Source organism: Gossypium hirsutum, chromosome D04 (assembly GCF_007990345.1).
Source record: "Gossypium hirsutum isolate 1008001.06 chromosome D04, Gossypium_hirsutum_v2.1, whole genome shotgun sequence".
Taxonomy (NCBI): domain Eukaryota; kingdom Viridiplantae; phylum Streptophyta; class Magnoliopsida; order Malvales; family Malvaceae; genus Gossypium; species Gossypium hirsutum.
The window spans coordinates 46304928-46377016 of record NC_053440.1 but is presented as its reverse complement, the minus strand read 5'-3'; the positions used below and the strand labels follow the sequence as shown (position 1 = coordinate 46377016).

The 72089-nt window shown below is 33.6% G+C and overlaps 4 protein-coding genes and 1 pseudogene across 4 annotated transcripts; 3 read left to right on the top strand and 2 right to left on the bottom strand.

Moving 5' to 3' along the window:
* Positions 1-144: 144 nt before the first annotated feature.
* On the top strand, positions 145-1685 carry LOC121216121 (uncharacterized). The gene is made up of 4 exons (XM_041091427.1): positions 145-942; positions 1024-1280; positions 1337-1460; positions 1560-1685. Exons 1-4 carry the CDS (start codon positions 145-147, stop codon positions 1683-1685), a joined length of 1305 nt encoding a protein of 434 aa, XP_040947361.1.
* A 30114-nt stretch (positions 1686-31799) lies between these two features.
* On the top strand, positions 31800-33102 carry LOC107899349 (universal stress protein PHOS32). The gene is made up of 4 exons (XM_016825036.2): positions 31800-32301; positions 32401-32510; positions 32587-32708; positions 32807-33102. The coding sequence occupies exons 1-4, from the start codon at positions 32127-32129 to the stop codon at positions 32898-32900; spliced, it is 501 nt and encodes a 166-aa protein (XP_016680525.1). The 5' UTR covers positions 31800-32126; the 3' UTR covers positions 32901-33102.
* Positions 33103-33279: 177 nt separating this feature from the next.
* LOC107898190 (glutathione S-transferase U8-like) lies at positions 33280-35344 on the bottom strand (annotated as a pseudogene).
* Positions 35345-36936: 1592 nt separating this feature from the next.
* LOC107899348 (rop guanine nucleotide exchange factor 7) lies at positions 36937-40087 on the top strand. Its single transcript, XM_016825035.2, has 7 exons — positions 36937-37846; positions 37929-38045; positions 38142-38296; positions 38410-38484; positions 38567-38857; positions 38932-39288; positions 39379-40087. The coding sequence occupies exons 1-7, from the start codon at positions 37255-37257 to the stop codon at positions 39880-39882; spliced, it is 2091 nt and encodes a 696-aa protein (XP_016680524.1). The 5' UTR covers positions 36937-37254; the 3' UTR covers positions 39883-40087.
* Positions 40088-40711: 624 nt separating this feature from the next.
* On the bottom strand, positions 40712-42958 carry LOC107899350 (uncharacterized). The gene is made up of 6 exons (XM_016825037.2): positions 42602-42958; positions 42065-42155; positions 41626-41792; positions 41479-41536; positions 41344-41392; positions 40712-40985 (listed from the first exon to the last, which is right to left on the bottom strand). The coding sequence occupies exons 1-5, from the start codon at positions 42722-42724 to the stop codon at positions 41376-41378; spliced, it is 456 nt and encodes a 151-aa protein (XP_016680526.1). The 5' UTR covers positions 42725-42958; the 3' UTR covers positions 40712-40985; positions 41344-41375.
* Between the last annotated feature and the right edge of the window lie 29131 nt (positions 42959-72089).

The following is a 72089-nucleotide window of genomic DNA, read 5'->3' as shown; positions in this document are numbered from 1 at the left end:
AAGAAGAAAGAGAACGAGGTTAACAGCACGAGTTCATATTCGAAGACAGTTATAGTGAACCAGCCGGGAAATCAACAAGGATCATCGAAGTAGATATCTGATACAAGACAAAATACAGAGAAAATTCAATTTACGCCAATTCCAATGACGTATAGGGAGCTATATCAGAATCTATTCAATGCACACGTGGTTGCCCCTTTCCACTTGAAACCACTGCAGCCTCCATACCCCAAGTGGTATGATGCAAATGCACGGTGCGACTATCACGCGGGAATTGAGGGGCATTCTATAGAACATTGTACGACGTTCAAAAATGTGGTGGAAAGACTGATAAGCTTGGGCGTGGTAAAATTAGATGATTCACCCAATACAGAAAATCCGTTACCTGATCATAACGGAGTAAACATAATAGGTGGGAGCATAGGTAGAAAGATCAAGAAAGACATATCAGAGGTGAAAATTCCTTTGAGGTGGGTTTGGAAAAATATGGTGAAAAGGGGATTGATCATCCCGAGTTTAGAGAAACGCTTCGAAAGGGTGGAAAATTACTGTGAGTTCCATCACGATGAGGGACATGAAATCCAGGAATGCACAGAATTCAGAGCCTTGGTTCAAGACCTGATGGATAACAAGGAGATGAAATTTTATGAAGAAGTTAAGGAGGAAGTGAGCATTTGCACATCAGAGGCTTCGAAGGTTCCAAGAATAGTACAGCCTGTGGTCATTATCTCGCGACCCAAGAAGGATGATGTGAGAGAACCAGCAATGCCAAGGATTATAATAAAGAAACCTACAACCTTTCCTTACCAAGACAGTAAGAAGGTCCCATGGAACTACGAGTGCAATACGACTGTCCCAGAAAAAGAGACTGCAAAGAGCCAGTGTGCGAGTGCCAATCTAGAATCTATGAAAGAGGCTACACTAGAGGAGCAAAAAGGGAAGGTAGTTGAGCCAGTGAAGGAGGAAGAAGCTGTGGAATTTCTCAAATTTTTAAAGCATAGTGAGTATAATGTCGTTGAGCAGTTGCATAAACAACCAGCCCGCATATCTGTACTGTCCTTACTCTTGAATTCAGAAGTGCATCGAAATACGTTGATGAAGATGCTAAATGAGACCTATGTGTCCAAGGATATTTCTGTCTGTAAGCTAGATCGGTTGGTCAATAATATCAGTGCTGATAATTTCATATTTTTCAATGATGATGAAATACCTTCTGGGGCATGGGATCTACTAAAGCTTTGCATATCACTGCATGATGCAAAGGGCGTATTTTGCCAGAAGTACTAATTGATATTGGATCAGCTTTGAACGTATTACCGTTATTCACACTTAACAGGCTACCCGTAGACAGTTCGCACATGAAAATTTGTCAAAATGTAGTGAGGGCATTTAACGGTACAGAAAGGAAGGTCATGGGAAGAATTGAGGTACCCTTACGGATCGGTCCAACAGTTTATGAGGTAGATTTTATTGTGATGGACATTAAACCTTCCTATAATTGCTTATTAGGAAGACCATGGATACATTCGGCAGGGGCAGTACCGTCATCATTACATCAGATGTTGAAGTTAGTGTCAGATGGTCGGTTAGTGACAATAAAAGCCGAAGAGGATATAATAGCAGCTGTATCCAATGAGACGCCGTACGTGGAGACCAATGACGAGTCAGTTGAATGCTCATTTTGATATATGGAGTTTGTAAATGCGGCATTTATTCCTGAAGGGAGCAAAATTTTGGCTCCAAAATTATCCAAAACCACAGAGATGGGTTTACAATTGTTGGTAGGAAAAGGAGCTTTACCTAGAAGAGGGCTGGGGAGATATCTTCAAGGGAGGACTGAGATTTCAGTACTCAAAGAAAAGCAGGATCACTTTGGCTTAGGATATAAGCCAGATAGAGGACAGGGAAAGAAAGAAATAGAAAAAAGGTAGGAAAAGAGAAGAGCGCGGTTGAATGGGGAAAAAGCTAAGTGAGAGCCAATGATAATTCCCCGCATATCCAAAACTTTAGTATCTGGAGGAGTTATTTACCAGAAGAGAAGGAAATCAGTTGAGAAAAGTATTGAGGAAACGTTAGGAAATATGCACATCAATGCCATTCATGAGCATAAAGATGAGGGAAGAAGTTGACTGGACATTCGCCCTTATGAACCCGGAAGTGTTCTAGACAATTGGACTGCGGAAGAAATACCTAAAGTCTTTAGAAATGTCTCAGAGTAATGTTCAGAACAAACTTGTTGTTTTAGCCTAGAAATAACAAGAATTCTTTTGTGAAATAGGCCTATGTTTGAATATCATTATTGTAATAACACATCTTTGCAATCTTTTTTGAACAAATATTCTTTCATTCTTTCCATATATTCTTTCATCATTGCACAAATATTGTACATAAATTCATACATTCTTTTGTAACCCTATTAGGTCCCTGTGTATCAATGATGTGAATGACACTGTTACGAGCTCAGAGTGCCCTTTTGAACGAAACGTGTGTTTAGAGGGATCGCATGACTTTGAAGGTGACGAAGATAATGGTTTATCTTTGGACTTGTTGAGGAAGGTAAAACAAGAGGAAAAGAAAATCCTACCCCACAAAGAATCAGTAGAAATTGTGAGCTTGAAGGAAGAAAAAGAGGTGAAAATTAGAACTGAGATCTCTGCAAAGACAAGACGAGACCTCATTGAGTTACTTCAAGAATTTAAAGATGTCTTCGCATGGTTCTACCAAGATATGCTCGGATTGAGTGCTGATATTGTAGTGCATCGCCTACCTATAAACGAGGGTTGCAAACCCATTCAACAGAGGCTCAGAAGGATGAGGCCTGATATTGTGCTCAAAATAAAAGAGGAGGTTAAGAAACAGTTTGATGCTGGGTTTTTGCAGGAGATCAAATACTCTGAATGGGTAGCCAACATCGTTCCAGTCCCTAAAAAAGATGAAAAAGTACGAATGTGCGTAGATTACAGGGATTTGAACAAAGCAAGCCCAAAGGACAACTTCCCATTGCCACATATTGATACTCTGGTGGATAATACAACGGGATTTTCGTTGTTTTCTTTTATGGATGGGTTCTCAGGGTATAATCAGATAAAGATGCACCCAGAAAATATGAGGAAGACTACGTTCATTACTTTATGGGGAACATTTTGCTATAAGGTGATGCCATTCGGATTAAAGAATGCGGAAGCAACATATCATAGAGCCATGGTAGCCTTGTTTCATGATATGATGCACAAAGAAATTGAATTATATGTTGATGATATGATTGCCAAATCCAGAACAGAGGAGGAACATGTGTAGGTCTTGAGAAGATTGTTCTTAAGATTAAGGAAATTTCAGCTCAAGCTTAATCCGACAAAATGCACTTTTGGAGCCAGGTCAGGAAAGCTGTTAGGCTTCGTAGTCAGCGAAAAGGGAATTGAAATTGATCCAGACAAAGTCAAGATAATACGAGATTTATCGCCACCACGTACCCAGAAAGAAGTTCGAGGTTTCTTGGGAAGACTGAATTACATTGCTCGGTTCATTTCACAGTTGACCGAGAAATGTGATCCCATATTTCGCCTTTTGAAGAAACATAATCTTGATGTCTGAAATGAAGAATGTCAGAAAGCCTTTGAGAAGATAAAGCAATACTTATCTAACACTCCAGTGCTGTCACCACCTAGCCCAAACAGACCCTTGATTTTGTATTTATCGGTGTTCGAAAATTCTATGGGATGCGTACTGGGTCAACATGATGCGACTGGAAAGAAAGAAAAGGCGATTTACTATCTCAGCAAGAAATTCACCGATTGTGAAATGAGATATTCGCTTATCGAAAAATTGTGTTGCGCCCTGATTTGGACGACCAAGAGGTTGAGGCAATACTTACTCTATCATACGACTTGGCTAATCTCAAAATTAGACCCTTTGAAGTATATGATGGAGTCGACAGCATTGAATGGAAGAATGGTTAGATGGCAAATCTTGCTCTTGGAGTTTGATATCATATATGTAAGTCAGAAGGCCATCAAGGGAAGTGCGATAGCAGATATCTTGGCTAGTAGGGCTTTGGAAGATTATGAGCCTCTAGACTTTGATTTCCCGAATGAAGATTTGATGTATGTGGTAAATTCTGAGGAGGATCCCCAAGAGAATCATTATTGGAGATTAAGCTTTGACGGAGCATCGAATGCATTAGGTAATGGGATTGGGGCAGTCTTGGTGTCTCCGGATGGAGATTATCATCCTTTCACCAGTAAATTAGACTTTGATTGCACCAATAACATGGCTGAGTATGAAGCTTGCATCATAGGTATACGGGCAGCCATAGAATGGAAAATCAAGACATTAGAGGTGTACGGAGACTCAGCATTGGTAATATACCAGCTAAAAGGGGAATGGGAGACAATGGATCCAAAATTGATCCGTTACCAAAGATTGGTTTTAGGGTTGATCGAAGAGTTTGACAACATTACCTTCTGTTATCTCCCACGAGAAGAAAATCAGATGGCTGATGCTCTTGCTACTTTAGCTTCCATGATTAAAGTGAATCAGTTAGAGGACATGAAGCCTATTCAAATTAGTATTTACGAGATCCCAGCCCACTGTTACAGCATTGAGGAGACGGAGAATAATAATCCTCCCTGGTACCAGGATATATTGCAATATGTGAAGAATTGTGAATACCTTAATCAGGCAACGGAGAATGATAAGAGGGCATTGAGGAGGCTAACTATTGACTATGTCTTAGATGGGGAGATCCTATACAAAAAGGGAAAGGATCGAGTACTATTGAGATGCGTGAACGCTGTAGAGGCTAGGGAAATTTTAGAAGAAGTCCATGAGGGTGTTTGTGGAACACACGCTAATGGATTCACCATGGCTAGACAGATTATGAGATTCGGATATTACTGGTCCACCATGGAAGGAGATTGCATCAATCATGCCAAGAAATGCCATAAATACCAAATTTATGGGGATAAAATGCATGCACCTCCTTCTCCTCTTCACGTTATGACTTCTCCATGGCCTTTCTCCATGTGGGGTATGGACGTCATTAGACCAATATCACCGAAGGCTTCTAATGGACATCGTTTCATTTTTGTGGTTATTGACTACTTCACTAAGTGGGTAGAGGCGGCCTCATATGCTAATGTCACGAAGTCAGCAGTCAGCAAGTTTTTGAAGAAGGAGATCATATGTCGATATAGAATGCCTGAAAGAATCATATCTGACAATGCGCTGAATCTGAATAATAGTACAATAGCAGAAGTCTGCGATCAGTTCAACATTAGACACCATAATTCATCACAGTATCGCCTAAAGATGAATGGTGCAGTGGAAGCGGCAAACAAAAATATCAAGAAAATTGTGGCAAAAATGGCTGAAACTTACAAAGATTGGCATGAGAAGTTACCCTTCACTCTTCTTGCTTACCGAACATCTATCAGGACTTCTACTGGGGCAACACATTTTTCGTTGGTTTATGGAATGGAGGCAGTGTTACTCATTGAGGTCGAAATTCCTTCTCTCCGGGTATTGGCTGAGTTAAAATTGGATGAGGCTGAATGGATCCAATCTCGGTATGATCAACTAAATCTAATTGAAGAGAAAAGATTAAAAGCCATTCGCCATGGCCAAATGTATCAGAAGCGGATGATGCGAGCTTATAATAAGAAGGTTCGTCCAAGAGAATTTCATGAAGGGGATTTGGGTTTGAAAAAGATCCTCCCTTTACAAAATGATTTCAGAGGGAAATGGATGCCAAACTGGAAAGGACCTTATGTCGTGAAAAAGGCTTTTTCTGGAGGCACTTTGATTTTAAGTGAAATGGATGGCAAAAATCTTCTGAATCCTGTAAATTCAGATTCGGTCAAGAAATATTTCACTTGAAAGAAGAGAGGAATCGAGGTGAAAACCCGCAAAGGGCGCTTTGATTTCCTAAAAAAAGGAGAGGCCAATGTGAAAACCCGAAAAGGGCACTTTGGGACCAAAAGGGGTTTGAGTTGAAAACCCAGAAAAGGCGGCTCAAACATTGTCAGATTGGGGCATATGGTGATTTTTCTTCACTTAAGTTAACAAGGATATACGACATCTTAAGGCATTGACAGAGTACTGTGGATCCCTTAAACACATGTTAAATTCAGAATGGTTCTCGGCTTGCACAGAGAAGTTCAAGTGGCGATATCCAAAGCGCCTAATCTTCATAATATTTTTACCAAATTTGTTGGTTCTTGTAAAAACTTCATTCTTTGCTGTTCTTGAATACTTTTTCTTTTCAAGACACTTACTATCAATAAATTCTTGAATTAATTCATCTCTTACTCAGTAATTTTGATTCTTGTACAAGCATGTCGCATTAGAATAATGATTGATGGACTAATAATCTTGCACAAAAGAAGTTTGGTATATTACTCTAGGAATTTCTAAATAATTTAGTAACCTGAAACAGGACTATTGTTTAAAACACCCTGAGTTCAAAAGATAAAAAGCCTAAGAAGGAAAAAGTCCAAATTAAAACTGCTTTTTTCGGATTTGGTTGTCTAAATAAGACAACAAAAAGTCTTAATGGGACCCCCTATAGAAAGGAAGCTCCTCATTTGGGTAAGAATATTTGGTAGGACACTCTGAGATTGGTGTGAACAAATTGCATAATTTGTATCCTTGAAATGCGATAAGAGAAGACTGAGAAGAGTCAAATTTTCCTACTTTAAGGTCACGGTGGAAGAAATATAGTACAAATTCTGTGTCCAAGAAGTTTGAGTTTTGAAGCGCACAATGGGGGGCAACTCGATTGAGTGCTTTTCAAAGAGAACAGCCAAGCAAAGGGCGTCAGCGACAAAACCTTAATAAACTTCAAAAAAGTGATAATTCTTGAAAAATGACATTCTGCATTCATTCAAATGTCATTCACACATGTCTAGTTAGGGGCGTTTGATGCATTTTTATGCCATCCTAATCATTAGGCATAATTAGGTTCACTATACAGGTCATGTTCCCCAGAGAGCAGATCAGTGAAGATAATAAATTGAGTTTTATCTCCCTAAAGTTGCAGTGGAGCAGATTAAAGCCAATAATCCTATCTTCCTGAAGTTGCAATGGAGCGGATTAAAACCTCAGATCTTATCTCTCTAAAGTTGCAGAGAGCAGATCGCATCTAGTCATGTCTCCCTGAGGTTGCAGTGGAGCAGAATATGTAAGCAAGTCTTATCCTCCTGAAGTTGTAGTGAGGCAGACTGAAGATGGCAAATCTTATCTCCCTGAAGTTGCAATGGAGCAGATTAAAGCCGACAATCTTATCTCCCTGAAGTTACAGTGGAGTGGATTAAAATCTCAGATCTTATCTCTCTGAAGATGCAGAGAGTAGATCGCATCTAGTCTTATCTCCTTGAAGTTACAGTGGAGCAGACTAAGCAAAGCAAGTCTTATCCTCCTGAAGTTGCAGTGAGGCAGACTGAAGGTGGCAAGTCTTATCTCCCTGAAGTTGTAGTAGAGCAGATTAAAGCCGACAATCCTATCTCCTTGAAGTTGCAGTGGAGCGGATTAAAACCTCAGATCTTATCTCTCTGAAGTTGCAGAGAACAGATCGCATCTAGTCATATCTCCCTAAGGTTGCAGTGGAGCCGAATATGTAAGCAAGTCTTATCCTCCTGAAGTTACAGTGAGGCAAACTGAAGATGGCAAATCTTATCTCCCTGAAGTTACAGTGGAGCAGATTAAAGCCGACAATCCTATTTCCCTGAAGTTACAGTGGAGTGGATTAAAATCTCAGATCTTATCTCTCTGAAGATGCAGAGAGTAGATCGCATCTAGTTTTATCTCCCTGAAGTTGCAGTGGAGCAGACTAAGCAAAGCAAGTCTTTTCCTCCTAAAGCTGCGGTGAGGCAGATTGAAGGTGGCAAATCTTATCTCCCTGAAGTTGTAGTGGAGCAGATTAAAGTCGACAATCCTATCTCCCTGAAGTTACAGTGAAGCGGATTAAAACCTCCGATCTTATCCCCCTGAAGTTGTAGTGGAGCAGACTGTTGGATCAAGCTGAAGCTACCAGTCTTATCTCCTTGAAGTTGCAGAGGAGTAGATTGAAGCACTAATTCCTATACCTCTGAAGATGCAATAGGAAGGAATGAGGTTATTTGAAGAAGAAGAATACCAAGATCCAGAACGACCGGGCAAAATCGGGTGTTTTAAAGTCTTTGTTCCGTTTTCGCTACACAACAACGAGCAAAGAAGGGCAGCTGTAACACCCTATTTTTGGCTCGGATCTAAAGGGCCCGATGTGGCCCAAACCCAACTGAGGCCCAAACCAAACAGAAGCCCAAAAGCAGATTTGGAAGCCCTTAGGGTTTCTAGGGCAGATCCTCGCGCCGTAACCATCAGGAAGAGCCGAATCCTACACGAAAATGGAAACAAAAAAAGTATATGGAAAATCAAATCAGAGATTTGCATATCAAATCAAAAGAAAGCAGATATTGTTTCTTCTTTTAATGGTTTTATTCGCCTATATAAAAAGCCACCAAAGTACTGTAAGGGGGAGGGGGAAATCAATAAAAAAATTACTTTCTCAGCCAAAAACAGTGAATACAATACAGAGCAAAAGATCAAAAGGTTTACATTCGTAATTTTTTATTTTATTTTATTCTAATTTACTGTTATTTTTTTATTTTAATTCGTGCGTAAATAAAACAAATAAAAATGTTTACCTTTGTTTACTTTTGAAACGCCGTTGGAAGATCGAGGGAGCCACCCCCGAGGATCGGTGGCCAGAAACCGAAGGGTTTTCGCCATTTCTTTGCGTTTTCTGCTGGATTTTGGGTATTTTGAGCCCAGATCTGGGCTTAGGAAGGTCCAGAAAGCCGAAAGGGTCATTTTTCCCTTTTCCGGCCACCGCAGACGGCGGTGCCGACGCCGATGTGGCGGCCATTCACCGGCCGATGACCGGACCAAGGCCGGAGGACTGGGGAAAGGGGAGAGCATTTTAAAAGTTTTTTTTTTGTTTTTTTTAAGAAAAGGCTTAAAATGAATATTTTTGGGAAAGTTAGTGGTTTAAATAACCCTTCAAAACGGCGTTGTTTTGGACACGGGTCGACCCGAGTCCGACCCGATTCGGCCTAGGGTCCGCGCGTTTTTGAGCAGAGGGGCAAATTACGCTTTTGGCCCCTCCACCTTTTAATATATTTTCAATTAAGTTTTCTTCATTTCTTAAATTTACCCCTTTATTTATTCTCAATTCCAATTTCGTCCTAATGGAACGACGCCGTTTTAGAGGAGAAGGGAAAATTTCCCTTTCAGCCCCTTTATGTAATTCGCGTGTTCGAATTAGTCTCTGGGGTTTCATTTATTCGTGGATTTACCCCGAAATTTTTCAATTGCCGTTCAATTTGGTTTTTCTTATTATTTTCTTAATTAATTTTAATAATGTAATTGTTTTTTATTGTAATTATTTTGAAAAAAACATATGTATATGCTTTATTTTTTTATGCGCATTTATATTTTTAAAACTAAAGTTTTATTCACATTTATATGTATACATATTTTTTCGATTTTAATAATGTTGACATCATTTAATATATTTTTTATGTTCTCATAAGTACATTATAAATTTTATAAATCAAAGTTTTACACGAAAATTTATATGTATGCCTCTAATTCTTCGTAATTTCATTTATTATATTTATATTGCTCATTTATTTGACATATTATATGTCATTCATTATTTATTTGTTCATATATTTGCATTATTTCTATGCTATCGTAGCATTTATTATTGCATTATATATTCAATGAAGCATAACATTACATTTTTTTACTCGATTTTTTTTAAATCAAATTTTTTAAAATGGATATTCTTTTAATCAAAATAAGAGTTCATTATTGGGAATTCAACACGTTGTGTCCTAACGTATTGGATGTGACGCATTGATTTCTCGAAATGAAGATTTTTTTAAAAATAATAAAGAAAATATTCTGAGTTTGGGATTTTAAAGGAATTGTGCCCTAACGTATTGGGTATGATTTCTTAAATCTTGAATAAGTGGATGTTCTTTTAAAGTAAAGGAAATATTCCAAATTTGAGATTCTAAAGGAATCGTGCCCTAACGTATTGGGTGTGATTTCTTAAATCTTGGATAAGTGGATGTTCTTTTAAAGTTTTATTGTACAAGTATTTTGGCCCAATTCATTTTGGGGAAAATTAGAATGCTGTGCCCTAAAGCATTGGGTGTGGTATCCTCTTTCTCTAAAATAATAAGGGTCTTAATACGTAACCTTTTAAGTTTAGCTAAGGATTATGTTTTTTTCAAATTCTCGACCTTAAGACATTAATTAATTAACTAGGTACCAATTTTTGGGCGTTACGAGGGTGCTAATCCTTCCTCGTACGTAACTGACTCCCGAACCTATTTTTTAAAAAACTCGTAGACCAAAGCTATTTTTTTAGGTGATCCAATCACACCCTAATAAAAGATTGGTGGCGACTCCCACATTTTATTTTTTAGTCGACAACCTAAAATTTTTGTTTTTTTCAAAAAAAATGGTTTCGACACGTTTGTTTACATGTAAAAGGTTTTACGGAAAATATTTTCTTTATTTTCTTGTGTTTGTTTCATAGAAAACAGCTTGGTCAACGGAAAAGACTTATAGGTTAACAGAAAATAAACCTTTTTCCTTGTAAAATAACTTACCTTTTGAAAAGCATAAGTAATTTTCCGGAAAAGAGTTCCTCAATAGATAATTTTACTTTTATATAAAAATTAACTTAAATAAAGTTTAATATTATTATATTGATAATAAATTTTATTTTTATTTTTAAAAATATTTCAAATATTTCAAATATTAATATAAAATATTATATTTGTTAATATTATTAAACATACGTATTTAATTATTTATATTTAGTCATATAATAAATTATTAATATAATTAATATAATTTATTATTTTTAATAAATTATTTAATATTTAAATTTTATTTTAATAATAAATTTTAAAAATAATAATTTTAAATAATATTATTCACATATTATTGAAAATATCAATATTAATATTTTAATACTAAATATTTATTACAATTATAAATAGATTAATAATAAATGTTTTGTAGTATAAATGTTAAAATATGTCATAAGTCTATATAATCTTCACAAATTTGTAATTTAGTTTCTGTATTTTTATTTTTAAGAATTTAGTCCCTCTACTTTCTAGATTTAAAAATCAAGTCCAACTGCTGACATTGTTAATTTTTTTTGTCAATTTTGTTAAAGTCACATTTTTAAATAAAAAAAATACTCAGTTAGTAGTCATGTAACTAAAAAAATCGTTGCAATGAACCTAAATTTAACAAAATATTTTTAATATATGTAAAAACAATGTAAAATATAAAATTATAAATATAAAATAAACTCAATTAAACAATGAAAAAATAAAAAAATCTCAAATGCATGTTTGTTTAATTGAAAACGACTTTTATGAAATATTTTTAAAGAACTTACCAAATAAAAGAAAATATTTTACACAGATTAATCCAAACACCAGAAAATATTAGTTTTTCCAGAAAAGTAAGTCATCTTCCAGAAATCATTTTCCGAAAGCTATTTTCAATAAAACAAACGGACATGAATGATACATTTATCCAAACAAAAAATACGCTAAATATACTGTATCGTACTGTCTATCCAAACCCAACAATCAAAAGAAAATTAAGCTTAATTTTTTTGTTAATTATAAGTCAGTGAGCTGTCGTTTGGCTAAACATTTTATCGTTAGTTTGTTTATAACGTTGGTCGTTATCAGTAAACATCATAACGGCGTGTGCTTTTCCATTTTCACTCTTCGCCGACGTTGAACGGACCTCCTCCGGTGGATGCAACACCCCTTCCCTCAACTCCATTGCATACTTATTTTCAGATCCATCACCGTTCAAAAAAAACAAAATGGCCGGCACAATTCATGTTACCACGTTCATAACACGTCCACTAAGTCCTAACTAGGGGTCAACAAATTTCTTTCTATTTCACTTGAAAATTCCAAATATAATTTAAATTTTGAATTAATCGATTTTAATAATTTCAATATTAAACTCAAATTACCTTTTATATATCCGATGATTTCAAATCTTCATTAGTATATCGGTATACAGAAATTTCAAAATAATCTTTCAAAAATATATTTTTTAAAAGGTTCAACTTTAATTTATTTTTCTCGATGCTATAAACAAATTACTTTGTCATAGTAAAATTTAGGGTTAAATATAATATTGGTATCCGAATTTGTCTACTTCTCCTAGATTGGTACCCGAATTTTTTTCCGTCCACTAGTTTCCTACCTGTGACTAACGACGTTAATTTTTTGCTAATGTGACAACGCTGACCAATTGCACGCCGCCTGTTCCACCATACTTCGACGCGGATCGAAGTCTTCTCCTATCATCTTCGGTAGGGGTGTTCAGTCGGTTAACCGACCGGTTAACCAACCCGAAATTGTTAAAACCGAATTAACCGACCTCCCAAATTTTTTAACCGTTAACCGAACCGAATTTTTTTAAAAATAATTAACCGAACCGAAATTTTTTTGGTTAACCGAATTAACCGAAAAATATGTGTTGTTCATTTTTGGTTAAAAATTACCCGAATTACCCGAATTACCCGAATTATCCGAAAATTACCCAAATTACCCGAATTACCCGAAAATTACCCAAATTACTCGAATTAAATCACTACATAATTAAAAGCATTACATAAATCTTTAAATCACTACATAATTAAAACTATTACATAAGTCTTTGAGTCACTACATAATTGAAAACATTACATAAGTCTTGAATTAACACTACATAATTAAAAAACATTACATAAGTCTTGAATTAACACATAATTGACATTTAAGTTTTTAATATTCTCCATTTATATCCATTTCATCTCTCCAAAATATCTCCATTTAATAGAAATATACGCATATAAAAAAAATCAAATAATATAAACAAACGAATAGATTATAAATTAACAAGAATAAGATAGTAGTAAGCATACCCTTCAACTAACGAAAGCTCATGAATCTAGGGTAGGCTCTAATGCATTCCAAGAAATGTCTAAACATTGAATCAATTAAATAAGTAAGAGTGATATGGTAAAAAAATTGAAACTATTAAAATAAAACAATAAACATACCATTTTCAATCTTGTCAAGCTCTTGGATTTGTTCTTCAATCTTTTTTATGTCTTCTTGTGATGATGATCTTCGAATCCAATCTTGAGTACACACAAGAGCTTGTACAATTTTAGGAGTTAAAAAACTCCTATATTGATCAAGCACACGTCCTCCGGTGCTAAATGCAGACTCTGAAGCAACCGTAGAAACCGGTATAGCTAAAACATCTCTGGCAATTTTGAAAGAGTGGGAAATCTAGGGCTGTTCATTTTCCACCACAATAAAATATCAAAATCTTCAACAAATTCTTCATTAGCCTCAGCTAGATATTTATCCAACTCAGATGTTTTATCCTCACCACAAATTTCCAACTCACGCTTTTTATACAAAGCTTGCATTCGCCTTTTCATTTTTTGTTGTGGTTCACCAATAGAAACATGTGTTGACACACTCGATTGGCTACAAGTACTATGAAGTGGAGGCTTATACTCATCACACAATTCATACAAAGATTCTTTCAACTTTTGCGTCATTTCACAAGCTTTTTCAGAGCTAGACATTTCACTAAGTGCAAATTCAAGATACTTTAGTTTTTGTCTAGGATCTAAAACACAAGCAACAAACATAAGCAAATTCATCTTATCAATATCACCCCAATACTTATCATACTTCTCTTTCATCTTGATGGCCATAACATTGAAATCAATATTACTATTTAACTGAGCATCTCGTAAAAGAATATCAATTTCGGAAAGCTCATCAAAAAAATTATTGGACGTGACATATGAAGTGCCAGATATACGCAAAGTGACTTCATAAAAGTGTTCCAAGAAATCCCTCAAGTTTCTTATATTATCCCAATCATCCACACTAGGCCAACCCTCTCCCTTTTCAAGTTCAGCCCTAAAGTTTGTATCTTGCTCCTCAAATCTCTCAAAAGCTCTCTCAAAATTCTGAGCAGTGTCTAACATTAAGTAGGTCGAGTTCCACCTAGTACAAACATCAAGACACAACATCTTCTTACACTCTATCTTTTCCACCACAACACACTCCTTAAACTTTTGTAATCTAGCTGGAGATTGTCTCACATATCTAACAGCCCCTCTAACACATTCAACAGATTTATTCATTTCCTTTAAGCGTTCAACAATAATCAAATTCACAATGTGTGCCATGCATCTCATATGAAGATATGTACCATTTTGAACTAAACCCCCTCGAAGGTTAAATTTCTTTCTCAAATAACCAATAGCAACATCATTTAAACTTGCATTATCAACAGTAACAGTAAACACTTATCAATCCCCTAATTCAACAAGCATTTCTCAATCACCATCCCAATGGACTCAACCTTATGACTAGAAATTGGATAAAAGTTTAAAATCTTTTTATTCAATTTCCAATCATTATCAATAAAGTGAGCAGTGATACACAAATAATTAACTCTTTGCAAAGATGTCCATGTGTCAGTAGTTAAGCAAACTCTAGAATAAGAACTTTTCAAAAGTTGTTTTATCTTGACCCTTTCATCTAGATACAATTGATAAACATCCCTAGTCATAGTAGTTCGTGAAGGAATATGAAATCTAAAACATGCCACAAACATAAATTTCTTAAAACCTTCACTTTCAACAAACTTGAAAGGTAATTCATCAATCAGAATCATTTGTGCTAATCCTTTCCTAGATGCTTCTTGATCAAATCTCCAAGTTGAAAGATTCCCTTCCCCCCTTCAACTCCCTTTCTAGGTAAAACTAGTTGTCCTTGACTAGTGTCAACAACATTACTAGGATTTTTCTTACATGAACCAATATGATATTTCAATGACCCCGTACCATTTTTTTTCATATCACAACAAAATTCCTTTTCACAATAATTACATTTAGCCTTACTTTCACCCTCACTATTAATAAATTTAGTGAAGTGAGACCAAACTTCTGACCTTTGAGGAGGGGCTTTTCTTTTCCCGGTAGTCCTCTTTGTTTGGATTGAAGCTCCAACTCCCGAATTTTTAGAATCTATCGAAGTAGGAGGTGTAACACTACCCTCAATAGATGTTGGTTCTGTTGACATTCTGCAAGATCAAGAACAACATATACAAGTTTAGTTTAACCCATTACAAAATTAGGGTTTGGATGAATAATCAAAGTATCAAACATATACAAGTTTAGTTAAGATATCAAGACACTAAAATTGTTAAATTTATGTTATGGTTTCTAGATATATCATATATGTTGTTCGCATGTACCAAGCTAAGATCATGGTGCTGAAATTTCCATATTTTGCTTGTTGGTGATGTTCATTGATTGTTACTACCTACTGCTACCCCCATCTAACCAAACTTTCAATGCAAGTATCAGTTGCCACACTGAAAAGAGACTTGAGGGTGAAATTCGTATTTATTATTTATTTAACAATTTTTTACTATTATAATATTAAGAAAAAAGAAATACCCACTTAAATATCAGGGCCTTGATATTATAATGATGAAAAATTATAATGATGAAAAAATTATAATGATGAAAATTATAATATTAGTAAAAAATTTCCTACGGCCCTGATATTATAATGATGAAAAATTATAATATAGCAAGAGTTTGTAAAACCTTAATTACCCACAGAGGACAGCATATATAAATACCGACGTGGACTGTGTCCGATGTCCATCTCATATTTAAATATTTAATTATCTTGTTTTCATTGTACACTGGATGTGTAAAGAAATTTGTAAGTAATAAATTTGTAAGTAATAAATTTTTACTTACACTGGATGTGTAGAGAAATTTGTAAGTAATAAATTTATATATGCTGGATGTGTAAAGAAATTTGTACACTGGATGTGTAAAGAAATTTGTAAGTAATAAATTTTTAAGGAAATAAACATGGAAAAGGCCCAAGAAGAAATGGTCTATTCATTATTCAATCCACCACAGAAAAACAACAAAACCAAGCGAAAGGTACTCATATGATCTAATATGTTTTCGCGATACATTCACAAAAATGAAAAAGCAATTCTATATTTTCATTTCATTGCTCACTGCCTCACTCCCCATGATTTCAATTTTCATGTACGTTTACCATTTTTAGTTTTTTACTGTTTAGGGTTTTTTTTTACATAGCTGCTTGTAAAACCTAATATATATATTAAAAATTCATATGTACAAAAGAAGACAGCAAGTCAGCAACCATGGATAGCATTGGTTAAGATGAAGTGAAGAGGTAAGAAGTTAGAAGAAAGCAAACCTGGCGACTCCGGCGACTCGGGCGACTCGGTGACTCAGCGACTCCCGATTCTACTGTCGAGTGTTTGTTGGGTGTTTGTTGAGTGTTGGGTGTTAAGACTGAGACTGAGATTTAGGGCTACGGGTGTTGTTGGGATTGTGTTTGTGACAATGTAAGTGTGAAAGTGAAAGTGAAATTTGTGAAATTAGGGAGGAGGGCTGGAGAGGTGTTGTGAAATGTGAATACTGAATAGGGGTGTTGTGCGTCGTTTGCTCACTCTGCTGCTAAGAAATGGACCAAACGGTAATGGTCTAATGGACAGCACACAACAGGCCAAGTTCTACCATTCTAGGGCTAGGGCCTAGGGCTGTTGAATACTTAAATTTGGGCTGTCCTATTCGGCCCAACTCCCTGATTAACTTAAACTGTAAATTCAATTTACCTGAATCTTTTTGGTTAACCGACCCGTTTCGAACTGATTTAACCGTTAACCGAACAAACCAAAAAACCTTAACCAACCCCCGACTGAATTTTTTCAGTTAACCGACCGATTAACCGAACTCGGTCGGTTAACCGTAAAAATTTGGTTTTAACCGAATAATGCACAGCCCTAATCTTCGACATTGTCGAATCGCGACCAGTTTCCCATTCGCCTTTTGTCACCGCCTGTTCCATCTCATTCGATACTAATAGAAGTTCAATGCGACTGTATTTGAAACCTCAGCATTGAAGATGAAGATGAAGCTTTCGTGGTTTTGGGTGTTTGAGATAAAGGCGAAAAAGATGGTCTCTTTCACCTTTTTTCTTCTTCTTTGCTGCTCTATTCTTTTCTTTTTTTTTAATATCGGTTGTTGTTTGATTCTTATTGGGTTTGATGGATTAGATATTTGAGTTTGATTTCTGCTAATGGGGGCATTTGAATCATTGGATTGGTGTGAATTATCGATAAAGCTGCTTTGACAAAAATTTCAACATCTTGTTTCTAGGTTTTGCTTGTTTCTCTATAAAAAAATAATACAATCACTTTTTTCTTCCAACTTTCTTTCTAATCTTTTGTTTCCTCATCCCGGTTATACGTTCATTTCCATTTTTTTCCAGGAAATGTTACTTCTCTACTTGTAATTAATGTTCCAGTAAACAAACAGAGCTAAGAAAATTGATAGATTTCTTTTCTTAGTTTTATGTATTATTTTGAGTCATCACCTTTGCAGTGTTATCTTTTATCAAATAAGCTAAGAGAATTCTTAAAGACCATGTTAATGAAAAGGATGAACAAAAGAAATAGGTAGAAAACAATGAAAATTTTAGAAATATGGTGAAAGGAAAAAATTTAAGAGAAATTTTTTTAAGGGAGTTTTAAACGAAACTTTGGTGAAAGGAAAAAATATTGTGAAACAGAAAGGAGAAGAAAGGAGAAACAGAGAAAAAAAAAGAGAGAAAGAAGGAAGAGAACAAGGGAAAGAAAAGTGAGAAAGAAATTTGAGAGTTTCAATTGCCAAATAGAATGACATGTGGTGGTGCGTGATTGGTCAGTGCTGTCACATTAGCAAAAAAGTAACGTCGTTAGTCATAGATACTAAAGTAGTGGACGGAAAAAAAGTTTGGGTACCAATTTGGGACAAAAAAATCATAGATACCAATCTGAGAAAAATGGACAAGTTTGGATACCAATCTTATATTTAACCCAAAAATTTATTGTATTTCTTTAGCTTTCCTTTAAAACAAGTTTTCAAATATGTATGGTGCTAAATTTATGCATTTTAGTCCAAAATTTAGTCATGTTGTCGTCAAGGTTTTAATTTGACATGTTAAAATTCTTTTAATTTAATTTAAATAAATTTATTTGACTCAGTTTGATTCAAATTTTATTTCACATTGACACCAATCGTTGAGTTTTCTTTACTTTTTCAACTTAATTCAATCGGATATTACCCTAATCCTAAAATGTTATTCGGGTTTTCTTTACTTTTTCAAAAAAAAAATCATTTATTAAAAGTTTAAATTTGAAATTCTTACACCTACTTTAGAATTTAAAAAATTAATCCATTCACATTAAATTGTTAAGAATTTAGTTCTTATAGAGAAAATAGTCGGAGTGAGTGGCATTATTAAACCTTTTCTATCAAAAGATTTACTTCTTATTTTCATAATTAATCTAAAAACAGTAGAATTCCTGTAATTATTTATTTATGAATTCTTAAATTTTAATTGATGTTATTTGAAATCCGAAAGAAAAAAATATCTAGAAGTGGGGCTTGCAAATTATAATTCCCAAAACAGTTCAAAAACATTTATTATGGTGTTGGAAGGACAGCAGGGAATAAATAATCTTAGGTAGTGTTGTCCAACTCCTTTTTCATGGCATCCCTCATAAATGGTGACACACTTATGGCATGTTTGTGGGGTTAATGCTACCTTAACATGGTAGACCAATACTTTCCCCTCTTCAAGTTGATATTAAAGACGTGAATGCTATACTTAGTTGTGTGCACGTAGCAGCTGTGAAATAACATTATGGGTTTAGTGAAGAAAAGCAGAATGTCAATCGTATTTGTAACATACACATTAATAATTTATGAAACATAATGTATAATTGAAGCCGTGAGTGAGTGGAGTCCAGCCAGGTTGGGAGGTGGGGGATTTGGGGACTGCCTCCATCTCCTGGCAATCAAAAGTAAGACCTGTCGTTGGATCCTATCTATATTATTTAATATTTTTTATATAGGTAGTTGCTCCATTCATCCAATTAATTTTTTAAAATTCATTAAGTAAAATTGATTTTGATTTCAAATTTTTTTTTAAAAATTGAATTTTAAGTTAGTGAAATTGAATTTTTCGAGTTATTCGAATTATTCGAGTCGAGTTAAATTTTATAATTCGAATAATATATTGGTGTAAATACTCTCTTGTTCTCTGTCAACTTTGAAAATAAATAAATTGATCTTTCTCTGAACAAAAAATACAAAAATAATTAAAATAATTTTTTAATTTCAAAAAAATTTTAAAAATTTTTAAATTTTAAAAATTTTCTAAAATAATAATTTTGTGACCTAATTAATGATTTAAATTTATCATACTCAAGTATCTTATTTTTTATTATTATTTTGCTTTGAAAAAACAATGCTATAACATGAAATTAGTTATACAGTAACACTATTTTTATTTGACATATTTAATTTTTTTTAAATTTAACTTGTACAATTTCACTCTACTCGATTTGAAAAAAAGTTTAAATTAAGTTAGGATGATAAAATTGGACTCATGGACTCGATTAACTCAAAATATTTTCGCTTGATTCGACCGAATGCTCACCCCTAGTGAATCAGTACCGGTTGAATCAATTCAATTAAAAATAATAAAATTATAAAAAAATTCAGTTCAACCGCCTATTCAATTGATTTTTAGTCAGTTTAATTAGTTTAACCGTCAGTTCAATTAATTTATTTATCGGTTCGTACCAATTTAAAATCACTTTTTGAATTAGTCGATTCTCAACCCAATCACTTGATTGACCTGTTTAATCCCATTTAAATAATAATGGGTCAAACCATTGATTTTTAATCCAACCAATTCGATAAGTCCAAATAAATTAGACCGAATAATTATTAGAATTTTTTTGAAAGGAATAATATTTTTTTTAAAAAATTATAAAAATCAATTGAATTTAACCAATTTCCAATTAGACTATTTATTTTTTGTTGAGTAATCCTGAAGCTTGCTCTCATTATTCCTTTAATCCTTGCTCTGCTTTTTGTTTTCAACGGTGGAGACGCAAGTGCTATGTTATTATTATGATCTAACAGTTAGCTAAAAATCAAGAAATTTAATCTTTTTATGGTTTGAATAATTAAGTTGTGAATAATATATTTCTATTTTAGATATATCTACAATTTTATTTTTTTAGAGTAATATTGAATAAAGATTTAATTTTAATAATTTACATTAAATAATAAAAATAATTACTCTTTAATTCGGTAAAAAAATTTCACTATGTTGCGTCTTAGATCAGAAAGAAAGAGAGAAACAGAAAATAGAGAAGAGAACGAGAGAATTAAGAGAGGAAGGATACTGAGAAAACGGTTTCCAATTTTATAACCTCTATTAGGAACGGTTACAGGTATATATTGGAAATCCCATAACAACAACCCAATTATTAATGGGTCAAAACACATCGTTTAACTAATTGAAACGCACCGTATAGTTAACTAAACAAGTGTAAAACGCAACGTTTAAAACTAAAACATTAACAGCCATAACTAAAATATAAAAGAAAAATGACCGTTAACTATGCCATAACAATTGTCCTTCCTGGAAAGGATCCTTGTCCTCAAGGATCAAATGCAGGGAAACGACATTGGAGATCATGGTTGCCCTGCTTGATTAGGTGCCTGTCCAAAACTCGAACTAGTGTCTTGAGAAGAGCTCTATCAGGACCGACTAGTGGTATTGTTGAAGCACTCACCGCCAGTCCAATATGCTTCTTCAATTGAGAGACATGAAAAGTAGGGTGGATTCGAGCTGAAGATGGTAGCGATAGTTTGTAAGCAACCTTCCTAACTCGAGCCTCCATAGAAAAAGGCCCAAAATATCGAGGTGACAGCTTCTGGTTTTTGAACTTGTGCAGAGAATGTTGTCGATATGGTTGCAGCTTCAAGTACACCAAATCACCAACCTAGAATTTCTGTTCGGACCTCCGTTTGTCAGCCATTTATTTCATCTGATCCTGGGATCAAGTGAGATGGAATTTCAAAACCTTGCGCATGGCCTCTCTATGTTGAAAGGTACGATCCACTGTAGCTACTGGAGATGCACCTGCCACATAAGGTAAGTGAATAGGTGGAGTTTGCCCATAGATGGCCTCATACGGAGTGGTTCGAAAAACTGAGTGGTAGGTGGTATTATACCACCACTCTGCTAATGGTAACCAAGACACCCACGCTAAAGGTTTTTCACCAACCATACATTGCAAATAGCCTTCTAAGCATTTATTAAGAATTTCAGTTTGGCCTTCCGTTTGGGGATAGTATGCCGTTGACTTCTTCAATTTGGCACCCATTTGCTGGAATAGTTCCTGCCAAAAATTACTTAAGAAGATTTTATCTCTATCGGACAGAATAGATTCAGGGATTCCATGCAGTTTGTATATGTGGTTGAGATATTCTTGAGATACAGTGAGAGCAGTAAAAGGGTGAGCCAACGCTAGGAAGTGACCATACTTGGTCAGGCAGTCAACCACTACAAAAATGGCGAATTTACCTTGCGGCAATGGTAGTCTTTCAATAAAATCTGTACTGATATCGGTCCAAGCACACTTTAGTATTGGTAAGGGCTGCAAGAGCCCAGGTGAAGCAAAATTGTCAGCCTTGTAATGTTGGCAGATGACACACTCGTGCACCCAACGTTTGATGCCTGTAGAAAGCCCCTTCCAATACAGCAATGCTGATATCCTATGACGAGTAGCGTGAACATCCGAATGGCCACCTAAAAGAATATCATGAAAGAGACTGAAAATATGTCTTCTAAGTTGAACATCATTGCCTACTACCATTTTGCCCAATCTGCGTAGAAATATGCCATGCCATGAATACTTTGGATGCAATTGGGGTTGAGTTTGTACCTTGTGACATAACTGAAAGAGCTTTTTGTCTGTCACATATGAGTTTATAATGCGTTTTCATACTTTAGACCAATCCGAATCCAAGCTGTCTTCACATTGAAGCAATTGATGAGTAAAGTCAGAAGGTTTCCTGGATAAGGCATCAGCCACTGCATTTTGAACCCCTTTGCGATATAAAATGAGTAGTCATATCCTAGCATCTTAGCAACCCATTTTTGCTGGTAAGGTGTGATGGCTTGCTGTTCAGAAAAGAACTTTAAGCTTTGGTGATATTTTGTAATGAAGAAATGCCTGCCAACAAGATATAATGCCACTTTTTAACTGCCAAGATTACAACAAGCATTTCCTTGTCATAAATGGACAAGGCTTGATATTTGATTCCTAACGCCTTGCTAAAGTATGTTACTGGATTCCCTTTTTGTTGTAAAACAGCTCCGACTCCTTGACCACTAGCATCTGTCTCCAAACAAAAAGGCTCTTGGAAATTTGGCAAAACTAAAACTGGATCTTGATAGACTGTAGTTTTAAGCTGATCAAAAGTAATCTGCTCTTATACTGACCAATGCCATGGGACTTTTTTCCTTAACAATGCAGTGAGGGTTTGGCTAAAATTCCATACCCTCGTATGAATCTCTTGTAATAACTAGACAAATCAAGAAACCCTCTCAACTCCTTGACTGATTTTGGAGAAGCAGTCCAAAAAACTAGCTACTTTAGCTCGATCCATACTAACAATACCTTGGGCGATCACATGTCCTAGATATTCCACTTGTGTAGCTCCAAAAATGCACTTGGATTGCTTAGCATAAAGTTGGTTTGCCCTCAATACTTAGAGGACCTCTTGCAAATGGAGCAAATAGTCAGTCCACTTCTGAGGATACACAAGTATATCATCAAAGAAAACAAGAACTGACCTCCTCAAGAAAGATCGAAAGACTGAGTTCATCAGTGACTGGAAGCTTGAAGGGGCATTGGTCAAGCCAAATAGCATTGCCAAAAATTCATAATGGGCTTCATGAGTTTTGAAGGCTATTTTGTATACATCTTACTCACACATTCGATTCTGGTGATAACTAGAACGCAAATCCAACTTAGAAAAATAATGTGTGCCCCAACTCATCCAACAATTCCTCGATTGTAACAGCCCGGTTTAGACCCTAATCAGAAAAGTGGTTTTGAGACCACAAATCTGAAACAGAATAATACTTTAATATTATTTTCTATGTTACAGCATGATATGTGATATGTGTGAAAATTTTCGTGTGAAAATTTTATCATTTATGTGCTTAATTAGATAAAAGGACTAAATAGTGTAAAGTGTAAAAGTAGCATGCTATAAGTTAAGAGTGTCTAATTGATATGGTTTATTTAATTAAAGGTCCTTATGATGATATTAGACCATAGATAGTGGGAATGGACATAAATAGGCTTATATTAAATGATTTTCATGTTAATTCATTAAGGATAAACTGGTAATTGATGTTTTAATGTTTATTAAATTAAAACAAAACATGCAATAGTGGCATTTGGTGTTCATCTTGCCGAAAATTCAAAGGAAGAAAAGAAAGAAAAAAGCTAGCTAGGTTTCGGCTAGAAATTTTCTTAATTAAGGAATGTGTTTTGATTCATTTTTGATGATTTTTATATTTTTATTATTGTTGCTCAATAATCTATCAAGCCCATGCCTCAATTTTAAAATTTGATTATGGTTTTGAAATGTGTCATTGATGATTTTGTAAGTTTTGTGATGATAGTTGATGAAATATGATGGATATGTGATAAATAAATATGTTTTTGTATTTGAATTTTAATGAATTTGAGCATTATAGGTTAAATTGTGAAAATGAGAAATTGAGGGGTTAGATGTGAAATAAATGAAGAATATGAGTTGCTAAGGACTCAATAAAAATTCGGCCAAGCATGAGTACAAAGAATTTATGTGTATTTATGAATTAGGGACTAAAATGTCCACAGGTGAAAATATGAGTACTAATTTTAAAAAAAAGTCTAACTATGTGTTTATGGATTTATGTGGATGAAATGTGAGATTGAATAAGTGAATTTAAATGTATATAGATCAAGAGAGGAGAAATTCGGATCTAGATCGAGGTAAAAACAAAGTACTCGATTGATCGACTAATCTCGTCGTTGCTACGTCCGAGGTAAGTTCGAATATAATGCACACGGTTTTAAATAATATTTGAATGAGATGAAATAAATATAAATGGGATTGATAAATTAAAAATGTGAAATGTGTATCGAATATATGCGGAACTAAGTGTGTAAATATTATATATATACGGCTACCAAAATGGCACTGAATGTGCGAGACTAAAGCCGCGTTGGCAGAATAATTGGTACTAAGTGTGCGATACTTAACCAAATTTCGATTTAACGTAAAGGCACTAAGTGTGTGATATATTATAGCTTTGGTGAATTTGTTGGCACTAAGTGTGCGATGTCACTGAACGAGGAAGTGGTAAATGTAACAGATATGTATGAGATGGTACATGTATATTCAAAACCTATGTGGTTGATGTTATTATGTATGAAATAGAAACAAGAGTATAAGAATGGATGAACATGGTTGAATAAGTTGGGAATGAGTAGAAATAAATATATTTGTATGTGATTTAAAAGAAATGGTATGGAATGAGTAATAGTTATGAATAATATTGAGTAGTAATTTGAGTTGAACTATGTGTTAGCAATTATGTCATATAGTATTTTTTTTATAATGAGTTAAATGTATTATATTATGAACTTACTAAGCTCTGAGCTTATTGTGCGAAGTTTTCTTTGTTTTATAGTGTTATAAAGCTAGCTCGGATCCGAGGATCGTGAGAGACTCAATCACACTATCAGACATCTATTTTGGTATTTTTTTGGAAATGTAAATACTAAAGTATGGCATGTATAGACTAGAGATCTTGGAATTTGTTTTGAAAGGTGAAAATCTTGTCATGTGATATGGCATGATATTAAATGTGATTATGGTTTAATTATGATATGTAATTGGTGTTGAGATTTGGTATGTTTCTATGTATATTCGGCCTAATGAGAAATGGTCATTTTGGCATGTTGATGATTATGTATTTGGCTTTATGAAATGGCTTTTTACCGTTGTGATTTAATGTTTGTATAATCATACATTACGACCCATTTTGGTACATAATTGCTTAAGTAATGCCTTGGTGTGATTGGATTTAGAATGATGAATTGGTTAATTATATGGTATAGATATATATAAAACATGGTTAATAAGGTATGTGATTTTGGTATATGTTTTGGATAGTTGAATCATGGTGATTTGAGGTGACGTTTCGAATTGACATATAAGTTATGTAATGAGCACGAATGTAACCATATATAAATGACCAATTGAATAGCTTTTGAAGTTGAAAAATGACATGTATTGACCTTGTGATGATTTGATAGGTATAAGTAATTTGGTAATTGATATCTATGCATTTGATATGTAATAAGCTTTGTGATTTGGCTTAAATTTGGTATATGTGATAGTATGAAATTATATAAGTATATGAGTTAAGGAATTTGGTCTATAATTGTTATATGATTGTATTGAAATTGAGATAATGATTATAGATGAATGAATGGTTGTGGCATGTGAATTTGGTACACTTTGGTATGGATACTAAGCATAATTTTGGTTGATGATAATAGAGATTGAATGTTTACGATGTGTTAATGATTGAATGATGTATATAGAATAACTTTATAATGATGTGTATTGATTGGTAATACCTCGTAATCCTAATCTAGCAACAGACTCGAGTTTAGAGTGTTACATTGATGATAGGATTAGGGAACCTATCATTGACATTCAATTGGTTGAGCTGTCTATAGTCTATACATAGCCTTCAACTCCCATCCTTCTTCTTGACCATCACCACCGAAGATGCAACTAGACTATCACTGTCCCTGATAAATCCAGCTTGTAACATCTCCTGTACTAACTTCTCAATTTCAGTCTTCTGAATCGCAGGGTATCTGTAAGGCCTCACATTGACAACCTTAGATTCATCTATCAGAGGAATTTTATGGTCATGTAGTCGGGGAGTAGGTAGGCTTGTATGCGTCTGAAATATGTCCTCAAATTCAGCAAGAAGACGTTGCAATTCAGGTGGTGACTGAGCTGACTGCATTGTAAGAGTGGTATGATCACAAGAAGCCAACAGCATCGGGCATGGTCCATTACCTACCAGACTCATACATTTGGAAAATTAACTACTAAGGACAATATGCATTGACCCTGGTACTGTGCCTCGCAGAATACAGTTATGTTTCCCATGAGTAAATTGCATAGTCAAATTAGAAAAATCCCACACGATCGGTCCCAAAGACAGCAACCAATGAATGCCAAGCACCAAGTCAAAGCCCTTTACTGATAAAACTAAGAAATTAGTGAAAAACTTGTATCCTTGTGCTTCCCACAACACTGCTCTGTACAATCCTTGTGTACACAATCGGACTCCATTAGATACCATTACCCTCAAATTAGGTCCTGGTTCTATTGTTAATTTCAGTCGTTTGGCCACCTTAAAATCTATGAAATTGTGCGTGCTACCAGAATCCACCAAAACCACCACTTCAATGTGATCAATAGCTGTTGGAAACCTCATAGTACTATGTCTCTACAACCCTTGTAATGCATGTAATGACAAAACAGGAGTAGGGCTCCCTAGAGCCGTTTTTGCTAAATCCAACAGCTCAGAACAATCTTGGAAGTCTTCATGAGATGGACTCATTGTCTCTGTACCATATTCCCATAATGGTTCAACAATCAGCTGATACATCTAAGACTTCGAGCACTTATAGCCTGGTGAATACTTCAACCTACACAAAAAACAAAGACCATTTTTCCTCCTATCTTCCAACTCCACTTGGGACAATGACTTAGAGGGAATTATGTGTCTTGATTTACCATTCACTGAATCTCCTGCAGAAGTCAAACTACCTCCATCCCGCTGCACTTTAGGTACAGGAAATAAAGGCCTCACCGAACTAGCTCCACTACTAGTAGGAAATTCCCTTTTCATTGGCCTAGACATAATGTTCTCAACCTGTCTCGCCAGATTGTAACCTTCTACCAATGTTTGAGGTTTAAACAGCCGGAGATCTTGACCTATTTCAGGCTTTAGATTACTAAGGAATATACTCAATGCATATGTTTCAGGTAAATTGAGCTGGTTCAACAAACTCAAAAAGCCATCATGAAACTGATCAACAGAGCCCAGTTGTTTGAGAGTTACTAACTCATCCATAGGATCAAGGAAGAAATTAGACCCGAAATGCTCCCTAAGTCCCCTCGCATACACCTCTCAAGTCAGTAGGTGCAACCCCCCATGTCTACGGACAAAGAAATGATGCCACTCAAGTGCCTTCCCTTCAAGGTGCAACATGACTTCCTTAACTTTCGCATGTTCACCAGTTCCCTCTGCTTCAAAATACTGTTCTAATTTGGACCACCACCACCTAAAATTCTCACCATCAAAGTGTGGACAGTCTACTCTAAAAGAAGAATGCTCAGCCTCCACCATAGCTCCCCGTAAGGACATACTCGAGTGACCGAGATCTGGCGTTGGGGATACCACTAAGTGTTCTTTCGCTGGGAAACCAGGTGGAGACCCCAAAACACCCTTCCCTTTACCAATCACCAAGCCCGCGACTGCAGCTAGTGGACTCTGACCAAAATACTATTCAAATAAAGAGTGGAGCTCAGAACGAAGTTTCGAACGTACCTCTGACTTGATTCCTTCTTGGAAGTCCTTCAAACACGCATCGATCCTTGCATCCAACGGAGAGAACTCCACTTGCATGTGAGAAAGCTCACCTTGTATCAAACCAAACTCCTTTTGCATTCTGGTGGTTACTACTTCGCCGATCATGAAGATCGGCAGCTCTGATACCTTGTTGTGTCTTAGATCAGAAAGAAAGAGAGAAACAAAAAATAGAGAAGAGAATGAGAGAATTGAGAGAGGAAGGATACTGAGAAAACAATTTCCAATTTCATAACCTTTATTAGGAATGGTTACAGGTATATATTGGAAATCCCATAACAGGAACCCAATAATTAATGGGTCAAAACACATCTTTTAACTAATTGAAACATACCGTATAGTTAACTAAACAAGTGTAAAACGCAACGTTTAAAACTGAAGCATTAACAACCACAACTAAAATATAAAAGAAAAATGATCGTTAACTATGCCATGACACACTGTGACCTTAAAATCGAGATATACAAATTTTTATAGTATTTCCTTTTTTTTTTTTTGGTGCTACAAGTCTACGAATAAGACTACTTCATTCTATTTTGTTTTGCTATAATGAAAATATATCTGGTGTTCCATAATTAATACAAGATTTGAAACCCAAAGTTTAATCAAAGTTGTAAATTTTAACAGCAATATATCTAGGAAGTTTATGTTTATGAATATGTTTTTTTTGTAATAATAAAAAAAGTTGATTAGTCAAAGTCATTGACATATATTGGTAGGTCCCCAAAATCCTTCACATGACATGCTTGGAGAGAATTAATGCAATTTGAGGATAGGAAGCAAAATAATGAGCCGCAGTTCATTTCAATCCTAGCATGACTATGGACCCCAAATACTGCAAGTCAAATTAGATAGAGTTCATAATTTTAACCTTAATCATGGTGTGGTCAATCTCAACAAACGCCATTAACAAAACATTGATGAGACCAAATAATAGAAAAAATAAAAGATGATGTGTTTCACTTAAAAATCGGGTCCTTTAGGTGCAGTGATTGACCTAATTGGGGTGGTCTGATTTTCACATGGGGATCTTCCATTATCAATTATATTTGGCCTTCTTTCCCTTTATATTTATGGCAACCCACTTGATCTTATCACTCATTTTCCTTTTGGTAGCTCACACATGCGCATGTGGGAAGGGGAAAAAAACAGAGAACATGGCGATCAACAATTTCACCGGCCAAAGCACCATGAATTATTGTTCTGTTTTAGTCCGATATTTTGTTCAAATTTGTATGGTAGTAATTTGATTATTTATTTCTGTCCTTAAATCGTTTACGTTATTTTTTATTTGGTGATTATTCGGATGTGTATTTACGTTGTAGTTGTAAGACTTTCAAAAGAAAAAAAATGGAAGATGGATGTATTTGTTGCATATCTTGTAGTATGAATGTGGGTGCATGTCAATTGGAGCCTTTTATTCAAGGTCTAAAGTTTGTTGAGGACACATTTGTAAAAGATTAAAGACATAGAAGAAATCCAATAGAGTAAATCCAGAAAAGAGTTGATTTTTAAAAAGAGGTATGTTGTTGAGCAGTGAGCACTTGGGATTCGGGTGGGCAGAGTTTGTGGAAAAATGTTAACCATCAAACAAAAACAAAAGGGTTGTTGAACGAAAAGGAAAAGGGGCGGTTTAAGCGCAATGACAGGCGCGTGGTGTAGGAGACCAGCTGTAAAAACTATAACCCTGGACATGTTTGGTTGTTACTGATAATCAATCATTCAACATTACAGCTAAAAAAAAGAGAGAGAATGTGGAGAGAAACATGTCACCTTGATTAGCGGGCAAGAACGGGGTTTCGTGTTTAATGCTCTCCCTTTTTTTTATGGTGGGAAGTGTGGCATTGTCCATATTCACCTCTTTGGGGGGAGGGATTGGTTTCTTAGGTCAAAACTTTGACCATTTGTCTCCCGCCATTATGCACTTTGTCTAACCCAATAAACAACACCCCAGATTTGCTTATTAAGTGGAAAACAGAAGCAGAATCCAGCTGCTTATTTGTTAATTAGAAAGCTAAGGCTTTTTAAAAATCTAATGTACATTTAAAATGTTGCAAAATTGGTTACCAAACCTTAGTACAATCATTGGAAATTAGTAGATTATGCTCTCTCTCTCTCTCTCTCTTCCACTTCTACTGCAGGTGTTGATGATGACAAATCCATTACTCTTACTTACCCACCCTTAATTACTACTTATATTGGAGGCTTTGTTGTTTTTAAATTTTACTCATTTAGATTTTTATCAACCAATTTGATATCAATAATTAGGATTTAATTTAAGGAACAACATTTTCGTTTTATAATTCATTTTCATTACATTACTATTTTAATAAAAATTACTATTTCAAACTATAATTATTTTTTGTGTCGAAACATCAAACCCTCTATTTTACTAAAATTGTGATTTAACCCTAAACAATTAACACGTTAAAAAATACTTTCTTATTTTAAAATTTTGATCCAATATCGAGGCAGCATTTTTAATTAAAATATGTCATCTTATACTAAGATAGCTTTACCGACATGTCACGTCGACCATTTTTGAAGTGAAATATTAATGATGTTAATGATTGAATTATTGTTTTTAAAATAAAATTATTACATACACAGATTTAGTTTGAAAAAGAAAAAGAGAACAACTAGATTTATAAAATGTATGTCACTTTAACCACATGAATACTGAAAAAAAAAAGAATAAAAGAAAAAAGAGAGCTTAAACCCAAAACAGCCACCTTTCTCACGTCCAATGAAGGGAGAAAATTGATAAAAATATGCAAGTCCAAGATGATCTGTTTAGACCCAAAATGGTATTTGGAAGGCCAGTTTCGGATCGTGGGCTGAACTTGCTTATCACACCAACATCTGCTTAGTAGGCCTAATATTTGGCAATATGCCTCAGTTAAGTAGGCCTCCAAAACAAATATGAGTCGGCGTTGGATGGGGTCACCGTCAGTCATATCTTCTGTGCTTGCTTGGTTTGGCGGCCCACTGTAGCTTAAAACCAACTTGCATCTCCTTATCGTACTTGCAATTTGACAATTTTCTATCCCTTTCTTTTACCTTATCGTCTTCCACGAATTCTTGATTTAAATGATCCTCATCGTTAAATATCAGTATTAAGAAAAACAGAAAAGAAAAAGATTTTGCATCATTTTCTAAGGTATGTAATACATAAGCTCACACATAGACATAGGGCATTGACAATGACAACTAGCTTTGACAAGGGAAGGTTCCAAGCAGCTTCCTACCCTTCCAAAACTTAATCTTCGAAGTTATCCAGTGCTGCTTGTTGGCAATAATGGGAAAGGGGCCAAATTTTGTACATTTGTACCACAATATTCTTTTACTTACAACAACAATTCTACCATCCCCTTTGTCGTCGGCTTGCCCTAATCCAACCAGATTACTTTGAACAAAAGGATTCCAACTGCGGCTCTTTTTCCTTCATAATCGATACCCACTTGCAATTTCTTTAACCAATGGCCTCAATTGCAGTGTTGAAACATTATTGGTATTACTCAACAAAGTTGACAATTAATACAGCTAGAGAAAAAGCCAGAGGACAGATAAAAAGAAGGGAATATTTCTATTCATTATTTTCTTAAATCACATGGAAACCTAGGGGAAAGGATGGATCATGATGTCCCACTCTCTCTCTCTCTCTCTCTTGTTAAAATATGCCATAAGTTCCTGTATTTTTTAAAATTTAACAATAGTGTCTTTATACTTTTTCAAATTTTAAAATTTAGGTCCGACTGTTAATATTGTTAAATTTATTGTTTTGACATTCTTGAAATAAAAACAGTACTCAATTACTAACCAAGTAATTGAAAAATGACTTTATAATTAGCTTGAATTACAAAAAAAATTGTAATAAAACTAACAGGACCCTGAATTTTAAAATTTAAAAAATGTAAGAACTAAATAAGTTTAATGAAATAGAAACTTAGAGACTAAATTCTCAATTTTCGAAACTTACAGGGACTTGTGATTGATTTTAATTAATTTCTTTTTTAGAATGAATGATGTCCCATCACTCATAGGGGTGGGTTGGCGTGCAAATATTCAACATTTATTATCCAAATTCCAAAGAAAGAATAAATATCAATCTTCACGCGACCATCGGATGGACGTCACTCAATCAATCACACGGCTTCTAGAACGCGTGTACGTTTCAGATTGATTGAACGGCTTTACTTATTTGTTTTTTGCTGCCACACATATATATAAACCCATGGGCCTGCCGTATGCTTACTCTTGAAACCGTCCTTCAGCTTTAGCATTAGACAAGTTGTTTTACTTTTAGCTTTTATCTTGAAGGCTGGGACACGAAACTTGTTGATTCCACTTTGCAAAGAAGCGAAAATGCCAGGAGCTAGAAGCATAGGGGTGGCTATGGATTTCTCCGCTAGCAGCAAGAACGCTCTTAAATGGGCTATAGACAACTTGGCTGACAAAGGGGATGCCCTTTACATCATCCACATCAACAACAACTCTCTTGATGAGTCTCGCAATGCTCTCTGGGCAAAATCCGGTTCTCGTAAGTTTTTCTTCACACCAAAAGCTTAAAAGATCTGATTTTTCTTCCGTTTGCTCATCGGATCTAATCTTGGGTTTGTTTCTTTCTCCATTGTCGCAGCTCTTATACCTTTGACAGAGTTTAGAGTTCCGGAGATTATGAAGAAGTATGATGTTGAAACTGATATTGAAGTTCTTGACATGCTCGACACTGCTTCTAGACAAAAAGAGGTGATCCTTTTTTTTTTGACCCTGTAAAAGGTCATCGATATAGGCTTATTTGGAACTGATATTCATCTTATTACAGATAAACGTTGTTTCAAAAATCTACTGGGGAGGAGATGCCAGAGAAAAAATTCTTGATGCCATTGAAGATCTAAAGCTTGATTCTTTGGTTATGGGAAGCCGTGGGCTTGGAACTGTTCGAAGGTACTAAAAGTACAATGTCATAGAAAAGAGAGTCAATTTCCTTTTGTTTTGATTTGGGTGGGTTTTGAATTTGGATGAAAAACTTTTTTTTTTTGCAGGATTATATTGGGGAGTGTGAGCAACTATGTTGTGACGCATGCTACTTGCCCTGTTACCATCGTCAAGGAACAATCAAGCTCCAGCAAGCACTGAGTAGTTTACATAATATTTTCTAGTTTGATTTCCCAAACAATAATTTGATGGACGAGTGTATGTTGCTTGATCATGTTTTACCAAGTAGCTTACGCAGTTTTACGTTTGTTTACTGAATCTTAAAGATATATGGTACTTTGTGAGTTAATGCACTGTTATGGGGACGATTATAATAATGATAATAATATTGCTTTGTCGAAAATCATAGCCTTTCATGATGCGCCATCACTGTTATGAACTCGTTTTCAAAAACCGTGGCACTTTGTTTATTGTTTTCCATCCATTTTCACATGGGGTTGATGATAGAAAGATCTAGATATTTATCAACTATTTTGTACGCCTGGGATAGGAGCCATTTGGTTGGTTGTTTATTGTTTATTTAGTATTGAAGGACACATGGGTTGTTTATTGAGGGTGCTGCAACACGAGCTTTGAAGATGGATAATACCTTGTCTTTGGGGGAGCAGGCATTCCTGAACGATGCCGCAATGGCTCCAATTGAACAAGAGGGGGAATTTATGAGCTGACAGCAACTCGCGCCCTGTAGCTTCTTGAACGATGCTAAGCCAGAAGCCAGTAAAGTTGGCAGCGATGTCAACGAGTCCAATTGTATGTCCCCCATATAATTTGTTTCCATTGAGCGCACTTTCAAGAGCTTTTAGGCATTCACAAGCTTCTTCCATCGCCTTTTCTCGCTCACTCTCTGGGCTCCACTCTGGTTTCCGTATAGCTGTCCAACACTACATTACACACACAAACTTAACACCGACACTACACTTTCATCAATTCGTTTTTGATTAAAAAACAGTGCTTAAATCTGAGCTGCCAAAACCCCTTTAGCTCCGATGGAGATTCGCCTCTAAACATGATTATTTCAGAAAAAAATATGATATAATTATTTTAAAAAATCCTATTTTAAATAATAATATAATTAACTTATAGTATATATTGTTTTTGAGGATTATATGATATTTCTATATTAAGTTATCTGTAAACATTGATTTTATATGACAAATTAATGTGCTAACAATATCAAATATTTATTTTATAATAAAAATATAACCAAAGTATCATATTATAACATAAGTTTACATTAAAAAAATAAAAACAATAAATTAATAAACCCAACCAAACATGTTTATTTGAATTTTTACTTGTAACAATTGCTTTTTAGGCCATATATGGACTTGAAAAAGGTGGATCGAAAAAATAAGTTTATACCTTGTCACCAATGAACTTAGCCCAGAATCGAGTCATAGCTTTCTCGTAAGAATCTTGTGGCAAAATTGGATTGTTTTTCCATGTTTCCTCTATGTATTCAAGTATAACAAGTGATTCTGCTATTGGTTTTTCATTATGGAGAAGAACAGGAACTTTCTTATGAACTGGATTGTATTTCAAAAGCAAAGGGCTCTTATTTTTATAGATATCCTCTTCTATATATTCGTATGGAACACCTTTCAATCGCAAAGCCAGCTCTACCCCCCGGCTAAAAGGGATTGCCCATGTTCCAAAAACCTTCACTTCTTCACCTTTTATTTTTTATTTTTTATTATTTTATTTCAACTCTTGTAGGGAATACTATGGTTTGAAGCTATTAGTCGAGGGAGGAGTTCATAGTTTTCTTGGGGAAGAAGAGAGGTTGGCTTTCATCATCATCTTTACTTAATCAGTGACGGTCTAAGGGAGACGGAAGTGGTTAAGATGTTTAAGTTAATTAGTGACATATATATAATGGACAGTCAGAAAGGAGACGAAGCAATGAGCATGGGAGAAAGCTCAGTTTTGTAGATTTTTAAGTTAATAATTAACATATATATAATGGACAGTCAGAAAGGAGACGAAGCAATGAGCATGGGAGAAAGCTCAGTTTTGTAATACTAAATTAACCAATTCCAGAGAGAAATCCAATAAGAAAAACACGATTCCATGAGGTAAAGATGATACATTATCCGGAAATAGCACAACATTAGATGCAAAGACACAAGTTGCCTTTGAGCTACTACGCACAAAATCACGAGGAAATAGGATTAATCGGTCCATCCATTGCCAGATAGCCAATTCTTTAGAAAGGCGATTAGTTTATGTGTAGGAGGCAGGTGTCGCTTAACAACGTTGCAGTCTACAAACTCTTCACAGCATTTGATCAACACAGGGCACTCATCTGCTGTCAAAAAATCTAGTCCTGAATCTTGTTGAATGTCAAGTAGTCCTATGGTGTCTCCCCCAAAGAATTTCTTTCCCTTGAGTACACTTTCAAGTGTTTTCAGACACATTCTTACTTCTTCCATGGCCTTGTCCCGGTGCCCAAAACAGCTTTCCACACTGGAGGCATGCACTACATTAAACACAAAGGAAACATTCAGAAACCAATACAGATGATCTCCTACGTTCAAAAACTTCATAGATAACGAGGTATAAGCTTTGCTGAAACCAGATTCCATAATCCATATCCACAACCTGGAGTTGTTTTGTAGGTTCTTTAATCATAAATGGGGCTTTTACTGAGAAAATGGGCTCATGGTTTGGACTTTTGTTAGCCTAACTATTTTTGGGTCAATCATAAACCCATCCTTCTCGTGACTAAATTTTTTATTCAATAATCAATCATCACTCAAAAAAAAAAAAAAAAAACCCCTCAAATCAACAAATCTATTTCATATTATTTTTAAGAGAAAACATAATTTTTGGGTCTTGAATTTTGTAATTATGTCTACTTATTCATTTTAGCATCTAAATTTAATAATTAGATTCGATTTGATCCTTAAGCTAAAAAAATATAAAAAAAATGATAATGTGACACTTTAAGATTGTGCCATATTATCGCTTAAAATTTTAAAAAAATTATATAAAATTTCAGGTGATGATGATGTGGTATAATTTTAGAGTGTTACATATAATGTTTAATAACCAAAATGGATCTAATTTTTTTTAAAAAAAAAGAGTACAATTATAAATACTAGAGTAGAATGTAGTTGCAAAATTTAAGGGCCAAAAAATAGAATATCCCTTGATTTTAAAAATAGTTTTAACTTGGGGCTACTTAAATACAGACATTGTTGGTTCAAACTTGAAAGCTGAAAAAGGAAAAAGAAAAGAAGGGGAGGACTTTGGATTCAAATTTCAAAACCTACCATTTCATTTAAATGTGGATGCTGCAAAAACCCAAAATAAATTTATAAAAATAAAGGGGTTTCCTCACACCCCTAACAGTTCCCTGTTTCCCCCTCTAACAAAGTTTAAATAAAATTGGAAGTGGAAATGGACCACCTCCAATTCCATTTTATATAATTATAATTATCCTCAAATATTCTTAATTAATGTTTAAAAAATAAATGAAAATGTACTATTATTGCATCACATCTTAATTACTCGTTTTCCAAATTAAAAGAAACATTGTTTTACCCTTCCCATAATTTTATTATAATCTAAACCTTCAAAAATACTAAATATTTAATATTAAAATTTTACATTATCTTTTTAAAAGTCCTAATCACTTATTTCGTCTATTCTACTTCTAAATCATTTATTCATTCTCAAAAATCATTCCGGTAAATTTTCAATCAATTACAACCAACCATAATTCAAAAGTAAGTCACGCAAAAAAAGAAGAAGAAAAGATTATGATCAAACCAATCTTAACTCCCAAAGGAAAATTAGATTTTAATGAAACTAAGCATTAAAATTTCTTTCCAATGGATTAAATGGTAAACCATTTTAAAAAATTAATAGGAATAAATTTATGAGTAAAACTGAAATGTGAATCATAAAAGCAAAATTGGCATTCAATTCGAATAAAAGTTGGTGAGGGTTGATATGTATATCATCCTGTTGAATTTCATTTACAATTCAAAGTAAGGAGGAAATGATAAAAGTTTGATTTGGGTTTGGAAAAGAAGATTAGACAATGTGGAGCGCTTAAGCAGCATAATTAAAAGTGAACAACAACTTTTCCTTTACACCGAGAACTGGTAAATTTTGAAACTAAAGGCATTGTGCATCTTATTAGGATCTTAAAAACAACATAAATTGAAAGGATAGACGTCATGGATTTGAATGGATAGATCCTCCCATCACCACCCTACTTTTAATTTTCAAACAAAGCCTAGACATTGTCAAGCCCTTTTCTTGTCTGCTTAAGAACATGACAACTTAGGAAAAATAACAAAAAGGAAAACTGGGGATTCTCTTCAAATAGTTATTACCAGCTTTACTCCATAATATAAGACCACAAAGCTTCACACTTTTTTCTTTCATACATTAAGAAAAAATTAAGGAAAAACCCATATCAAATTTCTGAGTTTTTTTTTTTTTTACTTCCATTCTGCCTCAAAGCAGGCATGGTTTTAGCCTTATGGATGGACCTTTCATCCACCGAGAGCAAATAGGCTCAACCCAACAACAAGATTACCAGTTCAAGCTTTGTTTGCCTGTACCAAAGCTAAAAGCTAGTAGCTTTTGGGTTCCAAAATCTGTTAAAAGCTTGTGCTACAGAGCTATAGAGCCAAATGTGTGTTGCTTAGAGAGATTAGATTATGGTGGTACAATAGTTAACAACTCTGCTGTTTGTGATTCACCTGGTGTTCTTGAAGAAAAGAGAGCTGACATGGAGGGTTTGGTTGAGAAGAAAGAAAGGATTGAAGAGAAGATTAAAAGCTTTGGTGAAAATGGGGTTCAAATGGGGACCTTTGCTGTGTTACTTGAAGACAAGGGTCGTGAAAGTAGCTCAAGTTCTGATCTTTTCACATCAGAAACAACAGTGCATGAGGAGGAACACAGTCACAGTAGTTCTGAGGAAGACTTATATTCACCACCTTCATTGGATTGGCATGGGCACGAAATTGCTGAAACAGAAGACAGCAGCATCTGTAGTAGTTTTAGTGAAGATAGAAAGAAACCCCCCATGGATGATAGGAAATTGGAGAAACAAGGTTCCACGGTTTCAGGTATTATGACTACTATAAGAAAATGTCTCTCATTTTCCTTGTTTGATCCATTTTATTGATGTATTTCGTAATGGGGTTGCAGAGATTGAGTTGATGAAGGAAAGATTTGCAAAATTGTTGCTTGGTGAAGATATGTCTGGGTGTGGAAATGGTGTTTGCACTGCCTTGGCTATTTCAAATGCCATCACCAATCTTTGTGGTATGTTGACTATTTTTCTTTAAACATAGTTTCTTTTATCTGTTTAATTTCTCCATGTGGCATTTGTTTCTCATTCACTTTGCCTTAACCACGCAGCCACCTTATTTGGGCAAATATGGAGGCTAGAACCAGTACCGCTTGAGAAGAAAGCAAAGTGGCGAAGAGAGATGGAATGGTTTCTTTCTGTTAGTGATCACATTGTTGAGTTGATACCGTCGTGGCAGACATTCCCAGATGGAAGCAAGCTTGAGGTGAAGCTTTGATTTAAAATGTGACATTAGGGCAGCTCTAAAATCTAGTGAACAATTTGTATCTAATGGTGGATTTGTAGTTTAAATTTCAATGGCCCTTGCTGTGATTTCAGGTCATGACGTGCAGGCCCCGGTCGGATCTTTATGTTAATCTCCCAGCTTTAAGAAAATTGGACAACATGCTTCTTGTAAGATCCACCGACTTTTATTGCAATATGGAAACATGGTTCTGTTGTAGAGTTCATTTTTAATGTAGAGTTGTTTTTGCAGGAGATATTAGATAGCTTTGTTGATACAGAGTTCTGGTATGTTGACCATGGGATTCTAGCTCAGGAGGCTGCTGGATCAACCCCATTTCGGAAAGCCCTTCAGCGTCAAGAGGAAAAATGGTGGCTTCCAGTGCCTCGAGTGCCCGCAGGAGGCCTCGATGAAAATTCAAGGAAGCAATTGCAGCATAGACGTGACTGTGCGAACCAGATCCTAAAAGCTGCCATGGCTATCAACAACATTACTCTTGCTGATATGGAAGTCCCTGAATCATATTTTGAGTCTCTTCCAAAGGTAAAAGAATTAGATGTACTGTGTACGTGTTCTAGGAAGCGCTGATTGTTAACTTCTGCTAGAATTTGTTTCAGAATGGCCGAGCAAGCTTAGGAGATCTCATTTATCGCTATGTTTCATCTGATCTGTTTACTCCTGAATGTCTTCTTGATTGCCTTGATTTGTCCTCCGAGCATCAAGCTATAGATATCGCCAACCGAGTGGAGGCCTCAATATATCTGTGGCGCAGAAAGACCAATACCAAACCTGTCAACAACACATCCCGCTCTAGTTCAAAGTCGTCATGGGACATGGTTAAGGATCTAATGGTTGATGCTGAAAAGAGAGAAATACTTGCAGATAGAGCTGAAAGCCTCCTGCTTTGCTTGAAGCAGCGGTACCCCGATCTTCCCCAGACCACTTTAGATATGAGCAAGATTCAGTACAACAAGGTTTGTGTCACAAATTCCACTTTCATATTTGTTCTTAAGAAGGCTTTCTAAATAGCCATGCTAATAATTGAGTGTTGTGGTGCTACTTAGGATATTGGGAAATCCATTTTGGAAAGCTACTCTAGAGTTTTAGAGAGCCTGGCATTTAACATTGTGGCTCGTATCGATGATCTGCTTTATGTTAATGATTTGACCAAGCATTCAGACCAATTCTCTTCGCCGACCAGAGTTGGTGTAATCAGTCGGAAGAGTCTTTCGATTCCTTACTCAGTGCCCTTCTCGAGCACCCCTTATAGAACTGCATTTACAACTCCAAACTTTTCACCAGCACATCTAGTTAGCCCCGTCAAGGGAGAAAGTTCACCATTATTCTCAAGCAACAAAATCCCACACCATGGGATGGGTGTGAAAAAGGTCTTGTTGACTGACTATCTTGGTATTGATTTAAGAGACAAGGAACACAGTAGTCCAAATGAAGGAATTGAATCAGGTTCAACTTCAAGTATAGCTAGAGAATCGAGGGTATCGTTTGAGGGTCTAAAAGAGGCTGTGAGCCTACCAAAGCCCGAGCCAGCCCCAAAGAATGAACCCTGATGTTGCACACCATGAACCATTTCCTTGAGACGACAATCTTTCACCTCTTTCTATAATTATTGTTCTTTTATAAAATTTGGTAGCAATAGGAAGATGTTTGAGAATGATGAACAGTAGTCACCCTGTTATTTGTTCTGTATCCTAAATGCAACCAACGCTGATGAATGTAATTCAACCAGTTGTCCCAATAGAAGAGTTTTTTATATATGATGTTATTACATTATTCTTTGTAGCTTTGTTGAGCAAGCCAATAGAAAATCGACAAACCTGGATTCTATAGGTATGATTCGTTTGACAATTGTTAACAAAGCTAAAACAACGTTTCAACTATCATGAAGACGACCATTGATAAATGTAACATCAAAATCCTAATCAACTTTCACACAAAAGGTTGTGTGGTTGCAGAATATTTGTCCTAACCCTTACAATCATCTATAACGACCAGTTAAAAGGCATTTGCGGTTTGCCCCCACCGACTGATAGATAGATAAAGACTGCTTTAATCTGTGGGCTGCAACGTTTGATTGGGGAACCTTAAACTGCTCAGATAAGTAAATAGGAAAGGACAGAATGAAAGATAATTGTGGGATATGATGGGCCACACACAATTGAAGGTTTGTTTAACTTTATATGCTGCGTGGCATCCTTAAGAGGCAAAATCTGAGTCATGAAGTGGGACAGTGATGCTTTCAAGTATCTCAAAAGACGAATGTAATTTTTTTGACAGTTTTAAAGGAAAAATATGTCCTGCCAGTTACTTTTTCCGTGGCTTGTTTAAGGAGAAAACTTGGGGGTTGTTCTAGGGGTGTACATATGCAAAAGAAGCTGATTAATGCAAGAACTAAAATCTTATTTGATTATGGCCGAGAAACCAGACATTCAAGCACAAGTTCTAATTCATCATAGTATATCAAGAAGTCACTTAAGTAGATATGCTTAACAGAATAAAAAGAAAGAAAAGAAAAAAAACAAGTCTCATCCTTCAAGTCGAAGAAGGGAGCCAAATAACTATAGTGCTGTCCGCAATGTCTGATTACTGTAGTCCAGTTCCATGTATATAGCTAGAAACAGATCGAACTGCTATCTGTATCTTCCTTATGTACCTGTTAAGGAAGAATATACAAGTGTATCAGAAAAACAATGAAAATACAATACAGTTACTCGCCAACCATTTGTATCTAAAGAAAAAATGAAGAGAGACATGCGCATTAAGAATTCACTTATACACCTTCAAATTACTTTACTTAAAGGTTAAACAATACAGTTAAATATCAGTTTAGTAGTAATGGTGGTTAGACCAATCAGGGTTAACACTCTTAACTACAGGTTGTTGAAGAATTGGTTCAGGTTTTAAAGGTCTTACCTATTAAGTGATGATTAATAGAGAAATGGGTTTAATGCAGTACCAACAAGAAGACCATATATAAGCATATTGATTGGCTATTCCAGAGAATATCTAACCTTGATATGCACGTAGATTGGCAAGTGAACTCTCAATAATAGACAGATCCTGCAGAAAAAGAAGGAAGAAAAACAAAAAACAAAGATATAAACCTATGCTTCTCATAATATAAAGACCCCATTAGACAACCATACCTTGCCACCAGTTTCCTCTTGATGCATACCCCGATTCATCTTCTTCACTATCATCGTTCTAGAAAGTTATGAAAAACATGTTAGTAGATTCCTAAATCAAAATTTGAATGCAGAAGGAATACTCCAGAGGTCTTTTGAGGTACTCACCAAGCCAGAGTCCTGGTCACTGTGGGATCGAATGTATATGTCTTGGCCACCATAGTAGATCGAGGAACTTAGATGACATGGTTCTACTATTTGCTCCTGATAGGTGGAACCCACTCTTCCATTTTCTGCACTTCGAACTTCACCTGCATGCCCTTTAGAATGATTACCTGACAAGTTTGGATTGATTATTTAGAGAGTTTTCAAACACAAAAAAGTGCAGTGCATCAAGTCATTGAACGACATAAAAGAAGTGTATTCAAAACACGAGCAAAGAGTATAATCTAATTTCTACCACTCTCTCTTAAGTTACCAAATAGTGTTAAATCAAATACCAGAGTTATAAAGACTCTTGCAAGACAACAACTTGAGCAAATTCTTGTCCATAAATATAAGAATGATGTTAATAAAATCTTGAAAAGGCTACAAATGATGTACAAACCGTTGGTTGTAGGCTTTGCATTCTGGGGCACATTCAGGGAATCCTGTGGTAAAGCCACCGTACCAGGACGAAAATACCTTCCTCCTGACACCTAAACCATCACCAACATGGTGTAATTAACAAAAACTAAAACTTCAACGATCGAAACAAAAAGTAAAAGCAGAAACAGAAAATTGGGCTGAAAAGTGATCTTGCATATGAGATAACACTGGCAAAGAACTATACAAAATACGTTAAAAACAACAAAACAAGACCAATACTAAGAAACAATGTCAAGTCTTTGTTTCCTTGAGCATCAATAACGTTTAGAGAAGATTAAAAAAATTTTCCACTCGTTAAAAAAAAAAAGAACAAAAATCTTTAAAACAAAAATATTTTATTCAGCATCAAATAACCCAATTGAAAGAAGAAAGGATTCAACCTTTGAAGCTTTATATGACCAGAAACTCCATTAACAAAAGAATTGAAGTCCAAAGAAATGAAAGAGAATTCAAACCCCAAAAAGATATAAATTTTGAATACGATAAAAGAAAATACCTTAGATTGAGGAGATAATAGAGCCCTTAAAACCTCATTAGAAGATGAAGGTGGCTCTCTAGAGCCAAAGAGTTGAGTAGTTATGGAAGGAGAAGATGACCCCGTTCCTTTCCCTGCTTCCATTTCACTTACCAAACTAGACTTCTCTTTTCCTTCTTTCTTTTTTTTTTTCTCTTAACAAATCTTGTGAGTTACAATAATCTTGGTTCAGCATACAACAAAGCAAGAGGCTTTTATATAGAGATGTAAGTTTGAAAGTAAACAGCTCAAGCGAAAGAAACGGAAACGGAAATACAATAGAAGTAGGAAAATAATAAATGAGAAGGAAACAGTAAAGGTTAACATATGCATAACCCCTTTTACTTTTTCCAAAATTTTGAATTTAGTCTATATACCTTTTATTTTCAAGAATTTAATCTCTCTACTTTTTAAATGGAAAAAATAATCACATGTAATTAAAATTTAACAAAAAAAAGTTAACAGTTGAAATCTAAAAAGTAAAAAAAAAAAACTAAATTCATGAAAGTAAAAGTATAAGGACTAAAATCCAAATTTCTGAGTAGTGCAAGGATTGATGATATATTTTAACCATAACTGGACAAAGACACGTGTTGAATTTGAACTTTGAAACCGTCGTTATCTAAATAGATTTTTTCTATAATATATAAAAAAGCAATTTTCTAATGTAATCTTAATCGTCAATTTAAATATTTTTGAAGATTTGTGATATCTATAAATAAGAATTTTAATCTTATTAAAATATTTATTTAAATAAATTTACTTGATAAATAGTAATTATAATTCTATTAAATTTTTTATTAAATTAAAGGTTAATATTTTGTACATTGGTAGTTTTTTTGTTTAATTCCACAATCAATTTTAAAACATTAATATTTATCTTTTTTCAATATTTATATTTTAATATTTTACTATATACTTGTCAAGGGCGAATCATATTTTTTTTAAAGAGGTCGAAATTAAATTGTAATTTTTACGATAATAAAAATGTAATTTCACCATTTTAATAGCCTATATCTTTATAATTTTTAAAAGATTTGTTAGAGTTGTGTGGTCCAAATTCCTGTTAAAGAAATAATACAGTGGAAAAACTAGGGAATCTGTATAGAACTACAATTCATCTATTTGACTTTGATTAGAATAAAGTCTTTCAAAACCTTTAAATAGATGTAGTCGGAACTTTTCTTATCTCATTCGATTTTCAACATTAGTGAATTTTCTTTTCTTCCGCCTGTAGTTTTCTCGAAAGGGTTTCTATGTACAATCTATGTGTTTTATTTTTCTTTCTTATTACTTTGCAATCTTTCTATATTGCTATTATCGACATTCAACTTTTACGAGATTAAATCAATTCATTTTTATAGGGGCCAAAGTGTAATTTTACCTTTACTAATATAAATCTAAATAGAAAAGTTTCTATTTTAGGGGGTTGGGGCCCTTGTCAACCCCTTAATTACGCCCCTAACACTTGTCAACTCTATGATTCTACTTGGCAGTATGTTAAATAATTTCCTGAAAATTAATTTATATAATAAATAAAAAGTTAAATTTTATATTGAATTGTTTAAATTATTGTGTTTTCCTTAAAAAAACAAAACACAAAAAATTACTTTAGTTTTAAACAGAAAATTTTAATTATTTTTAAAATAAGTGAGTTTATATTTCCTATACAAAATTTTATAAATAATATATATAATCTAATCTAATCTAAAGTATTTAAGTTAAGTACATATTATTTACGAACTATTATAATCAATTTATTTACTATTAAGAACAAGAAAAAAATAAAAAAAAATAAATTGTGAAGAGTTTAATTTACTCTATATAAATTCTTTATAGTTTCGTACAAATGCTTTAATGTTTTAATTATATTTGAATTTTTATTATTAAAATTTTATAATTAGTTAATATATTTTAATTATGTTCAACCATTCAATCAGGGCAGATCTAGGGGATTGGTAATGATAAAATTTTCTATTCAAGCTCTTTATAATTTATAAACTTTTAAATTAGTAATGATAAAATTGTACTTTGGCCCCTCAAGATGATAAAAATTTATTTTAATTTTCTAAAAATTATAAAGATATAAACTATTAAAATGATGAATTTACATTTTTACTGTTATAAAAATATATAATTTAACTCTAACCATATATAAAAACTATTTAAATTAATTAAAAACACATGATTTAAAATAAACTAAAACATTAAAAATGTGAAATCACGTGCAATGCATGTGATATTGAAATCTAGCATATATAAAAATATGTGTTTTAATTGGGTGTGATTTTCGTGGAGGGAATTGGGGTCTGTTTATTTCATTAACAATGATTTCCGGAAAATAATTTTTGGACAATGACTTACTTTTCTGGAAAAAATAAATATTTTTAGGTGTTTGGATGAATCTGTATAAAATATTTTCTACAGTTTGACAGATTTCTTAAAAATATTTCATAAAAGTTGATTTTAATGAAACAAATATACATTTGAGATTTTCTTATATTTTCATTGTTTAATTGAGTTTATTTTATATCTATAAATTTATAATTTACATTGTCTTTGCATATATTAAAAATATTTTGTTAAATTCAGGTTCATTACAACACCATTTTTTAGTTATATGACTACCAAGTGAGTATTTTTTTTATTTAAAAATGTAATATCAAAAAAATGACAAAAGAATTTTAAGAATGTCAACAATTGGACTTGATTTTCAAATCTGAAAAGTAGAGAGATTAAATTCTTGAAAATAAAAGTAAAAAAACTAAATTGTAAATTTGTGAAGGGTACATAGATTTATGACATATTTTAACCTTTATACTACAAAATATTTATTTTAATATATTTATAATTGTAATAAATATTTATTGTTAAAATATTAATATTGAATATTTTCAATAATATGTAAAGAATATTATTTAAAATTATTATTTTTAAAATGGGTAAACTATCAAAATAGTCATTTTTGTTTGCCTCATGTTACATTTTAGTCACTTTCATTATTGTGTTATAATATTTTAGTCATTGAGCCGTTAATTGCCATCAACGGTGTAACGGTAAGCTGACATGGCACATTAAATCACCATTTCAAACGAAAATTTTAGGTTAAATTCTACAATTGGTCCTTATATTTTTTCATTTTGAGCAATTTAATTTTTTTCTTTTATGTTCTTTTAACTTTCTTTTATTTATTTATTTTCCATTCTCTTTTACTTCTCTCTCTATTTTCCTCCATTCTTCATTTTAGTTTTTCTATATTTTTCATTTGTTAAAACTAGTCCACAAGCTTGCCTCACTCAAAAAAATTAAATTGTTCAAAAAAATAAAAGTACAGGGACTACTTTTAACAAATGGAAAACATATGAAAACTACGTTAAAAGAAATGGAGAAGGGATGAAAACAGAGAGAGAAGTAGAAGAGAATGAAAAAAAAAGAAAAAAAAAGGAAAGTTAAAAAAACATAAAAGAAAATAATTAAATTGCTCAAAATGAAAAAAATATAGGGACCAATTGTATAAATTAACCTAAAATTTTTGTTTGAAATGATGATTTAACGTGTCACATCAGCTTACCGTTACACCATTAACGACAATTAACAGCTCAATGACTAATATGTTACAACACGATAACGTAAATGACTAAAACGTAATATTTCAAACATAAGTGACTAAAATGTTTGGATATGTTCATTTAATTAGTAGTTAAAATTTTCTAAAAATGTTTGGATCTCCTTATTATTTTCTAAAAAAGATAACCAATTAAAAGTTAAAATGTGGCAAAAAAGTATTATTTTTATATATATTGTTTTATTTTTCTTTCTTTAGAATCAAATTGATGGTTGTTCAAGTCACTAGTTTTGAGTTTGATTATTTCTTCCGGTTCAATCAAATAAATTATTAAAAAATCATAAAAATAAAAAAAATATTTGCAAAGTAGATAAAATCAGTTCAATTATTATTTTTATCTTGGTTCAATCTGATTGTATCAATTTGCTAATCAATTGATTCAATCTCTATCTCTAAACCGATCCAATCGGTTGTGCCGATATGGTTTTGAAAACATATGTTTTGGTTGATGAAATAACTTTTTCAATCTCGTTAGGTCGAGCAAGCAAATGATGAAGTTTGAAAACAAATTAATTGCTAGCACTCAACCTTAGGAGGACAAATGATAAGTTTGAAAACAAATTAATTACTAGCACTCAACCTTCGGACGACAAATTTCAAGCATTGCAAGTCTTGTCGTACATTATAAAAGAAGAACAAAGAAAAAACAAGAAAAAAATAATAAAGAGAGAAATAATATAATAGAAAAAAATGAATTAAAGTATTTTTTAATTTTATATGACGTGATAGATTATTATTGACTAAAATTTCTTTTAATAGATAAAATATTTTTTGTATAAAATGGGTAACAGAAGAACAGTTTTAGGTATCACTTGTGATAAAAAATGTTTAGGTACTAAAATGGGAAAAAAATGTATAGTTTAGGTAACTATTAATGGGTTAAGCCTTTTTAAAAAGATAGATTTAACTATTTGACTAACGAAGACTCCAAATTAGGGAAAAAAAAGTAATTTAGGTACTATTTGTGATAAAAATAAAGTTTAGGTACAAGAAAAAAAATATAGTTTAGGTACCAATTTGTAAGTTAAGCCTTATATTAAAAACTAATTATGTTTAAATATTTGTATAAATTGAATGAAAAAAATGAAAAAAAAAATAACTTTAAAGTGTTGGAATTAAAAGATATAATAACCTATTTGGTCCTCTAACTTTACAAAAAAGTCATTTTAGTTTTCTATTTAATTTTGTCTTTTTTTAAACTTACGTTTTTTTATCAAATCACCTCAAAATGGATGAAAAATTAAATTTTTTTAAACTTTCTTGATGTGACATACAAAGGATTTTCTATGTGGATGACATGTCAATATTTAATTAATTTTTTAAAATTAAAATTAAAATAAAAAATAAAAATAAAAATTATTTTTAAAAATAAAAATCATTAAAATTATTTCAAAAGTAAAAAAAATTAAAAAATATTTTTTAATATTTTTAAAAATTTAAAAAATAATTAGATACTGAAATGTTATCCACATGATAATCTCCATATATGTCATGTTAGCAAAATTAATAAATGTTAAATTTTCTATCTATTTAACAAAAAATATGAATTTAAATGTTAAAAGAGACGAAAAATTAAATGAAGAGTTAAAATGAATTTTTTTTTTAATGATGAAGGGTTGAAAAAGAAGTTAAGCGAAATTAAAAAGAAAAAAAAATTTTAGGTGTGGACGAACCGACTTTTACCTTAAAATGGTATATTTCGTTTGTTTTCTCATCCTACATATTTCTGGGACGTGGAATGAAAGAGACTTTAAGCGGGCTCAAGATTCAAGTTCCAACCATTTACTGCCACGCGTAGATAATAATAATTATTTTCACATAATTAAAACAACCAAATAAATGTTTTAAATTTTATTTCAATATCTTAAGATATTACATTAATTTTTTAATATTTAATTGATAAAAATATATATTTAAGGAGGAGGGATCCAGTTACAATAAAATAAAATTAAAATGATTTTACGTTATTTTGTATTTTTTATACGACTAATATTTTAACAATTCGAAACTATATTTTTAACTAGTTGTTTTATGTAAAAAATTTCAACGGTTAAATATATATTAATATAAATAATATTTTAAAGCGATATAACAAAATATCATATTGATTAAAACACTTACATGTATGATAAATACAAATATCTTAATAAATTTAATGATTAAATTATTAAAATATTAATCGTATAAAAATTATAAAACATTATAAAATCAATTTAATATTATATCGATCTAAATAGATTTTTTCTATATTTAAAATTTATTATATTCGAAGTTGAATTTTTTATCTTAATAAATTTGATTTAAGATTATATTATCATTTATCAAATAATCTAATTATACTTATATTTTACTTTAAGTAATATACCAAACGAGAAGGGATTGAATGAAACTATGATTTCATGTCATCCCTATCTCTTTCCGATAAGAAAATGAAAAATTAGATTTTTTCTCTTGATTTTTAGCTTTTTCATCCTGAAAAAAAATTCAAATCCAATTAAAAATGCTAAAAATCAAGAGGAAAAATCTGATTTGTCATCATCCTATCAGAAAGAGATAGGGATGATACGAAATCATAGTTTCATACAATCCTTTCTTTATACCAAACATATTTGTACAAAAAAAATACCAAACATATTTTATAACTTAATTCAACCTTTAATGTTTTCAATTTATCAAACTGTTTGCTTCTTATATTTTGTTTTGCTCAGCGGCGGTATCAGCCTTCGGGCTGGCTATTACTAGCCTTTTTCCTCTCCAATGAACCCTTTTTTTTTCTTTCTTATTCTCATTCACTACACACCTCTTATTTCTTTTCAGTTTGGAGACCTGTAACACCCTTAACCCGTTTTCGTCGTTGGATTAGGGTTACGAATTTTTATCGTTCAATCGTAAAACATTTAACATCATAACATTTAAATAAATTAAACATATTATAAACCATTCAAACATATACATTTTGTCCCTAAACTAAGCCTTCGAGGCCCTAAAAAATAGCTTAGAAGCAATTCAGGACTAAATCAAAACAAAATAGAAGTTTTAAGAAAAAGAAGCAAAAATGTAAAAATAGTGGTCACACGGCAGTGTAACAATCGAACTAGGGACACACGGCCATGTCCTAGCCTGTGTCCTCATCCGCGTAACTCACTGAGTAGGGTCACACGACCATGTCACAGCCTGTGTGCCAAGCCATGTAATTCTCTAAGTTGCCACACATGCCTATGTGCTAGGCCGTGCAACTCATTGACTTAAAACATTAAAATTTTACAAATGACACACGACTGTGTTGCTAGGCTGTGTGTGTCACATAGCTGTGTGACAGCCCGTGTCCCAGGCCACGTGAACCCAAAAACTTACCTAAAATCAAGCTATTTCAAGTCCAATTCATACCCAGCCATTCAAACCATTTGGGCACACATTTAAAGGATTCAAACACACATAAACATGCCATTCCAAATATCCTAAATCATCTAACCAATATGCCATTCAAAGGCACCACAATTGTATAAAAAAATTACTTACCAAAAGTAAGTTAATATTGCATATTCCCAAGCATAAAACCTAGTTCAATTAACTACCATACATGCCATTTGCAAGCCATCAAACATACCAAAAGAACCTTATTTACAAGCACTTAAAAGTGACCAATATGACATATCTTGGTAAGGCATTAAAGTGCACCAAACCAACATAACCTCAAAAGCTTAAACATACCAAAACATACATTACAAAAATGCTATACATGCCATTATTAATCTTAGCCAAAATACACAAAATCTATCGAAATAATTGCTGGATAGTGTAGTAGGTCTCCGAAGAACTTCCAACCGATCAAGCTTTCGATAATCTATAAAACAAAGAAAAGTAACTAGGTAAGCAACGGGTGCTTAGTAAGCTAGTATAAACTTAAATATAACTTACCATTTCATTAATACAATTCATAGATTAAGCATAAAACATTACCAATGTCATAAACTTAGTATAAGCCTATACAACATCATCAAACTCACAAGTTAGTACACTTGTTCATGATACAAATGAATTCAACCATAAGATAAGTAGATTTCCATATGTAAATACATCATTTAGCTCATAAATTCTTTCATAAGATCATGATTCATTCCATTTGCATACTTACTTCTTTCATTTCCTTTTCTTACCCGTTGAATCATCTAGAATTACATCGGATACTCGGGAAAGCTCACACATAGTGCACCTTTACATATAATCGTAATCTTTCCTTTACATTAATGCTTACACGAGCTGTGGGTTAGAATGTAAGCTACACGATGCTGCTCACACGAGCTGTAGAGAATCCGCAACAAATGAAAGACCTCAGTCATCGGTAGGACATTCAAGACCAGCATCTAAAACATGAAATCCTTAATGGCATGTCATTTGTATCCTAAGAATTCTTAAGGTTCAAACGAGACTCGTTATCCGTCAATTCATCACAGCATGGATACATTTATATATATATATATATATAGATTCATTTATATTAAAACAACATAGTAAACATTCAATTTAGCTAACATTAAAACGATCACAGTTCATAGAAACTTACCTTGATAACTAGGGCGTAGAAGTAGAATCAAACACTAATCCGAAGCTTTAGTTTTTCCTTGATTTAAGTCTGTTTGTGGTTTATCTTGATCTAAATAGAAAATTTCATTCAATTAAGACTTCTAGAATTCAATTTAATCAATAATTCATATATATACAAAATTACAAAATTTCCCCTAATACTTTGACTTTTCACAATTTACTCATTAAGCTCATAACTTGAATATAACTCATTTTAGCCTAAATCCAACTTAACCAATGTTACAAGGGACCTTGAAACAATCCATTATTACCAAAATTTCACAACAAAACCCATGGATTTATACTTTTAACAATATAATTCCTATTTCCCAAATTCATAAAAAAAACACTTAATAAAACAAGTTTATTTTACAGTAAAGATTAATAATTTATCAACTAACATCAAAACACATCCAAAAACATCTATGGAAAGCCCCTGAAATTTTAACAGTTTTGTAAATTAACCCCGGACTAGCTAAATTAAGCTAAAACAAACTCAAAAACATAAAAATCATTAAAAACGAGGATTGAATACATACCGTGCAAGTAAGAACAATGCTTAGCCGAACCCTAGCTATTCTTCCATGGATGAATCGGTTATGGAAAAACAAATATGAAGAAGAAGAAGATCTTATCCCATTTGATTTTAATTTTATTTACTATTTTACCATTTTACCCTTATTACTAATCAAAATTTTCAATAAAAACTTGTCAATAACTATCCACTAGCTCATAAATGGTATAATTACTATCTTAGTCTATTAGTTTAAAATTTCATAACCATTTGGTCCCTTTCACTAATAGAACTCAACTTTTTCACCTTTTATGATTTAGTCATTTTTACCTAATTAACCATTTAAACATCAAAATTTCTCAACGAAATTTTAATATAATCTTAATATAATCCCGTAGACATTAAACAAATAATAAAATAATAATCTACTCGTTGAAATTGTGGTCCCAAAACCACTGTTTCTGACATCACTAAAAACGGGCTGTTATAAGATCTATTTTGTGGGTATATTTGTTATCTTCACAAGTTGTGATGGACAGATGATAGTGCCTGTCATTCGCTAAAACTCCACCAGCCACTAGTAGTTTTTCTTGAAAAGTGGGTGGCTCTTTATCAACTTCTTAATCTGTTTCTGTTTTGAGAGTATCTCAAAATAATAAATGATTTTACGTGTCGATTTGGACCCGTGTTGTCTTAAGTTTTATATACTTTTGTTTGATTTTCCATTGTTTAATAAGTTTTTAGTTTTAGAATTTTTATCTACTATTGTAACACATTTTTTAGTCTTGCTTATGCATGTAATCTTAGTTTTACAAGTGATTTTAGGGATGATTTTGTTGTTATCCTCTCTAGTTTGGTGAATGCTCGATTCTTTTATCAATTTTTGCTCGTTGTTTTGGACCATCCGGGGATGATTTCCTTATCGTATTAAGTGCTTGCAATCACTCCAAATATGTCGTGCTTAAGTTGTGACCAAGCCAATTGTCAACGTGTCATAATGTTCTATAGATGTTGAGGCTAAAGCCTTTGTCATGTTGACGGAGCTTGTCCTTCACTATCTACGATGAGTGCTTTCTTTTCTCTCTTTCTCTGAATTGTATGGTTTCTTAATAGAAGTACAATTAAATATATATCTAAACTATTCATAACCTTGACCCATAAATTAGGTGTTAAGTATGGATCCTATTTCAGTCAAATTTAAGAAATAATCTTCCAATTAAACTCTATTTATTTGTTTTAATCAAATTCTGATTAGTCTAGATTATTTTTTTATTTGACCTATGAATTTAGCCTATAAATAGGCCCTTTTACAACTTTAGAAAATAAACCCATTAGAGATTAGAACTTATAACACTTTTAGAGAATTTTGTGTTTACATTTTAAGGGTTCTTTGTTTTCAGGTTTTCGGGGTTTAGTTTTTATCTCCATCTTTTGTACTCTTCGTTCTTTTGCCACTATAGTAAAATTATCTTTGCCCGTGGTTTTTTATCCTCTTTAGAGGGGTTTTTCCACATTAAATTTGTGTATTCAACTTCTTAATTTCTTCCACGATTTTTACTTGTTTGTTGTTTAATCGGGTCAATCCCCAACAAGTGATATTAGAGCTAGTTCAATTTTCGTAGATCATCCCGTTCAAAGATGACAACAATAAGGTTTGAAATTGAGAAGTTCAATGGTGTCACAAATTTTAATTTATGACAAGTTCGGATTATGACAATTTTAGTTCAAACCAGCCTGAAAAAGGTTGTTACTGGGAAAAAGCCTGAGAATCTAAATTAAACAGAATGAGAAGAGCTTGATGAAAAGGCTTTGTCTAGAATTCAATTGTGCCTCGCAAATATGGTATTGTAGGAGGTATTGATGGAGAAGTCCTCATTGGACTTTTGGAAAAGGTTAGGAACTTTTTATACGATTAAGTCTCTGACTAACCGTTTAGTGTTGAAACAATGTCTATTTACGTTTCGCATGAACGAAGGTGAGCTTCTTAGAGATCACATCAGTCAATTCATTACTCTTTTAAATGATTTAAAGAACGTTGAGATTCAGATTGATGATGAAGATCAGGCTATGCTATTATTATCCTTTTTACCTAATTCATACAAGTCTTTTAGGGAAACCCTGATTTCTGACAGAGACAAACTCTCGTTCGAAGATGTGAAGGGTCATTTATTGAGTAGAGATAAACTAAAAAATGAGTTTGGTTTGGATAGCAAGGCAGATAGGCAAGCTTCTATTTTGGTAGCATGAAAGAAGCGAGACAAAAGGTATCACTATTGTAAAAAGTTTGGTTACGTCATAGCAGATTGTTATAAACTGCGAAATAAAAGGGCTGCTGAAAGTAATGAGGAAGATGTAGCTGGTGCTAGTTTGGACGATGAAAGCGATAATGATTTCTTATTAATGTCAACGAGCAATAACTCCAAGCTTACGTCCAAGTAGATCCTAAATTCAGGATGTTCTTTCCACATGTGTCCCAATAGAGAATGGTTTTCCGCATACAGTTCGATTGAAGGTGGAGTTGTACGCATGGGAAACGATTCATCGATCCAGTAAGGTAATTGATATTGGTACTGTTAAAATTAAGATGCATGATGGGACGACTAGGACACTCTCAGATGTCAGGTATGTACTTGATTTATGAAAGAATCTCATCTCCTTGAGTATTTCAAACTTGAAAGGATGCAAAATCAACATCGAGTCGAGCGACATTAAAGTATCTCATGGAGCTCTCATTTTGTTAAAAGGTAAAATAACCGACAGTCTTTATATTTTGGAAGGTTCTACAGTGACCGGTGAAATCGAACGTCCCTCGTCCGTTATAGAGTCGAAGTCAACTCGTTTGGAGCGGAGGCAACTTGGTCATAGGAGGGAAAAATGTATGACCATTTCTTTGAAGAGAGGTTCTTTTTTGGATGCATGTTTTGAAAAGTTAGGGTACTATGTTCGTGAAAATCATACCTGAGTTAGTTTTGATTTGGTAGTGTATAAGTTGAAGGCTAGAAGTCTTCTAGTTTCTAAGCACAGATTCGACTCGATTAATTCCCTGCATAGTTCAAGATAGGCCCGTGGCGGGCTTTGGCAAATATGACGTTGGAATTATGAGTCAATGTGGAGATTTGTTAAGTATGACTCCTATTTCAGTCAAATTTGAGAAATAATCTTCCAATTAAACTCTATTTATTTGTTTCAATCAAACTTTGATTAGTCTAGATTATTTTATTATTATTTGACCTATGAGTTTAGCCTATAAATAGGCTCTTTTACAACCTTAGAAAATACACCCATTAGATATTAGAACTCATAACACTTTTAGAGAATTTTGTGTTTAAGTTTTTCGGGTTTTTTGTTTTCGGGATTTAGTTTTTATCTCCATCTTTTGTATTCTTTGTTCTTTTTCCATTATAGTAAAATTATCTTTGCCCGTGAGTTTTTTTTATCCTCTTTGGAGGGGTTTTTCCACGTTAAATTTGTGTGTTCAATTTCTCAATTTCTTCCGCGATTTTTACTTGTTCATTGTTTAATCGGATCGATCTCTAACATTAGGCAATACATATTTAAATACACTTAAATTTACCTCCTCTATTATTGCATCACATTTAAATAATAGGTAGAAGATATGGTGAGCAAGATATGGTCACTAGACCTTACCTAAGTCCTAACCATCCATTAACCGCCCCATTATGAGCTTATCTTTTTGTTTTGTCTTGTTGGACCAACCCCCTCGACTGGGGGTCTTATTCATCACTCACAACTTTAAAGGAAAACTAACACAACTACCTTCATTCAACTTTTTATATAAAAGGAAGAAAAAATGAAATGGAGAAACCAATAGAATAACACAATGTACAGAGAAATCTGAACCGGTTGGGGTCCCTCCCGTTATGATTTGAGAGAGAGAACTAAAGTGTTATGTTATCCAATGTTTTGGATAAACTTTTCAAATCGATATTAGATAGAATGATTATTTCATTTGGACTTTGGAGTTCAATTAACAATGATGGAATTTGGTTTTTCAACTTGAATGATGATGAGTGAAAAAGAGAATGATTCTTATGTCATGCCACCACAGGGTGGAGAAAAACACTTTGATAATATAACAATCTATTTTGAGGGGACGTTGGGTCACTATATCACTTCCAAAAAGTATTATGAATTAAAAGTACAATTATATTTTATTTTATTTATTCGAAAAATAAATAAATTAGTATTTATATATTAGATCAAAAAGTAAATTGATAATTTCTATTAAAAATTTTATCCAATTTTACGATTAAAAATTAGTGTGATTGATAGAATAATCAGAAATAACACGTTGCATGCCATATATACCTCATACTGACATACAAAAATTAATTTTTATAAAAAAAATAAATGAAATTTTTAATAGAAGGATCAAATTACTCTTTGATCTAAAATAGAAAAACAAATTTACTTATTTTTTAAATAAAATGATCAAAATGCAATCCAATTTTTAATATAAATTTTTTTTATAATACTTATATTTAAGTATGACTAAAATTGAGTTGAACAATTTTATAATCTAAAACTAATAAATAGAAAGAAATATTTTAGGAAATGGAAAGTGGAGAAAAGAAACCATGACTTGAAGATAAACATAAGGTAGGAAAAGCAATGTTTGACAAATTCAAAATCGGTGTGGGTTATGATAAGATTATGAAGTTATGATTACTAATAACTGTGTTTGTAAGGTGAAATGATGTGGATGAAATGTAAGTGAAACACTTATGCAAAAGTATGGCATTGGAAGTGATAGAAGAGTAGCACAAATAAAAAACAAGCAGCTAAAAACTCCAAAGCTTAATCAGCAGATAAGATCAAAAGACCCAAAACAAAAGGTGAACACATTAAGAGCATGAAAGCGATGTACAAAGTGCCCATGTCGATGAGCGTTTTAAACATGACTCTTGCATGTGCCGCCCATGCTTGCACTAGACAACGTTATTTTAGGCTCAATTTTCTTGGGGGTGGAACGTAGCAAAATACTATGGGATAGAATTAGTAATATTTTTAAAAAGTGCTTTTAAGAATTGTTTTTGAAAATTTTAGTTTAAGATTAGAGTATTTAGATTACTGTTAAAAAGTAATTTTAAGAAATAAAATGTCCATTTTAGACATGATATTATCAAGTAACAAATATGCATTTAAATAATGTTAAAATTAGTTAAAATTATTATATTTTATTAAGAATATAAAAAAATATTTTAATATATGAAATATAAATTTTAAATATTTTTAAGTAATAAATATTAATTATTTATAAAATTTAATTAGAATATATAAACTATATTTTAAATATTTAAATATAACCATTAAATATTTGTAATTAGATATTAACACATTTTTATTATTTTAAAAAAATATTTTTTTATTTTTAATTAATGATTTTAACACATTTGTAATTAAACAATGAGAAAAAAAAAGAATGGAAGGTACTATATTGTTGAAAGGGTGAAAAAGTAATTAAGCACCAAAAGTGCTTTTGGGAGAGAAAAAGTTAAAAATTTTAGCTTATCCTTTTCAAAGGTGTTTTTGAAAAACCAAAAATTTCAACAAAAAAAAAAACTTGTTTAGCACAACTTTTCTTCCAAAAGTGTTTTTTAAGCACTACTAAACAAGCCCTATATCATATTAAAAATATCTTCTTTCGATTGCAAGATTTTCTTGCTAGGGGGAGTAATGTTCCTGCATTATTTTGTAACTTCAATTTTAAGGACTCTAACAATATATTTGGTTTATTGTAATGGAATAACTATTAAGTGGAAATGGAATATAGAAATAATATGTATTATGATATTCAGTTAATTTAATGTAATAGAAAAAGAATGATAAGTTATTGTTCGATTGATAAGAATGATGTTTTGGAATAGTTTAGTAATAGATGTAAAATATTTTTTTAATTAAAATAAAACAAATAACAATAATCTATATAATTTTTTAAAAACTAATAAAATATTTTAAAAAATAAATTTAATAATATATATTATTTTTAAAATTATTTTCTAAAAATATATTTACAAAAAAGTTAATATATAATTTTAATATGTACGTGTTTTTTTAAAGATTATCGGGCTGGACATTTTATTAACTTATAAAACAAAACAAAAAACAAAATTGGCCCATAGACAGTAGTTTGGTCCAAACCATGAAAATCGAGAACAAAAAAATGTAAAAAAAAAAGCCAAAATAAAATATTGAAAAAAAACAAAAACCATTAAATCCGTCCCGCCTGATTTGAAACCATCCTTCTAGTGTCACGGGCCAAAGTGCAAAGCCCAAGACTATTGCACAAGATGCGCCCTATAGAGGTCTATCGATTAGATGGGGAACATTTAGCCCACGAGAGCTGGCCTGATTCAAAGAACTATTGGAGAAGCCTATCAGATTGAAGCCTGGTTGGCCCGATAATGAAGATATGGCAACTTAGGCTGATATGGTAACTAATCTTAGAAGATAGAGGCAATCATATATTGTAAAGATTAGATTAGATTTGATATGCATATCTTGTAAATCCCTAAAATAAAGGGATACTGTTAATCTCGTCCGTCGATGTAAATGTATCTTGACCGTCAGTTTTGGGGGAGCCCAACTATAAATAGAGAGCCTCTCTCTCATTTGTACTCATTCCATTGTATTCTGAATTCTTAAGAGTAATAGAATTCTGAGAGCCTTTACTCAAACACCTTGTGTGCATTCTTTTCTGTGGCTTTCTGTTGTTCTTTGGTTTAGCTTCTTTTGGCATAAATCCCTTCCGCTCTTCAATTGGTGCCTTGGAAGATTCTTAAAGAATCCTCACTTGAGTTAAGGCTGACTTAGCAAGTTTGGACGAACAAATCGCCTAAGGCTGCATAGATCGCAAGAGAAAAATCTAGCTCCGTGACAGTTGGTGTCAGAGCTTTTGGTTCAAAGGCACTGTTAGGATGTCGAAAGAAGTTGTTGGTCAAAGTGAGCCAATAGAGACCCGTGGAAGGGCCAGAAAAGCGAGTCGATCAAGGGACTTATTGTCGGCTTTAGAGGATCGAGTCGTCACTCTCGAGGAGTCTGTGGGGGACGTTAAGGAGAGGACCGACGATGTCGATGATAGACACAATAATGGGTTGTGAACATTGCAAGAGCAGCTCAGGGAATTTGTGTGGGATACTATCGGATCCTCGGAGAATAAGCTGGCTGGAAAGGACGATGCTCTCGAGGCTATGGTGACAGCTTTGAAGGAGGAGATCAATGAGTTTAAGGGGGAGCTCAAGATTTTCAAGGCTGCCATAGGGAATGGAATGTTGGCTTCAAAGCTGAAGCCACAAGCAATGGATGTGCCCAAGCCAAAGGCGTTTAAAGGGGCAAGGTCCGCAAGTGAAGTGGACAACTTTCTTTGGGCCATGGAGCAATACTTCCGTGCGATGAACATCGAGGATGATGTCACAAAGGTAAATACTGTTGCTATGTATTTCACTGATGTTGCTTTGTTATGGTGGCGACTTAGGTACACTGATGTGAGACGTGGTGGGACTGAAATTGGGACTTGGAATGAGTGTCAAAGTGAATTTAAAGTACAATTTTACCCTGAGTATGCCGAGGATGAAGCTCGAGCAAAGTTGTGACAGCTAATGTAACAAGGCACGGTTAGGGAGTATGTGCAGGAGTTCAGTGAACTCATGCTCTAGATCTCTGATTTTAGCGAGAAGAAATCAGTTTTCTCCTTTACAGATGGGCTAAAACCATGGGTAAAGCAAGAATTGCAACGTCGAGGAGTTCAGGAACTTACCAATGCCATGATGGTAGCGGAGTCCATAGTGGAACTTGCTCCGAGAAGGGACATGTTTGAATCTTCCAAGCCCAATAGGAGGGGTAATGGTAGGTACCATGAGGAGGATGAAGAGGGACAAAGCTATGATGGCAACAGTAGTAGCAGCGATGGTGATGATAGGAAACCACGAAATGGGAAGTGGAGACCTAATAGCCCGAAAGAAAAGAGGGGAAAGTTACGATGCTACTTTTGTAAGGGATCGCACATAAAGAGGGACTGCCCAAAGGTATCTTCAGTTTCGGCTATCAAGAGAAATGATGAGCTGGAAGAGGCGAAGCCTATTAAGGAAAATCCATCGAGAGTCAATTCGATGGTGCTCATTCCTAAGAAGAGGAATGGTAAAGAAGGGTTGATGTTTGTAGACATCAACATTGCGGGTCAGAAGCGGAGTGCTCTTATTGATACGGGAGCATCAGACTTGTTTATATCGGAAAAGGCTGCAAGGAAGCTTGGTCTGCCGATTAGGAAATCGAATAAGAAGATCAAGACAATAAATTTTTAGGAGGCCCCAACTATGGGAGTAGTTTAGAATGTGGAGCTACAAATCGGTGAATGGAAGGGCAAGGAAGACTTTGAGGTAATCGAATTAGATGATTAAGATTATGTACTTGGCTTAAACTTCCTAGACAGGATTCAGACAATTCTGTATCTATGGGCCGATCAAATTCATATTAGCACCGGCCCATTAACAAGAATTGTTGTGTCGGTGCATCGAGATATGAAGGTGGGGGCAAAGGTGTTGTCGTCAATCCAATTAGTCGAGGATGTTTCGTATGGGGGGAACGTTGACTCGATAGAATGGAAAGTTACAAAAGCTCCTTCGAAAGTGTTAGTGGCGCAAGAGTTCGATATGAAGCCTGCAGATTCGACTATGGAGCCGACACCTTTAGGAAAGGTAGGTTGTGCATCAGGCTTCAAGAAAAAAGGAGCGATGCAAAAACAGTCGGTACGAGTAAATGCTGCGAGTAAGGTACATTGCGAACACTTTGATAGTGTTTTGAATTCTGACTTGTTGGCTTAGCAAGGTCGTAGGGGCCCTTTCAAAGTTCATGAGCAAGGAGGCTAAGGGACTGTAGGCAATACGAAGATAAGATGTGAGAATCAAGATGATTCAAGAGAGAACAAGTCAAAGTTGAGGCAAGTTAGAGTGAAGACTTATTGCCAACAAGATGTACCAACGAGTGCAACGGTTCAAGTGAAGACGTGACGGAAGCTGAGGCAAAGGTTCCGAAGGAAGGGACAACCTGATCGCAAGGTAAGGCAGGGAGAAGCCAAGGCAGCGAGAGGGTTCAAAGGTGAATCAAGTCAGTGCCATTCGGAAGTCGCAACAAGGGCGTTGCGAGAATGGGCGGGGGAGAATGTCACGGGCCAAAGTGCAAAGCCCATGACCATTGCACAAGATGCGCCCCATGGAGGTTTATCGATTAGATGGGGAACATTTAGCCCACGAGTGCTGGCCTGATTCAAAGAACTATTGGAGAAGCCTATCAGATTGAAGCCTGGTTGGCCCGATAATGAAGACATGGTAACTTAGGCTGATATGGTAACTAATCTTAGAAGATAGAGGCAATTCCCACAAAGTACAGTTTATCCTACCTTTCGAACATCATTTTTGCACTCCTCGTCGATTCAAGAAAGAAAAATGCCTCAACTTAGTCTGGTTCTCGTTCCTATTGAGTCCTCGAGCCCAGCAACCTTACGAAGTCCAGAACACTTCCAACCGGGTACATTTCGACTCCCCTCTTCAAACTCTCAGTTGCGATTGCATGAACCATTGGGTTTGTTGTTCTGGGTAGAAATCTGAAATGTATTTCTTTGAAACCTCTTTTGATTTGTTGAATATCTCTATTAAAGCCCAACCTCAGATCTATCTTGCTCTTTCACTTTACATTTTTTTTATAATTGATAATGAATCCCCTTCTATTTCAACCATGTCAACGCCCATACTTCTGCCCAATGCCACTGCTTGAACGCACGCGAGAGCTTCCGCCATAAATGGGGATGCTACTCCCACATGCAGCGTAGATTTGGTGACCAAAATCTCTCCTCTGATGTTTCTGGCAACAAGTCCTGACCCCAATGTGAACTCTTTTGGATTGTAAGCGGCATCAAAATTAAAATGGACAAATGGGTCTCTCGGAGGAACCCACCCTGGAACCGTGCAATTCCTGGTAAGCATTCGTTCTCCCATTTCGTCCAGTTCCTTAATGTATTTTCCAACGCTTTCTGCTCCCCATTGACTATAATTTCTTGAACCCTCATGTAATGTTTTGTTTCTCTCATTCCAGGTTACTTACATCGCCCAACAAATTTTCTACAACTATCAATTGAATCACTCAAAAAAACCCAGGTTAGCCACTCCTTATATTTAGTAGTGGTTGAGATAGTAACCAACCAAGATTCAACTCATTCCACGTTTCCACAGTGACGGGACAATTCCTAAAAACATGGTCAACGATTTTTGAACTCCCTCCACATCTTGGGCAAGCTGTGTTGACTCAAATTCGTCTGTTATAGAGATTAGCTAGTGTAGGCAGAAAATTCCAGGAAATCTTCCAAGTTGTAATTTTTTGTTTTAAATTTAAATTTAATCCCCGCAATTTCCTGTAAAACCCCTTCATGGTATTCTGGATGTCTGTAAATTGATTATTGCGACCACCATCGAGGAGCAACTTATAAGCACTTTTCTCTGAGAAAACGCCTGAAGGTTCGCCTCTCCACACTACTACATTCTTATGCTCCAACCTGGCTAAGGGGATTCTTAGAATTTTGTCTGCAACACTATCCTTAAAGGTATCCCTTATCAATAGAACGTTCCATTTCCTTTGAGAATGGTCAATCAAATCATAAACCTTTTCGATATTATTGTTGCTGATATTACCATATATTCTGAAATTTTCAGCCCCTGCCAACCAAGCATCCTCACGAATAGAGATTCGGTCTCCTTTACCAACCCTCCAACCAAGACCATCTTGCAGCAGACACTTTGCTGACCAAATGCTTTGTCAGGTAAAAGAAGGTAAATTACCTAATCGTGCTTGCAAAAAGTCACAATGCGGATAGTATTTAGCTTTTGGGACTCAACTTAATAATAAGTTCGGATTAGTAATAATACACCAACCTTGTTTGGCAAGCAAAGCAACATTAAAAGAAGTCAGACATCGAAATCCCAAACTGCCTTTCTTGCCATGATTTTTTTTGACACCAAAACCTTGCTATTATACTTTCCAACTCACGACATAAAGGCTAGGCAGCAAAAAACAATACATTGAATAAGTTGGGATATTTTGTAGTACCGCTTTGACGAAAACCTCTTTATTAGCTTATGAAAAAAGTTGTGTACTTCAGTTATCAATTTTCTGTCGAATGTGATCCTTTAAGGCTTGAAACGCAACTCTCTTTCTTCACCCCACCATATTCTGAAGCCCCATATACCTTTTTATTATTTGATTGTTGAACCCCCAAAATTCTAGAAACTCGAGTCTGATCCTCTTTTGAAGTATTCGGGCTATAACACATAACAAATTTATTATAATTAATGCATTGCCCTGAATATACTTCATACTCTTATAATGTAACAACCTGTTTTCAGTGAAATTGGAATAGTAATTTCGGGACCATAAATCTGAGTTAGAAAAAAAAATTATTTTAATAATATTCCACAGTCTGCATTATGATAGGAAAGACGTATGAAAATTTCGATAAGAAATTTTACCGATTTTTTGTTCAATTATAGAAAGGACTAAATTGCATAAAATACAAAAGTTAAATTCTAGTAGTTAGAAGGATTAAATAATTATGGAATTCAAAATTTGAGGTCCTTATAAGGCAAATAGACCATTAAGAGAAGTTTGATAGATATTTATGATGATTCATCCAGAGAAATTTAATAAAAGAAAAGGAATAAATTGGAAAGTGGAAAAATAAAAGATGATAATTAAATTAAATGACACAATATCATTTTTTTTATCATTTTCCCCAAATTATTTATGGAAACCCTAGCTAAGAGAAAAGAGTTCAAGCAAGCAAAATTGGCTTAATTGGGTAAGCATTCTTGTCCCGATTTTAGTAATTTGTATATTTTTGAGATCGTAGTAACTTAATCTACTTATTTTGGGGATTAATTTGTAAAGTTATCAAAGTATTAAAAGTTTTCCATGGATGAGTATACTGAAATTTTGAAATTTATGGTAGAAAATGGAAGGTTGTTGATAGATAAACATTTTTTGTAAAGTGAATTTTGATGAAATTGTGATTTAGGGATTAAATTGTAAAGATGTAAAATTTATGAAAATTTTTTGAATTTTATAAATTACATAGGCTGTAAGTGTTATATAATCTAGTTAGACTTGGAATAAGGGTTAAATTGCATAAATTACATTTTCCGAGTCTAAGGACAGTTGTCATTTATTAAAAAGTATAGGGACAAAATGGTAATTTTCTCTAAGATGTGAATTGGATGAAATTGAATGTGAATTGTATTAAAATGGGTTAAATTTACTTATATAGATTCGGATAGACTTAGTTTGGAATTGGATCGAAGAAAACAAAAAGTATTGGATTAGTAGCCTACGAACATGAATAATTATCGAGGTAAGTTTGTGTAACTAAATTATGTATATTAATATATATGAATTGAATGTCACATATGTGTGAATTTTATAAATATTTTTTATATGAAAATTTATCACATGTCCGATAATGCCCGATAAGTAATAAGTCCTGTTTGAATAAATGAAATTCGATTGATACAGGATTTCCCGTATTAGTTGTGGTACTGCATATGCTGCGGACACACCATAGCTATTACAAGCATCCTGTTATAAACCCTCTCGAGCTTCTTGTTACATGGTTCCTACGAGTATCCTGATCGATATTGATCTTGCATGTGTTGCAACATATCGTAGCTCTTTGAGAGCGTCCTATTATATGATCGGTATGGATCTTGTATATAATGCAGACATATCGCAGCTCTTTATGTGCGTCTTGATATAGGCTCTTCGTGAGCTTCCTGATATGGTTCACTTGAACTTTTTGTTATATGGCTATAAGGAGTTCTTTGATAATAACTCTTCGAAGCTTCCTATTAGGCTCAATGAGCTTTCTGTTTTAAACTATTATGAGTGTCCTGTTATATCCTGGATAAGCTTCGTGTTACATGACTTACATAAGCATCCTGTTATATGACTCGAGAGAGTACTTCCTAATTATGTGCCTTAATGGGTACCCTTGAATATGAGTTGATGGATTACAGTTTTGTACACTTTGAGTGTACTACATGTGTATCCATCGATATTTCAAATAAATTTAACAGGTAAAATTTTGACATGATTAAACTGAACTTGAGATGATTTGTTATGGAAATGCACATGTTATATGAAAATATGATATGAAAATCATATGTTTATGAAAGTTATTACATGATGAACTAATTCTTGATTCTTGATGTTTATATGTAATATCTGACTAACAAGTTTCTTGAAACTATGTGTTTAGGCAAATTGCCATATTTCTTTAGATAAATTTTGTATGCTTATCTTAAATATAAATGATTGGTAAGTTGATTTTCCGTTATACGAACTTACTAAGCATAATATGCTTACATTGTTTTATTTCCTCTGTTTTATAGTATTCGAAAGCTCGTAAAGGTTGGAACTTGGTCGGAGTCACATTGCACTATCACTCGAACTTCTCGATATATAAACCAAGTTAACTTTTGGTATAATGGCATGTATAAGCTAAGTCAGGCCAAATAATGAAATGTTTTGGTTGTAATTAGCCATTAGAATGACTAATAATAGTATGTTTAATGTATATATATGCATGAGGTTGTATTATGTTTGGTATATGTGTGTGCTTGGATTGGTATTTTAGGTATAAACATGGTTAAGTAAATATATGATCATTTAAGTAAGTTGGATGATTAAACAAATGTTGTGATATACCATGCATAAGACTTAGTTTTGACTTGGTTTTAATGCGTTAAATTGGTTGGTGAATGTTTTAAAATGTTGTGTAGGTGGAAGACAAGTTTGAGTGAGAAATAAGTCTTGAAATTGGCCTTATTTTGTCGACACGGGCATGTGTCTCAGCCGTGTGTGATACACGGCCATGTGTACAGGCGTATGGTTTAGCCATGTGTCCTCTGCATCTTAAAATTTAAGAAAGAGAATGCTCCAAGTTGCTCACACGGACAGAAATTGTAACACCCCTAACCCGAATCTGTCCTCGAAATAGGGTTACGGAGCATTACCGGAGTTTACAAATTAATTATCAGACATTTCATTTCATTTAGCATTCATATTAGAAACCAATCAAAATCATACATATTGTCCTTTAAACGAATCCTCTAGGCCCAAATTATGCATTAGAAACAAATACGGACTAAGTCGAAAACTCAGAAAATTTTTAGAAAATATTTAAAATTTTCAACACTGCAAGGGTCATTCGGTCGTGACTCACACGGTTTGGAGACATGTCCATGTCTCAGGCCATATGGGCATTCGAAATAGGGACACACGGTCGTGTCTCAGCTCGTGTTCATGCCCGTGTGAATATATTGACTTGGGTCACAAAGCCAAGTCACATGCCCGTGTGATAGACCATATGAGCATTTTGTTTTGCGCAAATTTAAGATATAGGGGACATGACCATGTCATCTGGCCGTGTGTCACACACGGTTGAGACACACGACCGTGTTTCTGCCTTGTGTCTCTGTCTGTGTTGACTAAAATAGGTCATTTTACAAGCCATATTTCTCGCTCAATTCTATGTCAATCTACAATCAACATTACCTATATCAACAAGCCATAATTAGACATCCAAAACAAGCCAAAATAAGTGGCTAAACTCAACAAATTACATATAGGCCATCATTAAATAAAATACCTATACATGCCATTATAACCAAAATCAAAACATTCGAAAGTACCGATAAAACCGATGGATAGTGTGATACAACTCCAACAAGCTTCCAAGCCAATTGAGCTTCTGATAATCTGAAAAGTAAATGAAAACAAATACATAAGCAATGAATGCTTAGTAAACTCGTATAAACTTTAATCATAATACTTCTTTTCAAATATGAAATTTATACATATCAAGAACAATCCAATATTAATACAACAAAACTTATGAAGTTATATTTAACAGCTTACTAAGTGAATAAATCTACAGTATCACTTATACATATTATTCCTAGCATAGTAGGATTTTAAACAACTTTAACTCTTCCAAAATTTCTTTATTTTCATTTGCGTTTCTTTACTTTTCACATTCATTCCATATGCATAACACACCAATCATAAGCATATCATTCAACCATAGCTACAAGCTAGTGCATTTAAACATAGACCTTTTTGAAATTAATCATATGATAAATTATTTCATAAGAAATTGCAGAACTTAAACCTTACCACTCTTTCATGAGCACTAGTATATTTTCATTTGAGTACTTACCCTTTAAATGCATCATAAAATAAACATATTACCATTTAACCAATAGCTTGGCACTTGCCTAAGCATCAAACAACACTTGTTATTGTATTTAAACATATTTCATATAAATTCAACATTGATAATCTTATTTTCTCAACATGTCACACATGAGTTTATTACTCGCCTCAACTTACATAATTTTCTTGTATCATCATATCAAAAATATTCATATATGTACATATCGTGATACATATCATTCTCTTACTGTTTCTTCATAATCATATATCATTCATTTCATTATATCAATATATCATGTACCATCATTTCCGTATATTTCGTATAAATATCAAGAAACATATATGAGCTCAATAATAATCAAATTTCCATGTACATATACTTTCCACATTACGTGTCCATATAACAGGTACAAATCATATCTATATATTTCAAATTCATTTCAGTAATGATTATTCTCGAATTCAGATTTTCTCATACCAGAACTTTGCCCGTTGAACCATTTAAATATCGATGGATACACGGGTAGTACACACGAAGTGTACAATCTATAACCCGTCAATTCATATATGGGAATGCTCATACGAGCACATATATAGGAAACTCATGGGAGCCAATATCAGGAGGCTTATCGGAGCTATATAATGGGAAACTCATAAGATTTTGAAATAGAAAGCTCATATGAGCTTAATAGGTAACAGGAAGCTCCGAATAGCCATATATCAGGAAGTTCAAGTGAGTCATATCAGGAAGCTCATAAAGAGCCTATATCAGGACGCTCATAAAGAGCTGCGTTTATGTCCACAATATATGCAGGATCACAACCGATTATATAATAGGATGCTCACAAAGAGCTGTAGTAGTCCGCAACACATGCAGGATCACTATTGATCAGGATGCTTGCAGGAACCATATAACGGGAAGCTCGATAGGGCTTATAATAGGATGCTCGTACGGGCTGTGGTGTGTCCGCAACACATGCAAGACCACAACCAATACGGGAAATCCTATATCCATCGAAATTTTCCTTTATTCAAACAGGACTTAACATTTGTCAGACATTATCGGATATGTGATTTATGTTTATACATGGAATCATACATTTCACAATCATAAAATTCAATTTAAACATATAAACATACATTTTAGTTATACGAACTTACCTGAATTGAATTATAATAATTATAGGAGTTCAGTGACTATTCCATTATTTTTCTTTTCTTTTTTCACGAGTATTTACGAAATCTTGATCTAAAATATAAAATAACTCATTCATTAGCATATATTTCAGTTCCAATTCATTTCACAATTTTTACCAATCAATTTTTTGAATTTACACAATTATCCCAATTTTTACAACTTTTTCAATTTAGTCCCTTAACTAGTTAATCTATCAAATCAACTAAATTTTCTCAATTAATAAATATCAAAATATTCTAGGCTATCATACAACCTTTAATAAAACATAAATTTAATACCAAACCCTAATATTTTAACCATTTTCACAATTTGATCCTAACATTAATATTCAACAAAATCACTTTATAATATCATCATACAACAAAATTAAAGCTCTAAACCCACTTGACATTAATAATTTCTTTTAATATATTAATTTAGACAATAAAATAATTCATTTTATGCAATTTGGTCATTTTTAACATTTTTACAAAATTGCCCTTTAAAATTTTACTTTTATTCAATTTAGTCCCTAAGCCTAAACATCAAATTAGTCATTTTTAATGTAAACCCTTGCTAGCTGAACATTCATATATATTCTCCTCCTCCTCCTCCTCCTCCTCCTTCTCTCCATTTCACATCCTTAATATATATATTTGTTACAATCTTTAGCTTTTAGTATATAACATGCTTATATGTAACATTATCTATAATTTCACTATTTACTTATGTTTTCATATCAAAGCTGTCCACTTGAGTCATAGTCACTAAATTATTTATATCTTGAGCTACAGAATTCTAAGTTAAGATCCTATTGATTTTTTGTGAAACTAGACTCAAATATCTTTCTACCATAAAAAATTCAGAATTTATAATTTAGCCAATAAGTACAGTAAAATCTTCAAATTTATCCTTGTTCTATTGTTTGACAGCTTCGACCTTTCTTTACTAAAAATTAATTATCTCTTAGTACAGGGTTTGGATGATGTTTCTATTTATTTATCTTGAAAATAGACTCATTAATAATTTAAACATATAAATTTAAACCCCTAATTACTTTTTTACTTTTTTTTGATGACTTTCCAAAGTCAAAATAAGGGAACCCAAAATCAATCTGACCTTGTCTCACAAAAGTTCATATATCTCATAATATGAAATTCTTTTGCTTACAACGTTTCTTCTATGTAAAAGTAGACTCAATAGGCTTTAATTTAATACTTTAATTAACTTCTAATTCAATTTCTACAATTTTTTGTGAATTTTCAATTCAAACAACTACTGCTATCCAAAACTGTTTTAGTGCAAAATGTTGATAACCAAGTTTATAACACTCTCCTTTCCTTTCCTTTCTCTACAATATTTCCCACAACTTCCTCTTATTTCCCTTGACTAACATATCAAGAACATAGAACCTTAAATAAGAAAACTCTACTTTAACATCCTTTTCATGCTTTTTCTATTGATTTCAATCTTTAACTTGATTTTCTCTCTCCTCCAACTTCCATTTTCTTGAATCGAAGGTGATTTTCTTGTTCTCCATTGTCTCCTTATCACTTTTCTCTCTTGGTGATTATAAAAATTTCTTGGAATTCTTGGTGAAAATGGTGAATTTTTGGTGAAAGGACCAAATTATAAAGAAAATAATTATTTTTCTTTCGTTTCTCTTATCATGTTAGTAGCGTCTTTCTTTCCTTATATACTAAATAAAATAATAATAAAATATAATTAAAAGCTAAATCAAAATATTAATAAACTAATATATATTTATTTAATTAATCTAAAACATCACCAACATCATCATTACTCTTCAAAATTATCTTCCTTGCTAAATGACGATTTTGTCCCTTATGATTCTTTAAAATTCCTCCATTGACTCATCACTCATTTTGGTAAAATTGTGATTTAACCCCTCATACTTTTTTCACTTATTCAAGTTGGTCCTAATTCATCAATTTTCCTTAGTTTCTAAATCATTCTACCCTTAAAATATTTTCACTATTGGTCCTTCACCTTTTTCATATTTATACTTTAACCCTTCAAATTTTGAATATTTACTCTTGGGCTACAAAAATTTTCTCACTTTTGCGATTTAGTCCTTTCTTGAATTAATATATAATAATATATTTCTCAATGTTGACAAAACTCAAAATTTCCCTTTTTGTCACTTTATTTCCTTATTTTACTATATCAAGAACAATATTTCACTTTCTTACTGTAGTAACTTTCGGGGTATTACAGAGACACGGGCGTGTGTCTCAGCCGTGTGTGTCACATGACCTATCACACGGGTGTGTGATTTGACCATGTGACCCCTGCACCTAATTTTTGAAAATTAAATTGTCCACACGGCTTAGCACACGGGTTGGGACATAATCGTGTGCTTCACATTGAATGCCCACACGGCTTGGGACACGATTGTGTCACTGTGCACACAGCTTAGTCACAAGGGCGTGTGTCCTCTGCACTTAAGAAAAATTTTAAAATTTCGCGAAAAATTCTTTGAGTTCCCAATTCAGTCTCGACTTATTTATAAAGCATAAATTGGGTCTCGAGGGCCTATTCAAAGGACACTATGATTGAATATGTTTGATTTTGGTTATGAAGAGTAAATGATATGTGTAAACTATTTTTAAATATGTAAGCTCCGGTAATACTCCGTAACCCTATTCTAGTGATGGATATTTGTTAGGTGTGTTACATGCAAAATTTGTTTCAATGCATTTTCCTCTATATCAATAGCTTCCCCAAAAAATACACAATCATTTGTAAATAAGAGATGCATTATCTGTGAACCCCTTCTACTAGCCTTGGCTCCCTTGATTACTCCTTCATCTAAAGCCAGTCTCATAAGCGTAGATAAGCATTCACTTCATATCAAAAAAAATAAACGGGCTTAAAGGGCCACCTTATTGAAGTCCTTTACCCGACTCCAACCTCTTCCCTACTTTCCCATTTAAAACCATCAAATACAAAACTAATGAAATACATCTATATCTCCAATCCACTTTGACTAAAAAAGGAATTGGAAATAGTTATGAGCAATACCCTCCATCTCAGCCTCACCTCTCGTAATATAACCATCCCCATCTTGCAGATCGACAATCTTGTTCATTCTTCTTCTCTGTAATGCAAAATTATTGAAAAAAGCTACATTTTTATCCCCCAACCGTAACTAATTCGCCCTAGCTTTTTGCTCTCAAAACCGTTTATCCTTATCAATCTCTAAATTCAACTGAATCTTGGTGTCAAGTAGTTTCGAAAGATTGTCGTCATCTCTTTCCTCCACTATTAAATCCTCGAGCTTTCTTGTCAATTCTTTTTTAATCCCTACCTTCCTCCTTCATACCACCGCTACCCAACTCCTTAAGCTAATCCGAATGCATTTTAACTTAGATAGAATATCATTATCTTCCCCCTCCCAAAGACATTTCACCTCTTCCTCAAAAGACTCCTCCATCACCCACCAAGCCTCAAACCAGAAACGTTTAGATCGAAGATCATAGGCATCAAACTCAGACGATATAGAAAGAGGACAATGAGTAGAAAAAGAATGTGGGAGATGATGTATCACCATATTAGGAAACATAGTCATCCATCTTTTGTTCGCTACTCCTGTCTAACCTTTCTCTGATATTTGTTTTCAGAAGGTTACCCCTTTCCCAAGTAAACCATGACCCAAAATATCCCACAGTCACAAGTTGACAATCAGAAGGAACCTCTCTAAAATCCCCCATTCTCCTTTCCTCACTTGGTACCCCCTATTTCTTTTCAAAAGAGTAAAAAATTTAATTGAAATCACCCCCACAATCCAAGAAAGATTCTATTATTGACCTAAAAGGCTTTGCAAATTCCAAGTCTCCTTTCTACTCTACAAATTTGTGGCCCCATAAAATCCCGTAAATCTCTAAATATTCCCATCCGTACCACCCTCCCTAACTTCAATATCAATATGATGTTTCGAAAAGCTCTTCAAGGTAATCATATAATCACCTCACCAAGTTAAACTCAAACCCCTTCTAGATCCTTCAGCTTCGACATCAAACCATTAAAAAAACCAAATCTTTGACGAATATTCTCCACTCTTCTTAAACTTAATTTAGTCTCCATAAAGAATACAATTTGATGATTATACGTCTTCAGCAAATGCCGAAGTCTCCGTAGAGCCTGTGGCCTCCCCAAACCACGGATATTCCAACAAAATATTTTCATTGTGACCGGTCGGCATGCCCATTGGTAACTGCTGATATAAAAAGAGTCCTTCCTACTCGACGATCCTCCCTAGGTACCAACAAATCTA

Bases quoted from the DNA above. Each gene is read 5' to 3' on its own strand.
- LOC121216121 (XM_041091427.1), top strand. From the start codon at position 145: ATGACGTATAGGGAGCTATATCAGAATCTATTCAATGCACACGTGGTT. The intron at 943-1,023 runs GTAGTTGAGCCA...GTCGTTGAGCAG, and splicing joins TAGAGGAGCAAAAAGGGAAG to TTGCATAAACAACCAGCCCG. The intron at 1,281-1,336 runs GTACTAATTGAT...CACACTTAACAG, and splicing joins AAGGGCGTATTTTGCCAGAA to GCTACCCGTAGACAGTTCGC.
- LOC107899349 (XM_016825036.2), top strand. From the start codon at position 32,127: ATGCCAGGAGCTAGAAGCATAGGGGTGGCTATGGATTTCTCCGCTAGC. The intron at 32,511-32,586 runs GTGATCCTTTTT...ATCTTATTACAG, and splicing joins CTGCTTCTAGACAAAAAGAG to ATAAACGTTGTTTCAAAAAT. The intron at 32,709-32,806 runs GTACTAAAAGTA...TTTTTTTTGCAG, and splicing joins GGGCTTGGAACTGTTCGAAG to GATTATATTGGGGAGTGTGA.
- LOC107899348 (XM_016825035.2), top strand. From the start codon at position 37,255: ATGGATGGACCTTTCATCCACCGAGAGCAAATAGGCTCAACCCAACAA. The intron at 38,485-38,566 runs GTAAGATCCACC...TTGTTTTTGCAG, and splicing joins AATTGGACAACATGCTTCTT to GAGATATTAGATAGCTTTGT. The intron at 38,858-38,931 runs GTAAAAGAATTA...AATTTGTTTCAG, and splicing joins ATTTTGAGTCTCTTCCAAAG to AATGGCCGAGCAAGCTTAGG.
- LOC107899350 (XM_016825037.2), bottom strand. From the start codon at position 42,724: ATGGAAGCAGGGAAAGGAACGGGGTCATCTTCTCCTTCCATAACTACT. The intron at 41,793-42,064 runs GTTTGTACATCA...CAAACTTGTCAG, and splicing joins TGCAAAGCCTACAACCAACG to GTAATCATTCTAAAGGGCAT. The intron at 41,537-41,625 runs GTGAGTACCTCA...ATAACTTTCTAG, and splicing joins GTGACCAGGACTCTGGCTTG to AACGATGATAGTGAAGAAGA.